We start from the raw sequence: 72089 nt of genomic DNA on the forward strand, positions 1-72089 counted from the left end.
GCAGCATGCATATCTCTCCGAAATGACGAGGCTATTGGAGCAGTTGACAACTGAAGGGAAAGATCAAGAAAATAAAATCAAAGAGTTGGATTTTACAATCCTCGATACCTATGCACATGCACAGTGGTTGCAAAAGCGACTTGACATTGCCAACATGCAAGTGATAGAAGCAGAGGCTAGATTGAAAGATCAAGGTGAGCTATTGGACAAGTTAAAAGCTAATCCTACAGTGCTTACACTCCAAGGCTCAGACCTCGCCTACCAAGCATTGGCAAAACAATGCAAGCATCTAGAAATAAAATTAAAGCTGGAGTGGATTCAACAAAGAAAACTGTCACTTAGCTTCATGAACAAAGAGGATGAATATCAGAAGCAAATAGCAAAACTCCAAGCTGAGCTGGAAGTGACAAAACTACAACCTAAAGAGAAGTCGACTAATGAAGGAACAGTCAAACCATCAATGCCAAAAATGGAAGCTCTCCAATTTTTGCAGAGCATAGATCCAGTAGAGACTTCCACCTTTGTCCAAGAAGAAGAAACGATAGATCCAGTGCTTGAAGGGCCATTGCACAATTTTACTGTAGAAGCTGAAAAGGAGTTGAACTTTTTGATAGCTCAAGAGACAATAGAAATTTAAAAGGAAGCTAAGAAATGGGAAGAGAGAATCATGCACTTATCCAATGTATCTCAACTCACATCTCAACATATTATAGGTACATGGCATCATCAGTCTCTTCCCTATCCTCTGATCAAGTATGAAGTGCTAAAGGTGAAAGAGAGACGGATCAAGGACCAAGCTATTGATGCTACAGATCCACACTCATCTTGGAGAAAGACCTGGCTCAAAAGGCATCCCAGGTATACCATTTTGTATATTCAGGCTCCACCAAAGATTCGTAAAGATCCAACTTTCTACCCAATGCCTAGAGTCAGAAGTTTGGGAAGCCATCAGTAGATTCTCAACAAACATCCTACTTAGCTCAACTACCCCAAGCTTACTCCACCCAAAGGTCAGCCAAATGAAGATTCTATGCAAAAGACGCTCAATGAGGCGGTAGAAATCTTCAAGCATATCCCATATTTGGCATGCATAATGTTTATCAAGATTGCCAAAATGATCCGCGCATGTATCCAGACATTTCACCATGCAGAACAAAGTGATACACCATGGATGGCATTCTTGGAGGGCAACCAAGAGCTATGTTGTGACCCCGAGGGGATTCACTCTATATACAAAACGGGATGCCACCTCTACGAGCGGACAACTTTGATAAAACCCCTATATACAACTCATATTAGAGAATATAACCCCCCTTTCTACGCTTATACGACAATCAATGAAGAAAACTATCATACCCCTATCTTACATATAAAATTTAGGTTTCACATTATCTAACTGAGTAAAACTAGTCAAAGAGTGTGTAGCATAGTGACTGGCAACGTACTAAAGAACCACTTTTGTTGATAACTAGATGTATTCTCAATGTATCTTGCACTCTGGCTACTCGTCCAATTATGACCCATCTAAAGCTGATGTAAACTCTGGCTACTCGTCCAATTATGACCCATCTAAAGCTGATGTAAATCAACCCTTGACCTACTCCAAATCAGTCCTTATCTATGACCGGCTTGATGCAAAATTTGATGTTTTACCTGATTAAAAGACTTCCACAAAATTCATCTAAGTTCTAGCGCACACCGATGACAAATCGTTACAAGTAATCAACCCGGATCAAGCCACCCCCCATTAATATGACACTCCCCTCCCTTATTTTTAAGCTTGGGAGATAAATTATTAGGGGCCTGCCCCTAGCTTAAACGCTTATGTAACTTGTAAAAAAACCCCCTCCCTTTCACTTACCTGGTGCGATAAGTTTTTCATGGTGAATCCCCTGGGGTTGTGACCTATCCAGTTAACCCATTAATGAGGTGCTCTATGGACTATTTGCAAGGGCCATGTTTCTGCCATCTTATTATTACCAGACTTTTGAAGAAGCATTCTACATTGTCTTCTTTACATTCCGTTCTCGCATTTTTTATCCCATGGTGAAAAATCTTCAAGCACGGTTTGTGGCACACAACCATGGAGCTCAATCAACCCATCGACATGCAATTTTTAACAGAGGCAGATAAGAGGTTGTGCAATACGTACTATCAAGCCCTCGAAGCTATAAAGAAATGACAGAAAGTACGAAAGCCAAACCATTACCCATTTCCTTGAAGCATGTCATGGACAACCCAGATTAGGAGGGGGGAAATGTTAGCAACCTAGCTAACAAAGAGGCTGTAAAGATCATCCAATGATGTAATATTTCTTTTTTTTACTCAATCTGGATAATTATTGCAGCAAGAATTTGTACTTTATTGATTCCCGAAGCAAGTGTGTATGTGTTCTAGCTGGGTATAAGCTTCCACATTGTAACAACTAATCTTTAGGCTGAGACAGAGTTGTTTGACCCAAAACTTTATGGCAAGATATAGAAGCCAACTTTTGTATTTTTTTTGTAAGTTCACTTTGGATAATGAAGCTACGTGCGATTACAGAGAACATTGTGTATTCTCCCTCCCTCTTTTTAAGCTCATATCTCTCGCGAATTGTCTATTTGGAGTGTCGTTACTTCCATTGCATTCACATGTGAAATCTCTATGCGGCATTGTAAATTTCCTTGCAATAAATCTAATTTTTTTTTGTGTCTAATCTCCTTCTAAATATGCTCATAAATCCCCTAAGTGTGTTCACACACACCACTGCCATATGTATATGGTAGTGTAGCAAATCCCCCCTGGGAGTGATGCGGTGAACGAGAGCTGGCACATAGAGTATAGGGAAGTGCCATAACCTAAGGACATGATCAGTTCATAAAGGGGATTAAGCCCAAAGCTTTGCGAAAAGCTTCAAACTTCTCACGAGACAATGCCTTCGTGAAAAGATCTGCAAGGTTGTCATGGGCACATAAGCCAAGTTCATCTCTCCTACTGAGAGCCTCTCCCTGACATAGTGGTAATGCACTTCAATGTGATTTGTGCGAGCATGAAAACGAGGTTCCTCACAATTTCCAATGCGCTCTGAGTGTTGATAGTGTTGGCAGTGTCATGTCCAACGCCCAAATCAGCCATAAGGCGTCTGAGCCATACACACTCAATCGTAGCTGTGAATATTTCCCTATACTCTGCCTCACAACTAGAAGTGGCCATAGTAGGTTGCTTCTTGCTCAACCATGAGATACATGAACTGTCGAGCATGAATCAAAAACCACTTTGGACACTCGCATGTTAAAAACCACTTTGGACACTCACATGTTAAAAATGCAGCCCAATCTAAGTCCGAAAAAGCATGTAAGTCTTGCGGAAATGATCCCCCCTTGGGATAAGACAAGCCAAGATGTAAAAGTGTCACTCAAGTAGTGAAAAATCCTCTTGACAGCCTACCAATGCTTAGACCCTGTGCTATGCATGAATTTATTGACCTGTGAGACTGCAAATTGAATATCCGGCCTCGTGTTGCATACATAAATAAGGCAGTCTGTAGCAATTTGGTAAAGTGATATCGGCAAGATCACCAGCATCATGAAGACTCAATTTCAAACATGTTTCCATAGGAGTGGAAATAAGTTTGCAATCCTCAAGTCCAAACAAACATAGTAATGTCTCTATGTAACTTGTCTGACACAAAGCAATACCACCATCACATTGCTTAAACTGAATACCCAAGTAGTGATGCAACAATCCCAAATCTTTCATCGTAAAAGTAGCATTCAAATCAACCTTAAATTCAGCAATATGTCTCTCATTTGGTCCAATAATAAGCAAAAATCATCCACATAGAGAACCATGATGAGAAGTACATCACCCTCACGCTTTACATACAATGTGCTTTTTGTTGGACTATTACGAAAGCCTCGTTTGACCAAATGAGTGTTAGCCTTCTCATACCAAGCACGAGAAGATTGCTTCAACCCATACAAATCTTTTTTACATTTACACACTTTATCTTCCCGCCCTTTAATGACAAAACCGCGAGGTTACGTTACATAAACTTCATCAAATATGTCACCATTCAAGAAAGCAGTAGCAATGTCTGACTAATATACATCCCAACCAAAATGAGTTGTCAATGCACATAGAAAACGCACAATAGTCATACGACAAGTGGGAGAGAAAGTCACTTCATAATCTATGTCTTTTTGTTGTGCATAACCCTTTGCAACAAGTCGAGCCTTACAGTGATCAATCTCACCATCTGGCTTGCGTTTCAACTTGTAAACCCACTTCGTATCAATGGCCTTTTTGCCAAGAGGCAAATCACACAAAGTCCATGTGTCATTTTCTATAAGTGCATCATATTCTGATTGCATAGCAGCCATCCAATTTTCTGAATTTTGTGCTTCATCAAAAGACAGAGGTTCTTCAACATCACATAAGCTAGACACAACCAAAGCATAACAATCTGATGCATAAGATGCATGGCAAGAACCAAAAGGAGTACGCCTACACAAAGGTGCGTCCAATTTACTGTCACGTAAAGTATGCAGTAGCCATTTAGGCATACCTCTAGCTAGCTCATTCTCATGTACATCTGCATCAGTAATAGGCTGATCTGTAACATTTTCAAAAAACCCCATAGGCTGTACATTTGCCTCATTGAAATTTACATTCAAACTTCCACCAGTCAAAAGAGGCACAAAGTGTCATAAATGTCCTTTGAGCTTACATTCTTGTCTCTAGTACATGAGAGCAAGGGCTGAACAGAATCTGCCACAAACACAACATCTCGTGAGACTAAGATACGCTTTGTTTGCGAATGATACAACCTGTAACCTTTGCTTTCAGCACTATAACCAACAAAAATATATTTGACAGCCTTATCATCCAGTTTTTTGTGTTGCATTTGTGGCACCAAGGCATATGCAAAACAGCCAAAAACACGCATGTGCTCAATAGAAGGCGTTCTATCATGCCATGCTTCATATGGAGTCATAGACTGCAAAGCTTTTGTAGGACACATGTTCAGTACATAAGTGGCACACATGATGGCCTCAAGCCAAAACAAATGCGGCAAAGCTTGACTTTTGACCATACATCGTGCCATTTTTGTAAGTGATACATTGTTCCTATCAGTAACACCATTTTGATGAGGCGTATAAGGCACGGTGTTTTATCCCACGACTAGCCAAAAATGCATTAAATTCATGACATATACTCCCCCCCTCGATCTGAACGGAGGGTGCCCATAGTACATTTCGAGACATTTTTAGTCATAGCCAAAAATTGTTTGAAGCACATACACTTCGGACTTCGACTTAAGTGGATACACCCATGCATGTCTGGAGTTATCATCAATGAAAGTCACAAAGTAAAGGTAATTGCCCAAGGACGAAGTTTGCATGGGCCCACAAACATCACTATGCACAAGTTGCAACCTGCATGTGGTCCTAACTGAACCATCCTTTGGAAACTTCGAACGTTGTATCTTACCCAAAATACAGCCTTCACAAACACGTTTGGCAGGTGCTTCAAGAGGCAGCAAAGAAGCAATCATATCAGATTTCTGCAAAGGTAGCAAATTGACAAAATTCAGATGCCCAAAACGTGCATGCCAAAGTTTTGGCTCTGAAATAGCCTTTAAATCCACAACAACATTTGCAAAATTTTGCCCACACTTGTCATACAAAGTGAGTTTATACAACCGATGACATAAAATGCCAGATGCAACAATTTTATCACCAAAATTGAGATCATGTATTGAACATTTGTCATCCACAAATTTGACTACAAATCCAATTCTAGCAAGTGCAGATAGAGACAAAAGATTCTTCTTGATTCTTCTTGATCTCAAGTACATACAATGCATCAACAAGTGTGAAAGAACTGCCATTTGCAGCAATGTTGCAACAAAGGTCAAAATGATCGCAAATGAAAACTCCAAGAACACAAAGCTCTACGGTCTTACTCGAAGGCTATGTTGCTCCTAGTGCTCATCACTAAACACCTATCTAAGGAGATCCCCAATCTATGGTGTCAAGAATACTTTAAGTGCGAGATTCGTCTCCCTTGAATAAGCATCTGTAATCCTAGACTACCTTGGTGGATCTTGCTAGTGTGTCCCACTGGTTAGGTAGAGTACACAAAAGGTCTATCTAGATACTATAGATAGTGGATGGCTATGTGCTCAAAACATGTATGCAACAAGCAAGCCTTACAAGCCATCCACAAAGTGATTCAGCAAATTATATTGAAAACCACATGTTGCGAGCGCCTACCAAATTGATGATGGATGTGCCACATGTGAACTCAAGGGCTGCGATATCAACATAAACATTGGATCACCATCTCTCGTCAATACAGTACATGGAACAAAGAATAGGGAATAGGGTTCATGGGGACAAGGCCCCGGGGGGGGGGGGGGGGGGGGGGGGGGGGGGGGGGGGGGGGGGCGCAAAGAACCAAATTCACCGCAATTCAAAACCTTTCTTGGCCCACATGCCTCAGGTAATATATGCATTAATAAATTTTGGGATGTAATAGAATCCAATTTGAAAATAAAAATCCACAGATTAAAGATATGTTTGACTTCCAAATCCTTGATATGGAGCAGTCTTAGGGAGAGACTGAATTTGAGGCTTGGGATATTCACCAAAGCGTGATTATGAAATGATCATTGAGGGCTTTATGGTGAATGCATCATGTTATACCGAGAGTTGTTCATAGATTTGGAGCTCCTCCTCTTGCTAATGCATACGCTAACCCTCTTTGATTAGCGCTTGAAAAAAAACTCAGGCAAAAATCATTTAAAAAAAACAAGAAAGAAATCAAATAGAGCCAATTCTGAAGACTCTTGAAAGGTTCCCAAAACCTTGAAAAATTTGAAACTTGAGTTTTTTCAAGCTAAATTGTCGGTTTTTACAGCAAATTTATCAAGATTTTGTAGGTTTTCTCACGTTCAAATCTAAAATTGAGAGGTAAATCTGACAAAAAATCAGTGGAATTACACTAAACCTAGGCTTTTTTCAAGCATTGAGGTGATTGTGGCAAGCCTCTATTAATCTTGATTCTACACACAAACCCTCAAATCGTGCAATTTTTTCTTAATATTATGCAACTGTTGCTCTTCTAGCGAAGCAAGTGTGCGGTAGATTTACGACCACAAGGATGCAAGCCATGGCTAGACTGAGTAATAAGTGCAGTGTCAATCCAAACTCTCTCAATATAAACCCATACTACGGAAGATGGTGAAAGTTGGAAAGCCGACATAGTACTCCTAGTTTCATAAGAAGAAGAGGGTTTGTCAAGGCCCGTAAAACTAGCTAATGCGAAACATCAGATTGCAGAAAAGAAGGTGTCACTTTTGATTCCCTTTTCTGAATATCTTTTCTCATTTTATGTTGGCTTAAAAAATTTCTTTTTAACTATCATCTAAATTGCCTTCTATATTAACTTCAGATTGCAATTGCCATTTTTCTTCTGTAGGCTGGTCAATTTCCTCATCAAAATCCCCTGGAACAAGATCAAATCTTTCAAGCGTTGTTATGAGAAACAAAAAGTTGGGTTTTACCCCACCATCACCACAATGAAAGCAAAGCATAGTAATGAATGCAAGCAATATAGACCACATATACAAAGCCGCTTAAGAAGGATTTCAATGTCATGAAAAGCATGTTATTCTTCCGAAAAATGTTGTCTTTTGAATTATATTTCAAAAAGTTATGTTTTATTTAAACAAGTCACATCTGTATACATCTGATATCAAATTTACTCCATGCCCTTGAATTGTCTTCCGTGACATCGTTCCTGCCTCTTTTCTCCTATTCACTGAGAGCTTGGAGAAATGGACATAAAATTCTTGCAAGTTACTTTTCAAGATATAACAAAGGGGGGGAGGTTCTAAACAAGAGAAGTTTGACGAAAGGTAATTTCCGTACATAGGAGAGGGAGGAAAACTTCTTCAAAATCTTGAAAGGAGGTCGCAACTTTGGAAAGACACCCCCAACCATCTTGTAGAAAGGGGAATGTTCGATGAAAGGTAATTTCAGTACAGAGGAGAGGGAGGAATACTTCTTCAAAATCTTGAAAGGACCAGGTCGCAACGTTGGAAAGACACCCCCAACCATCTTGTAGAAACAATGCCCAGGCTTGGAACACAACTTATGCTAAATTTTAAAAGAGGAAATGATAGCAAATGCTATCAAGAACTTGGCTAAACCTCAACAATCTCTCCTTAGTTAACACAGAATTTACACAAAACCTTAACATTTTAAATGGCAAGAATTGAGGTGACGAAGGCAGCAGCAAGTCCTCACAATAGTCATTCACAAGAAGGTAACTATTAGCTGTAGCTCCACCATGCACACTAATGCAATCATGTCCTGCAGTAATGGAGCTTCATCTTCAGTGTGGGAATAGCATGCTTGTTTGAGCAAAAATTTACATGTACAAAGTGTCCCATTATTGATGCTGTCTCGCAAAAGCTGTGAAGTTAAAAATGCATGTAATGTTACATTCTCAGAGCCACTTGACCACAAGCAGTTCAAATGCCAATCTCTATCAGGCTCTGGTATAATTATGGTAACAGCCTACATCTTAAGCTAATAAGATACACTCACAACCAACAAGATTCAGAGGTTTTGTACCTAGAACGCTGATGCACTTCCTCTCGTTTGCCCCATAAGCAAATCCTTTGCCTCATTAATTTTTGAGGCCATGTAGTCACTGCCTCCGGTATCCGGATGATTCGCGGCCATCACTTTCCTGTGTGCTTCCTTAACCTTTGCTTGCGCTACACTCTCTCTGTAAAATCATAAAACAAAGACCACATCTAGTCATCGTCTCAAAAGGTTAAAAGACACACAACACCAGCATTGTTAGAGAAGAAGGTAACCCTGACAATCGACAGCAAAGACCACATCTAGTCATCGTCTCAAAAGGTTAAAAGACACACAACACCAGCATTGTTAGAGAAGAAGGTAACCCTGACAATCGACAGCATGCAATAATATTTCAGTCGCAGCCATGGGACAGATATAATACGGGATTTTAAGTATCACTTGAAGACGTAGTCTTGGGCAGGTGCATGTTTGAGGGAGAAAGAGAGAGCAAAAGGGGGAGGTTGGGGGGCGGGGGGGGGGGGGGGGGGGGGTTTGATGAGGTGTTTAAGCAGCACAAAGCACAGCAACAACGCAACCTCATGCCAGCCCAGTTTTTTTCCATGTTGAGCAGCATTCAAGAAGGCTTGATCACATACACCAGCCTTCATGTAAGGATGGATCCCAACCTCCTCCTCGTTCCACAGGTCTCACCTTTGCATGCATGCGTCAAGCTGCCCTCCCAGCAGGCCATATCCTCTACATGCACAGGTGGAGAAAACTAACTTATGTGCAGATGCTGTGGTTGAACAGATATGGTTTCCATTTATGGTAAATATGGAAGCTGCGATAAGGTGTGCATAATGTTGTCACAACGTGATGGCGTGGCGTGGCGTGCCAACTGGAAAGAATTGGCCAAGAGGACAAGAGAACTGAACCCAGAAGATGGGCCGAGGGGCCTAAGAGGTTAACCTACCAACTTATAAGCACCGGCCAAGGGTCTAAACCCAAAACGACAAAAGCTTGAACTCTGGCTGAAGATTCCGTACATTGTGCCGACATGATAACGTGGCAGGCTATACGAATTTCCGCGTTTTGTACTGGCAGATTTGCAGCCTTTTTGCATGGGTTTTTGGGAGCCGAAGCTTTTGGGTGCAGTGCTTTTGAACTGGCAGATTTGCAGCCTTTTTGCATGGGTTTTTGGGAGCCAAAGCTTTTGGGTGCAATGCTTTTGAACTGATGCTATTTGGGGCTTTGCCTTTGGGCATCCCTTGTACTATTTATAAGGACCCTTAGGGCCTCATTCTTGGAGGAGGGCATCTAGACGTAGAGTCTCGGAGAAGAGGACCCTTGGGAGTTGTACCTTGGCAAAGTAATAATAAAGAAATATCAAAAGGGGTGCCAGTCTTTGGGGCTAGTGCGTCTTGGCTAGGAAACGTGTCGACTCTCTCTCTCTCTCTCTCTCTCTCTCTCTCTCTCTCAAGTTCACTTACTTGCAGATTTTCTTCGTGTACCAACCCAACCCCCCCCCCCCCCCCCCCCCCCCCCAGTTCAGTTATTTGCAGATTTTGTCCGAATTGAGTTGAAATTGTGCACAAGAAATACGCAAGCACTTGAATGAAGATGTCAGGTGCAACAGAAGGGTTTAAGAATTTAGCTCGGACCTGGTACTCCGCACACACACACAAGGGACACTTTAATTCAATTGATAACAATGACAACGACGAGGTACTGGTAGGTTCTCTATCAGTGACGATGACGAGATAGTAATGGGTTCTCTGTCAGCGACGATGACGACGACGACGACGACGAGGTATTGATGGGTTCTATGTCGACGACGATGAGGACGATAAAGAGGTACTGATGGTATTGATGGGTACTAATGATCCTCCCTATACTGAGCAGGGAGGAGCCAAGCCAAAACACAAGGGGTACTAGGTGCTGGGTACTGTGACGACAACGACGACAAGGCTATGGCTGAATGCCGACAACACTAGCGATGTCGATGGCTAGAATCTGCAACCATGATGAGGCTAGGGCTGAATGCTATCGCCAGGATGACGACGGGCTGAAATCTGCTGGCCATCATAGGCTGAATCGATGGCTGTTTCTGGCTGGAAATGCTAGCCCTTCTGGGCTGAAAACGCTAATGGGAAGATGAGGAAACACTCGCTAATCTGGGCTGAAAACGCCAGGTGAGGCTGAGAGGGCTGCCGGTCTCCTCCTCCTCCTGCTTCCAACTTCTGAGTGTTGCATAGAGCTACCTTTATAGCCTCCAAAGGCTGGGTCAAGCAGTCATAATTCCAGCCCTACGACCATGGAAAAACATGCTGAAAATCACTTAATAATAAATGTCATGCTAAGGGACAGTTCGCACGCAATAAATGCCTAAATGCTGAAATGACTAAACTCTCCAAGAGAGGGTATGCAACTATGACCGGCCTGGGCATGCACGTCCTCTAGAGGCTCACAAAGGTGCCAAGCTAGGTCCTCAGCTAAGACTCATGCTAGACTGTAGCATGTCCAGGATTATTCTGAAGTTGTTGCTCTGCTTACGTAACTTTTAAAAGGAGGCGTGAAAGGACCGAAGACTTCGGATCCTCACCGTAAAGGAAATCCCCCTATTGTTTGGAATGAGTGTCTCGACGAGAGCTTCAAGACACTGAAGCACTTGGTGACTACTGCGCCAATATTGCATATCGTGGATCCTAGCAAGCCATTTGTAGCCAAAACGGATGCTAGTGATTATATGATTGGTGCAACGTTGTATCAAAATGGATGTCCTGTTGCATTTGAAAGTAAGAAACTTTCTAACGCTGAGATGTGTTATCCAACGTGTGAAAAAGAGCATTATGCCGAGGTTCATGCTTTGAGGAGGTGGTGGCATTATTTATATGACTCTTTGTGCTATGTCTGTGATCAGCGTGATCTCACAGGCCGAAAGGCTAGATGAATTGAGCTTATGCAAGAGTTTTGACTTAGAGATCCGTAACCGAAAAGAATGCAGCAATCAAGTTGCTAACACACTCAGCCAAATTCCTGAGGTAAATGCCTTGTCTATGGTTGAAATCTCCACAAATTTCTCTCTCTCCGAGGGCTATGTCATTTCGATAGCTATTTTGGCAAGATATGGAATGAGGTCGAAGTAGGGCGCGACTCGTATACAAGCTTGGGTGATCCGGAGACCCAGTGCTGGAGAGATGAAACAGTGACAACACTCCATTAGAGGTGGACTATTGTTTAGAAATGGAAAGGTCTGCGCGTCGGAAATCAATGAGATTCGACAAAGGATTTTGTTTGAATGCCATGATGTTCCTAGCGCTGGGCACCCAAGCATCCAGAGAACTTTGGCACTGGTTAAACGATAGTTCTATTGGCCAAGGATGCACTCTTACATAGAGAGCTATGTGAAGAGATGCAGTCAGTGTCAGGTCAATAAGGCAAAGCGCCATAGGAAAGCTGGTCTGCTACATCCGTTGAAAATCCTTGATGCCAAGTGACTTAGTATTTCTATGGATTATATTGTTGGTTTGCCAAATATTAGTCGTGGCAATGATGCCATTTGAATTGGGTCGATAAACTCACAGAAATGACAAAATTTATACCAACATATTCGACAATCAAAAGCCACAAGTTGGCGCTTTTATTTCTCGATCAGTTTTACAAGTTGTATGGTCTGCCACAAGATATCGTCAATGATCGAGACACCAAGTTCACTGGCCGATTTTGGCAAGATGTGTTCGCTCAGGTACTACTTATGCTAATCAAACGAGATCTCCAAGGACTCTAGAGGTGGGACAATGGGTCTATCCGAAGATACCCAAGGATTCCAAGACTACGCGAACTGGAAAGCATTATAAGCTTTCAGTTAGATATTCTGGTCCATTCTTGACCACAAAGAAAAATGGCCAAGTTGCCTAACTGGCTCTTCCTTCGGATGTTGGTGTACATCTGCCGTTTCATTCAGCCACCTTAAAGAAAGTTAGGCGAAGCTGACACTATTGTGCCTATTGAGAAAAATGTATGGGAAGATATGCAAACTGAGTATATTCCTCGGCAACAAGAGGCTGTTCTAGATATCGTACCCATCATTTGCGCCAAAAAGCTTATGAGTACTTAATTAAATGGAAGTGTCAATCTGAAAGGTTTGCTACTTGGGAATCAGTTACAGCCTTCAAAGCTCAGCATCGCCACTTCATTATTGAGAACATCAATGGTTCCTAAGGGGGAAAGTATGTCCTTTCCCATTTACAAGAGAGGGGATCTAGTCTACGACACCGTTGGGTTGGGCGTCTAGTGTCCGAGCAGACGTAGTGTGAACCCGGCCAGTGTGGCAGGCCACTTTCATAAAAGGGAGGCCAAGGCTCATTTGTAGTTATCGACACCCACTGGCAAAGTGCCGGTGGTTAGCCTATGAGGCTAGGAGTGCACAAAGTCACCTCGCGGAGGTGAGGCCGGGTGGTAAGGGATGCTCGGTCTTACAAGAGCACGCCTACATCCTCGGACGCTGGCCCCAACACAAGGGTGCTGCCGAATGCTGGCTATGGTCGGGGTGGTTTGCGTCCGACGCGTCTATAGGCCGTCCATGTAGCCGGGAGATTCTCTTTGAGTGTTCGTTTCATGTATGTTATGTCCCGAGGTGCCATGAACCACGCCTTGAGCTTTTCTTGGAAGTGGGGATCTAGTCTAAGACACCATCAAGATGGGCATCCGATGTTCGGGCGGACGTAGTGTGAACTTGGCCAGTGTAGCCGGTCACTTTTATAAAAGGAAGGCAAACGCATCATTTGTATTTATCGATCCCCACTGGCAAAGTACCAGTGGTTAGCCCGTAAGCCTATAAGTGTGCGAGGTCACCTCGAGGAGGTGAGGTCGGGTGGTATGGGACGCTCGGTCTTACAAGTGCACGCCTACGTCTTCGGACGTTGGCCCCAACATGGGGGTGTTGCCGAATAGTGGCTATGGTCGGGTGGTTCGTCCTACGCGTGTTTATAGGTGGTCCGTGTAGCCGGGAGATCATCTCCAAGTGTTTGTTTCAGGCCCCTCGGCCAACTCTTGCAAGTTGTTGGGGGTTAGCATTATTAATCCTAACCCATTAATAATTTGGGCCACTAGACAAGACAAGTTGGAATTTCTTTTGTTGCTTCTTCTTTACCAGCTTTTAGGCCCCTTAGCCGGGATCTGTATGTTGGCTAGGGTCAGGCTTAGGGAGTCCTATCTCTCCCGATCTTCAGTGGCTTCACACGTCGGCAGTTTGTAACATTGCCTTTACCGTTGGCAATTTCTCAAACGCGTGGAGAATGAGGCATGTGACCAAACACCTCAAGGGGCCTACGAGTACTTGGTGGTACACCAAAGCTCTACGAGGAACTTAAGAAAAGACAGAAGCTCGCTGCTGCTACCCACGCTCGCCATCGCCTTCAGCCCCCCCCCCCCCCCCCCCCCCCCCCCCCCTCAACCCCGCGCTGCCTTGAGCTGCCCGCCCTTTGCGTTGCGCTGCCCTGAGTTGTCCGCCCGCCCCTCACTCCCCCCTCCTCACGTTGCCTGCAGCCTACCCGCACCTCGTGTCTCTATTGGAGTTGGTTCACAACGACGCAGACTAGCTTCCTTCGCCTCGACGCCTTCGACCCCCCCCCCCCCCCCCCCCCCTCATTCGCCTTCGCAACAGCAGACACAGAAATGGCGGCTTCTGCTCCACCTCAGAGGGACTCCACTGAAGCCCCCTCGCCCGACACCGCGGAGCCGACCCTTCGACTTGCTCTTTCACCAGAAGAGCAAGCGAGCTTGATGGCCGAAGTGGAGCGCTTGCAAGCCACTTCAGTTATCTGTAAGATCATTGGCACTCAGCCCAATCAGGGCAAGGTTCGGGATTTACTAAAGGCCCGTCTTCTCTCCGATGTGGGCAAGATCACTGATGTCCAGATCCTCGGGAGAGGGTATTACCAGGTCAAGTTCAAGTCTACAGAGATGACAACTAAGGTGTTTCGATGAGCCCACTCAGCATCAGAGCAGCTCGTGTCACAAGGCAGGCACCACGTGCCAATAGAAAAGAACAGACTGAACAGACTTTTAGCACTTCAATAACAACTGTTCAATAACAACTGAACTGAGAGAGAGAGAGAGAGAGAGAGAGAGAGACGACACGCGACACGGAGTGGCGAAATTCCACCCCAGAGAGTATTGGCCCCAAACCTTGGCGCCCCTTTCGGTATTTCTTTATATTACTGCTGATTCGTAAAGTACAACAGCCGGGGAGCACCTCCTCTGCAATCTGCGCGCTGAAGAGTGCCAGAGAGGGCCCCCAAGGCTCATATTTAAAGGCCCAAAGCCTAAAAGCATCAAATATGAAAAGCTGACCCCAAAAATTCACTTTCCTAAAATTTCGAGATTTCTCTAAAAATCCGCCGCGAATTCCGGGACGTCCATACAGATGCCACATCATCATATTTTGATGTGCAAAGTCTTTTGAGTGTGTTTTGCTTTATTTTTAATGCCTTTGTGCCACTTGGGACCCCATCGGACGGGATCCCCATAAGTTGGTAGGACTTCTTCTGTTGCTTGTTCTTCTTAGGGTTTCTAGAATTAGGGTTTGCAGGTTTTAGGGTTAGGGTTTCAACAGTTAGGGTTTTTGGCAGAAATTAGGGTTAGGGTTTCTGCTCTCATCTGTAAGTTGGCTCCATTCTTTAGGCTTTGACACGTCAGCAGTTTGTTACATGATACCACTGTCACAAGGCGGACACCACGTGCCAATAGAAAAGAACAGACTGAACAAACTCTTCGCACTTCAATAACAACTGAACTGAGAGAGAGAGAGAGAGAGAGAGAGAGAGAGAGAGACGACACGCGACACGGAGTGGCAAAATTCCACCCCAGAGAGTATTGGCCCCAAACCTTGGCGCCCCTTTCGGTATTTCTTTATATTACTGCTGATTCGCGAAGTACAACAGCTGGGGAGCACCTCCTCTGCAATCTGCGCACTGAAGAGTGCCAGAGAGGGCCCCCAAGGCTCATATTTAAAGGCCCAAAGCCTAAAAGCATCAAATATGAAAAGCTGACCCCAAAAATTCACTTTCCTAAAATTTCGGGATTTCCCTAAAAATCCGCCGCGAATTCCGGGACGTCCGTACAAGTGCCACATCATCATATTTTGATGTGCAAAGTCTTTTGAGTGTGTTCTGCTTTATTTTTAATGCCTTTATGCCACTTGGGACCCCATCGGACGGGATCCCCATAAGTTGGTAGGACTTCTTCTGTTGCTTGTTCTTCTTAGGGTTTCTAGAATTAGGGTTTGCAGGTTTTAGGGTTAGGGTTTCAACAATTAGGGTTTCTTGTAGAAATTAGGGTTAGGGTTTCTGCTCTCATATGTAAGTTGGCTCCATTCTTTAGGCTTTGACACGTCAGCAGTTTGTTACAGCTCGAGCTTACTTCCGACGTTGGCATCAAGGTGTTGACCCTACTACAGATGTTCTTGAGGAGGAGGCAGACTTGCCGATTTCGGTCTGTTTTCAGGGCCTGAGGCAAGAGTACCTCCCCCTCCTACCCAGGATTGGTTCCATGTTCAGGATAGTTCTGGAGTCTTCACGCACGGCAGCTTCAGTTGTGGCCAAGGCCGTAGGTTTACCTACTGTGCGGGTTCTTGTGACACGCACTCCCTCCCCAAGGTGGTATTGCTGCCTAGGGTGAGTGGGGGATGGATCAAACAAAGTGTGGAGTATTCGGGTCTCGCGAACCACTGTTTCATTTGCAAGCAGATGGGCCATATGGCAAAGGCCTATCCTCGCAAGAGACCTCGACCCACCGCGCATGCGCAGCCTCCCAAGGTTGAGCATGCCAAGCAGCCAGATACACAGGACGCACGTCGCACAGGCTGGTACATCGACAGACCAATGATCAGCCAGCTGATGGTTGGCAGCAGGTGCCTGGCCGCCGCCGACAAGGGAAGGCTCGTCCCTCTGCTCCCCCTGGTGGCCGACCTTCTACAGCTCAGCAACACTAGGTTCCGACTGGGAACCGTTTTGACCCCCTTCAGTAGGACCTGCCTGAGGAGGCCCCGTCCAATTCTGTTCCTCCGCCTCCTTCTCCTCCGTCTTCGACTACAGCTTCACTCGGTTTCTGACAGGAGAAGGCCAGCTTTCGAGTCCACGTCCTCTTTCTTGCAACTAGAGGCATTGAGGCCCTGGACACAACGGTGGGTTTCTCCTTTTCGTTGTGTGGTAGGGATCTGTCACAAGACGGGCACCACGTGCCAATAGAAAAGAACAGATCAAACAGACTTTTAGCACTTCAATAACAACTGAACTGAGAGAGAGAGAGAGAGAGAGACACACGAAGTGGCGGAATTCCACCCCAGAGAGTATTGGCCCCAAACCTTGGCACCCCTTTCGGTATTTCTTTATATTGCATCAACACAGTACAAGGCGGTACTCCAAACTCTGCACCTTCTCCAGGAAGCATGCCAGAGAATGAGCCCTAACCTCATATTTAAAGGCCCTAAAGCAGTTTACAGTAAAAAGCCTTCAAACTCAAAAGCATCTAGTCCAAAAGCAAAGCCAAAAAGTTGCCAACATAATTTACGGAAATCCGTACAATTGCCACGTCATCAACCAGGGCAAAACGCGGAAATCCGTACAACCTGCCACGTCATCATACCAACGCAATTTTGGGAAATCTGCCACGTCATCAACAGCTACGCAATTTCTTTTGTGTGTGTGGGGGGGTCTTGCTTTATTTGTTTTATGTCACTTGGGGCCCCATCGGACAGGGTCCCTATAAGTTGGTAGGACTTCTTCTGTTACTTGTTCTTCTTAGGGTTAAGACCCCTCGGCCGGCATCTGCAAGTTGGCTCCCTTCTTCAGGGCTTTGACACGTCAGCAGTTTGTGACATCTCCCCTTCTTGAAAGAGAGTAATCGTCCGCGATTACAGCTTATCTACAAAACAACTCAAGTTAGCTCAAAAAATTCCGAGGGACATTAGAGGGACAGTTAGTTTGCTCTTTTTGATAAGGAGTTAGCTTCTTCTATCGGCTCTTTTGATCAAGGAGTTGGCTTCTCCTTTCGTACAGATCGGAACTCTTGATATTCTGGCATAGTAAAATTAGCCATCACACCCAGAACATACTAATACCCTATTGATCTTCCACGAGTGTCATCTCGTCCAATCAGGAATATTTACTAGTTGGCACATCACAATGCAACACAAATGCTCACATATCCATGTTACAAGACATAGAAACATAAAGCCGCCGACGAACACTCCCCCCGCAAATAACCATCTGAAACCGGCCGGTTCAATCCAAAAAGGGCGGTAGACTTTACTTCAAACCTAGATTTAGCTTTCACCCATTATTAGTCGTCTATTTTACCTGTACTTTCAAGACACAACAAAGGGGAGAGGGATACACGCTGCTAGATTGCACCTGTATGAGTAGACGGACACCAGATTGGCCCCTAACTTAGGCGCCCCTTTCGATATTTCTTTATTATTCAAAAGAGGGAAATAAACACTGTGGTTCCCTACAAGCTGCCCCGCACAAACTCGGCTGAATTTCCACTGTTCCAGCCCGATTTCGGCAGCATAACTGTACTAGAACCCTTCACAGTCCGTATTCCCACGCATTGGCCGACTTTCCCGACGCATACGGGCACTTTGCAAAACCTGGCGAGAATCTGCAGCACGCTGAATTCTCTGTTTTCAGCCCCGAAAATGCGCCAGATCACCTGTACAGCGGTCCCCTTGCGTCCCCGAACCTCCTGGGGGTATTAGGGTCCGTTTAGGGCCAAAACCCTAAACCTGCAAAAATACACAGCAGGCTGTAATTCACTGTTTCTGGCTCCATTTCGCGTGCCGGTCGCATCCGTAGCAAGTCCTCGAGCTCCCGCACCTGTAGGGCTACTTGCCCTTTGAATCGGACGAGATTTCTGGCGTGAAACCTCTCCGAATTCACCTGTACCTGCAGGGGGATTAGCCGCTAGCTAATCCAGTACCTGTGCAAGAGGCTCTTGCCTCGGCAATCGCGCATGAACCCACACAACTGTACATTGGTCAAATGAAGAGCCCACTAGAGGGGCATAACATACTGCCAAAGGGGAGAGAGAGGGCAGTGCGTGGCGTGCAGGGCATCACTCCTAGCACCGCACTGTGCATAAGAGGGAAAGCAAGCACTCCATAGCTCTTAACCTGTGACAAAAGCTGCAAATGAGCCTCTCCCAGCTTAAAATTCAGCGCCACTTCTTGTTGCATGAGGCAAGTGCACCAGAATGTGCCACTTGGCACATTTACAAGCATTTTCCCGTTTCGGGGTTGCCGCCTAAAAATATCCCAACCGGTTGCCCAGTTGACTTCACGGCAGAGTAAGAAAATGTTCCCCTTGTCATTCCGGAAGTAATGACGTCAACACATTTTCAGGTCCCAAAATAGCAGTTCCCTAAATTTTAGGAGATGCTGCCATTGTATCTTTCTAGGTCATCCGACCCTCTTTGTACACTGCGGCCACATCCAGAACTGAAATGTAGCCTCTGTAGCAAAGGATTCCACTTTGGCTAGTCAATGACCCCACTTGGCTAACCATAGTCCTTGTCCAACCTTAGTGCTCTCTTGCCCTCAGGCCTGGACTCCCTCTGGACAGTTCCACACTAGCTATGCAATGCAGGGCAGTTAGATTTCCCGAGGGGTGTTTCCAAAAAGTGAAAGTAAATAGATAATAAGAAAGAAATCAACAAAAAGGATAGATAGTAGTCACACGTTGGTGACACCATCCAAGTCCCCGCCATGAGCTGTTCAACTACTCCCTCATCACTCCTCCCGCAAATAACCTAAAAAGGTCCGGGCCATGAGATATAGAGGCCTGTTACAACCAAACGCCCCCCAGACTGTAGCCTGCGTCGTTTGGAGGTGCTGAGAGTAACAACTACTCAGACTTCTTAATACTCCCCCCGTAAATAACCATGCAGGTCCGGGCCATGAGTAACAACAACAATACTCCCCCCGTAAATAACCACAAGGGTCTGGGCCATGAGTAAAAAAACAGCATTTTTCAATCATTCAATACTTCCCCCGCAAATAACCACAAGGGTCTGGGCCATGAGTATGGCCAAGCATTCTCAAACATCACTTCTCACTACTCCACCCGGAGTAAAATCACCAATATTGAAACCAGTATTAAAACCAGAGTCAAACAATTCAAATGGGCACCAAGACAGGTCCAAAACAGACACCATCCATTTCAAACAAATTCCAAACAGGATCACCAAACAAGTTCTCAAACAGATTTCAAACTTAAAAAGCAATCTCGACATCGATTGAGCTCGAAAAGCCGACTGACTTTCCATCCTGAAACCTACATCAAAAATTAGGGTTAGGTTCCTTCCATAAGGTCGTAGACAACCACAGCATGGTCCATCAGCTCTTAAACAAACAGTGTTCCTCTGGCGGCGATGGTAGTCCAAAGACATAGCAATCGCACCGAACCTCCAAGGTTATCAATTCAAGAAGAGACATCTACTGAGAGATGTCGAGAAATTTCAAGAAATAATCTGCTAGGGTTTCCATGGCAAGCATTTCAAGATACCCCACTCTGCCAGAAGTTGCACTCCGATGGAAGATGTTAGAAACCATACAACTTCGGGCAAAAATTTTCTTGAAAGCTTGCCAAGTCCTTGGAAGTGTGCGGCTTGGTAGCTGTAGACATCAACATCTACATGGCACTGCTTTTGAGAAAAATAGCAGCTCGAAACAAATCTTGGATCCTTCTCTTGCAAGTGATCTTAATAACTTATGCCCTGTAAGACATGAGCGGTGAAGACGAGAGCGCGCCAGATGCGCGATCAAGTAAGGGTGGGAGTGGCTAATAAGTCCGGGTTAGAGGGCGAAGATACCTCGAATAGAATTCCAATAGCTCTGTCTGCTCTTTTGTAGGACCGGTATGATTTCAGAAAAGCACACGCCTGATGCTCTGATACTACTGTCACAAGACGGGCACCACGTGCCAATAGAAAAGAACAGACTTTTAGCACTTCAATAACAACTGAACTGAGAGAGAGAAAGAGAGAGAGAGAGAGAGAGAGAGAGAGAGAGAGAGAGAGAGAGAGAGAGAGAGAGAGAGAGAGAGAGAGAGAGAGACGACACGCGACACGGAGTGGCGGAATTCCACCCGAGAGAGTATTGGCCCGAAACCTTGTCGCCCCTTCCGGTATTTCTTTATATTGTATCAACACAATACAAGCCGATACTCCAGACTCTGCACCTTCTCCAAGAAGATGCCTTGTGGGTGGAGAGATTGACATTCTTATGCTACAGGAGCACCATCTCTGTGAGAGCCGCATTCGGAGATGTGGTCAGATTTTGCGTGGTCGCTATGAGACTTTTTGGTCGGCTGCTTTTGGACCTGGAGGCATCCAGGGTGGGGTATGTATGACTATTGCGAATTCTTTGCAACAGACCATTGTGGGCAGAGGGATTATTGTGTCAGGGAGGGCTCAGTGGATTACTATGCAGGTTCAGGGTTGTCTCGTGGGCTTCTTGAACATCTATGCGCCCAATGCGGAGAGTGCTCAGGCAGAGTTTTGGTCTCAGATTGTTGAGTTTGTGCAGCAGGCAAAGCAATGGTGCATAGGGGGTGACTTCAACATGTTGGGAAACCCTCTGACAGGATTGGTGGTAGCCATACTACTGTGCATGGAGTTGAGCTGGCAACTTGGAAGAGGTTTTGTATGACTGCGGGTTTCAAATGTGTGGCAGGATGCCAGCTTTGTGAGGCCCCCAGACAGCCTTAACTTCTCTCATTCGGACCGCAGAGTGAGAGGCATGAATCTATCTCGGATAGATCGCTTCTACACTAGTGACCACTCCTGTGACTTGGGTGGGACAGTTAACATCCTAGCAGGGACCTCCTTTTCGGACCATGCTCCAGTGATCCTTACAATGACTGATAGGCAGAGGAGGGGGAGCACGATGCTTCGCATCCCAGAGAGGGTCTTGTTGGACTCAGCGCTTAGACTTGGGTGGGACAGTTAACATCCTAGCAGGGACCTCCTTTTCGGACCATGCTCCAGTGATCCTTACAATGACTGATAGGCAGAGGAGGGGGAGCACGATGCTTCGCATCCCAGAGAGGGTCTTGTTGGACTCGGCGCTTAGAGAGCGAGTGGAGGCTCTTTAGACAGAGAGCTTAGACACGCAGGAATCTCCTGTTAACAGAGTGGCCTTAGGACTTGCTCAGCTTAGTCAACTTTCTTCAGGAGTCTTCGACTAACCTGGCTGCAGCGAGAGCAGCAGCGTCTTCGACGGGGCGTTGCTTTCTTACAGAGGATGCAAGAGCAGCATCCAGACAGTCCTTAGTTGGAGGAGCAGTTACAGCAGGCTCGCCAGGAGCTCGTCAGCACTGAGGAGAGGCACCATGAGTTTGCTTTCCATCGACAGGCATCTCAGTTGACCCAGGTGGGTGACAGAGCGAAAAGCGCTTTCTTTGAGGCAGTGGAGGCTCGACGGGTCAGTTGCTTCAAAGCCAGAGGACATGCATGCAATTGCTACTGACTTTTACAGTGATTTACTGTCTGCAGAGCCCCGATCAGAGCGTCAGGATACATGCAGAGAGCAGATGTGGGTACAAATGCCTTGTCTTGTGACTGAGGAGATGCCCTAGAGGCTTGAGCTGCCTCTACAGCTAGAGGAGTTGCACACGGCTCTTAGTGCACTCCCCCGAGGTAGCTGTCCAGGTGAGAATGGCTTGAGTCCCACCTTTTTCTTAAAATACTGGGACTTGCTTGGCTCAGATCTTTGTAGTGCTTTTCAGTACATCCTGCACATAGGTGAGATGCCTGACAGCATGAGTGAGGGCCTAATCTACCTCATTTCCGAGGAGGGTGGCCCCTTGGATGAGATTTGACAGTGGCGCCCCATCACCATCCTCAACTCAGCCTACAAAATTCTTGCCAAGGCTCTAAGTTTGCGGATTCAGCCACTTCTAGAGAGCTTTATGCATGGGACTCGGACAAGTTTTGTCAAGGAGCGTAGTATCCTTGACAACATCTTTACTTTTTTTGGGAGGCTTCTGCCCTCGCGCGGCTCCGTGGTGAGGATTTGGTGATTCTTCTTCTCGATTTTGAGAAGGCCTACGACAGAGTTGTTTGGGATTTTTTGGAGGGTACTGTAACAAACTGCTGACGTGTCAAAGCCTAAAGAATGGAGTCAACTTATAGATGTGGCCGAGGGGCCTAGGCCCTAAACCCTAATTTCTGCCAGAAACCCTAACTGCTGAAACCCTAATTCTGAAAACCCTAACCCTAAAACCTGCAAACCCTAATTCTGAATACCCTAACCCTAAAACCTGCAAACCCTAATTCTGGAAACCCTAACCCTAAAACTGCAACAGCATGGCTGATTTCTGAAAATTGCGCTGGCATGATGACGTGGCAAGCTGTACGGATTTCCGTGATTTACGCTGGCAGCTTTTGGCATTGCTTTTTGGCCAGAAGCTTTTGAGTTTGAAAGCTTTTCATGTAAACTGCTTTTTGGACCAGAAGCTTTTGATTTTGAAAGCTTTTCATGTAAACTGCTTTTTAGGCCAAGGGCCTCTAAATATGAGGCTAGGGCTCATTCTCTGGCATGCTTCCTGGAGAAGGTGCAGAGTCTAGAGTATCGGCTTGTACTTTGATGATGCAATATAAAGAAATACCGAAAGGGGCGCCAAGGTTTGGGGCCAATACTCTCTGGGGTGAAATTCCGCCACTCCGTGTCGCGTGTCGTCTCTCCCTCTTTCAGTTCAGTTGTTATTGAAGTGCTAAAAGTCTGTTCAGTCTGTTCTTTTCTATTGGCACGTGGTGCCCGTCTTGTGACGGTGAGCATCAAGCATGTGCTTTTCTAAAAGCATACCGGTCCTACAAAAGAGGAGACAAAGCTATTGGAATTTGATTTGAGGTATCTTCGCCCTCAAATCCCTCCAATCCGCGCTTACCAGCCACTCCCACCCTTACTTCATCGCGCATCGGGCGCGCTCCCATCTTCACCGCTCATGTCTTACAGGGCATAAGCCAATTAAGATCCCTTGCAAGAGAAGGATTCAGATTTGTATCAAGTCACTTTTTTTTTCTCAGAGCAGTGCCATGCAGATGTTGATGTCTACAGCTACCAAGCAGCATACTCCAAGTACTTGGCAAGCTTTCAAGAAAATTTTTGCCCGAAGTTAAATGGTTTCTGACATCTTCCTTCGAAGTGCAACTTCTGGCAGAGTGGGGTATCCTGAAATGCTTGCCATGGAAACCCTAGCAGATTATAACTTGAAGTTTCTCGACATCTCCCAGTAGATGTCTCTTTACGAGCAGATGACCTTGGAGGTTTAGTGTGATTGCTATCTCTTGGGACTACCATCGCCGCCAAAGAAACACTGTCTGTCCAAGAGCAGATGGACCATGCCGAGCTCGGCTACGACCTCATGGAAGGAACCTAACCCTAATTTTTGGTGCAGGTTTCAAGATGGAAAGTCAGTTCAAGCTCGACTGATGTCGAGATTGCTTTTTAAGTTTGAGTTCTGTTTGATCTTGTTTGGTGATCCTGTTTGGAATTTGTTTGAAATGGATGGTATCTGTTTTGGTGCCGATTTGAATTGTTTAACTCTGGTTTGATACTGGTTTCAATGATTGGTGATTTTACTCCTGGGTGGAGAAGTGAGAAATACTGTTTTGGTATTGTTTGAACCTCGGAACGACGCAAGCCGATGCCTCGGGAGCGTTTCGTTGTATGTTTGAAAACCTCCGAACGACGCAGGCCGATGCCTGGGAAGCATTTGGTTGTATGCTTGTAAAATAATTGTTGTTGTGACTCCCGGCCCGGACCTGATGGTTATGCGGGAGGAGTATTAAGAAGTCTGAGCAGTGGTTACTCTCAGCACCTCCAAACGACGCAGGCTGCAGTCTGGGGGGGGTTTGGTTGTAAAAGGCCTCTATATCTCCCGGCCCGGATCTTTTTAGGTTATGCGGGAGGAGTGATGAGGGAGTCGTTGAATATCTCTTGGCCCGGACCTTGTTAGGTTATGCGGGAGGAGTGTTCATCGGCGGCTTTATGTTTCTATGTCTTGTAACATGCATATGTAAGCATTTGTGTTGCATTGTGATGTGCCAATTATTGAATATTCCTCATTGGATGAGATTGCCTGGGTATGTAATTTTAGTGCATCAAGACACCCATGGAAGATCAATACGGTCTGGATGTGATGGCTAATTTTACTACGCCGGAATATCAAGAGTTCCGATCTGGAGAAAGGAGAAGCTAACTCCTTGATCAAAACAGCCGAAAGGAGAAGCTAACTCCTTGATCAAAAGAGGAGAAAGGAGAAGCTAACTCCTTAATAAAAAGAGAAAACTGATTGTCCCTCAGAATGACCCTCGGAAATTTTTGAGCTAACTTGAGTTGTTTTGCAGATATGTTGTAATCGCGGACGATTACTCTCTTTCAAGAAGGGGAGATGTAACAAACTGCTGACGTGTCAAAGCCTAAAGAATGGAGTCAACTTACAGATGTGGCCGAGGGACCTAAACCCTAATTTCTGCCCGAAACCCTAAAACCCTAATTTCTGCCAAAAACCCTAACTGCTGAAACCCTAATTCCAGAAACCCTAACTGCTGAAACCCTGATTCTGAAAACCCTAATCCTAAAACCTGCAAACACTAATTCTGAAAACCCTAACCCTAAAACCTGCAAACCCTAATTCTGGAAACCCCAACCCTAAAACTGCACCAGCATGGCTGATTTTCGAAAATTGCGTTGGCATGATGACGTGGCACATTGTACGGATTTCCGTGATTTACGCTGGCAGCTTTTGGCATTGCTTTTTGGCCAGAAGCTTTTGAGTTTGAAAGCTTTTCATGTAAACTGCTTTTTGGACCAGAAGCTTTTGATTTTGAAAGCTTTTCATGTAAACTGCTTTTTAGGCCAAGGGCCTTTAAATATGAGGCTAGGGCTCATTCTCTAGCATGCTTCCTGGAGAAGGTGCAGAGTCTGGAGTACCGGCTTGTACTTTGCTGATGCAATATAAAGAAATACCGAAAGGGGCGCCAAGGTTTGGGGCCAATACTCTCTGGGGTGGAATTCCGCCACTCCGTGTCGCGTGTCATCTCTCTCTCTTTCAGTTCAGTTGTTATTGAAGTGCTAAGAGTCTGTTCAGTCTGTTCTTTTCTATTGGCACGTGGTGCCCGTCTTGTGTCAGTGGTACTCTACGCAGGATGGGCTTCAGCAATGCTTGGATCAGAGGGGTGTCAGCTTTGTACAGACGGGCACACAGTCAAGTGCTTTTGTCAGGAGGTAGAGGTGATCGCTTCATGCTCACACATTCAGTCAGACAGGGCTTCTCTCTTGCCCCCTTCCTCTTTTTGTTCTATGCTGAGGTAATGGGCAGGTTTCTGGTTTCACAGCAAGTTGGCTTACGTGGCTTAGCGCTCCCCATTCGGGGAGATGAGCTACTGGGCGCTGAGTGAAACGAACAAGGAGATAGGATCTCCCGGCTACACAGACCGCCTACAGATACGCGTCGGACAAACCACCCGACCATAGCCACCATCCGACAGCTCCCCCGTGCTGGGGCCAGCGTCCGAGGACGTAGGCGTGCACCTGTAAGACCGAGCATCCCATACCACCTGGCCTCACCTCCTCGAGGTGACCTTGCGCACTCCTAGCCTCGCGGGCTAACCACTGGCACTATGTCAGTGGGGTCGATAACTGCAAATGAGGCCTCGGCCTCCCTTTTATAATAATGGCCGGCCACACTAGCCGGGTTCACACTACGTGCGCCCCGACACTGGACGCCCATCCCGACGGTATCTGGGCTGGATCTCCTCTCCTGTGAGCGGGACATAACATACTTCCCCCCTTAAGAACCATTGATGTCCTCATCAATGAAGTGGGGAAAGTGAGCCTTCAAAGCTCGAACAGGTTCCTAAGTAGCAAACCTTTCAGATTGACCCTTCCATTTAATTAAGTACTCGTCATAAGCCTTTTGGCGCGAATGACGGGTACGATGATCTAAAACTGCTTCTGGTTCTCGAGGAATATACTCAGTTTGCATATCTTGCCATACATTTTCCTCAATAGGCACCACAACATCAGCTTCGCCCAATTTCACTTTAAGGCGGCTGACATGAAACATTGGATGTACACTAACATCCGAAGGAAGAGCCAGTTTGTAGGCAACTTGGCCAATTTTCTTCGTGATCAAGAACGGACCACAATATCTAGCTGAAAGCTTATAATGCTTTCCTGTTCGCATAGTCTTGGAATCCTTGGGTATCTTCAGATAGACCCATTGTCCCACATCTAGAGTCCTTGGAGATCTCTTTTGATTAGCATAAGTAGTGACTCGATCACGAGCCGTTCTTATGCTATCCTTGGCCAATTCGAGCATTTCCTGCATGTCATACAAGGAATCACGAGCTTGGCGTTCCTTGACTTCCTCTAAGCCAATAGCAATTGGGGATTTAGGCTCAAATCCATACATCAGCATGAACGGGCTAAATCCAGTAGCAGAATGCTTGCTACTATTATAGGCAAACTCTAACTGTGGAAGATACCTTTCCCAGTCAGATTGCCTATGAGAGACATAGGCTCTCAACATGTCCTCTAACGTCTGATTCATCCTCTCAGTTTGTCCATCGGACTAAGGATGGTCAGAAGACGACATACTCAACTTCGTCTGAAGATGAGCAAACACATCTCGCCAAAATCGGCGAGTGAACTTAGTATCACAATCACTGACAGTATCTTCTGGGAGACCATACAGCTTATAAAGCTGATCGACAAATAAAACAGCCAACTCATGGCTTTTTATTGTCGACTTCATTGGTATAAACTTCGCCATTTTTGTGAGTCTATCGACCACAACCCAAATAGCGTCATTGCCCCGACTAGTATTAGGCAAACCAACGATGAAGTCCATGGAAATACTCTGTCACTTGGCAGCTAGGATTTCCAATGGATGTAACAGGCCAGCTTTCCTAAGGCGCTCTGCCTTATTGACTTGACACTGAGCGCATCTCTTCACATAGCTCTCTATGTAAGAGCGCATTCTTGGCCAATACAAATATCGCTTGACCAAAGCCAAAGTTCTTTGGATGCCTGGGTGCCCAGCGCTAGGAACATCGTGGCGTTCGCACAAAATCCTTTGTCGAATCTCATCGATTTCCGGCACGCAGACTTTACCATTTCTGAACAATAGTCCACCTCTAATGGAATATTGTCGTTGTCTCGTCTCTCCAGCACGACTCACTTGGGTCTCCGCATCACCCAAGCCTGTATGCGAGTCATGCCCTGCTTCGATCTCGTTCCATATCTTGTCAAAATAGCCATCGAAACGACATAGCCCTTAGAGAGAGAGATAGAAATCCGTCGAGATGTCAGCCATAGACAAGGCGTTAACCTCAGGATCCTGATGAGCGCATCAGCAACTCGATTGCTGGATCCTTTCCTATAACGGATCTCAAAGTCGAACTCTTGCATAAGCTCAACCCATCTAGCCTTCCGACCTCTATGATCACCCTGATCACATATATAGCGCAAGGAATGATGATCTGTCCATGCAACAAACGTAGAGCCATACAAGTAGTGCCGCCATTTCCTCAGGGCGTGGACTGCGGCGTAAAGCTCTTTCTCATACGTTGGATAACACATCTCGGCGTCAGAAAGTTTCTTACTTTAAAACGCAATAGGATGTCATCCTGATATAATGCCACACCAATAGCATAATCACTAGCATCCGTTTCAACCACAAACGGTTTGCTAGGATCCACAATGTGCAATATTGGCACAGTAGTCACCAAGTGCTTTAGTGTCCGAAAGCTCTCGTCGAGACGCTCATTCCAGACAACAGGGGGATTACCTTTACGATGAGGACCTGAAGTCTTCAACCCTTTCACCCCTCCTTTTAAAAGTTGCGTAAGCGGAGCAGCAACTTTTGAGTGATCCTTGATAAACTTGCGAAAGAATCAATAAAGCCTAAAAAGGACTTTACTTGGCGCACATTCTTTAGAATGGGCCAATTTCACACTTTATCCAATTTTTCAGGGTCAACGCGAATTCCATCGCGAGTAATGATGTGACCCAAGTACGGAAGCTCTTTTTTAAAGAATTCACACTTCAAAGCCCTAGCGTAAAGCTTCTCAGTTCTCAGTACTTCGAGAACAGTGCGTGTATGCACTAGGTGCTCAGACAAACTTCGGCTGTAGATCAAGATATCATCGAGAAATACAACAACGAAGTTGCCTAAAAATGGTCTCAGCAGATCATTCATCATCTGCTGAAACGTAGCCGGAGCATTGGTCAAACCAAAAGGCAAGACCAAAAACTCGTAGTGACCATAACGCGTATGGAAGCCTGTCTTAGGAATATCTTCCAGTTTGATCCGTATTTGATGATAGCCTGATCGCAGGTCTATCTTCGTAAAATACAACGCTCCATGGAGCCGATCTATCAGATCGTCCATGCGCGGGAGCGGATACTTGTTCTTGACAGTGAGCTTATTCAACCCCTTGTAATCCACGCAGAAGCACATAGTGTTATCCTTCTTTCGAGAAAGTAGCACTGGCGCTCCCCACGGGGATTTGCTAGGCCGAACAAAACCCCTATCGAGATAATCTTTCAGCTGTCGTTGAATCTCGTCTTCCTTGGTTTTACTAAAACCGATAGGGTTGCTTTGAGAAGGGTTGACTACCAGCCACCAACTCAATGCCATGATCTACTCCTCTCGAAGGCGGCAAGCCAAGAGGTAGATCATAAGGAAAAACATCCTTGAAATCAATCATGATTTCTCTGATAAGATTGGATTTATCGGAATCCCCAAGTTAAACAGAAGAACATGAAACATTTTTATGAAATTCAGTGATAGAAGTACCAAGCACTAATGAATCAAACCAAGCAGATGGTACACATTGATAAAAGTCAACATCAGAAGACTTTATTTCTTTATACATTTCCAAAGCAGTAGCAACTGGTATTGCAAAACCATTATTTACAGACTTCTGAACACAAAGCGACACAGATACATGAGGCATGTTCTGCTTAACAAAAACAAGAGAGTGATGTACATAGTCTATATACAATGAGTCTTGTTTATCATAAAACCTAAGATAACATCTGCTCTGTCCAGGCGCATGATGTGGAAATCCAGATTCTCTTTGTAATCAGCCAGCTCAAGCGACAAGTCTAGAACCATCCGATTCCATACATCCGTATCCACGCCACAAGCCATCTTCACGCGATACTCATGGTCACTGTCCTGCGTCCCCAGGTTCAGTTTCTGCACCAATTTTACATCCACAAAATTGTGTGAGCTTCCATTATCAAGGAGTACGGTCACGTCGGGACCATTGATCTTCCCGGGGAAACGGAGAAGATCGTGCTTACCAAACACTTTGGTGCTAAAAGTACAATAGGTGCATGAACTGTGCGCTAAATGATGGATTTCAACTTGAAGAATATCAGAGTTACCTGAGATCTCGTGGATTTGAACCGAAGGACGGCCTTACGGTTTCTGCGTCTTTTTCTTCTTAGGACAATCCTTGATTTGGTGACCCGTTTGGCCACATCCGAAGCAAACCCCCTTCTTCACTGCATCAGCAACTGAAGCATTTCTGGCTTTCTTCTTTTCCTGAGAAGATCTCGACGATGATTTGGACTTGTGCAGGAATCGGGGTCGCTTCCTCGAAGCACCCTCACCGGATTGATGGTCTGCAATTCTTTTCTTCTCATAATTCGCCCCATTTATCAAATGGAACGTCCTGGCCTTTGCCACTGCATCCTCGACATCAGTCGGGGCTTTGTCCTTGATTAAGGCCCAACGGTAATCTTCATTCATGTAACCCCAGTAAGTACATGTGCACGGCGTGTGTGGAATCCACCTTGCAGAAGGTGAGCGCCTCTTTGAAAGCTATCATATACTTATCTAAAGACAAAGTTTTCATCGAAAGACTCTGCAGTTTGGCATAGGCTTTCAAAGGGTCCATTTTGGCGAAATCCCTCTTGAATTTCACGCAAAAGTCAGCCCACGTCGTAGGCTTCTCTGTCTGTCACGCCACCAGGTAAGCGCCTTGCTGCGCAGATAGAGAGGAATCGTCTGAATCCTCCGTTCATCATGCTCCCCATGGAGATCAAAGTATGTGGTCCACTGGTGCAGCCAGCTATTTACGGCCAATTCCGTACACTCCTTCTCTTCACCTGAGAAATTTGTAGTTTTGTACAGAATTGTAGCAGTCGGACCACCCTGCGAACGCCCAAAAGCAGCAATCTGCGTCCACAAATGCTGGAGATAAGTTTCGCCCTCGAAAATACGCGCAGTCGTCGACTGAGCCATATTTTCGAGAGTAGAAAGTCAAGAACTGAGCCCCTGTACGACTCCTTCAAGAGAGGCCAGGCGAAGGTTCGTCTGAACATTCGCGTTTTCCAGAGGGGTAACACGTTGGTCGAAGCTCTGGAAAGTGCTTGTAATCCATGTGTAGAGAGCATGCATGAATGGAATTTGAATGTTACCTGGCACGTCGTCACGCTGCACATCTGAGCTGGAGGAATCCATAGCGAAGTGCGTGAAAAACTGGAAAATTCACGCAAATCGAGCCTTTTCTACACTTTTCGATCGCGAGAAGTCAAAGGTTGAAGAGCTCTACGCGTCGACGTGAGAGTCGGACCGCGAGCAGGTGACGGCGGGAGCGCGAGCAGGTGAGAGAGAGGAGGTGCGAGAGAGAAGCAGAAGACTCGAGAAAATGAGTTCTCTGTAAGCTGTGAAGTCTCTGTAAGTGAGTTTTTTAATAAACCCAGGTTTCAAACCCTGGCTTAAAAAACTCAAAATGTCCTGGCCCTTTTTAAAATAAAAGGCCCACTTAATAGTATTAAAAAAACTCACTGAATTAAACCAAGGTAGCGTGAAAAAACTCATAACGCTGGCTGAAGGAAAAATCAAGCGATGAGAGAGGCTACGATTGACGCGTGTGCTGAGAGGATCAAAATGGGAGGCGTGTGCCCACCCGTGGCCAGCATGCAACAACTACTTAGCAGAGAGGAAAAAAAAAAGCCACGCTGGACTTCTTGCGCTGCCTCTCTCCTTCCACGCTGGATTTCTCCCTTCGATCACACCCTCTCTCTTCGACTCGCAGACAGGTTTGCCTGCTTTGTACTGCTGAGAGTTACTCTCTCTCTCTCTCTCTCTCTCTCTCTCTCTCTCTCTCTCTCTCTCTCTCTCTCTCTCTCTCTCTCTCTATGCTTCGCACAGAGAGACTTACAGAGAGATTGAAAGAGGTACAATAGGCTGAATTTTAATATAAAATCAGCAGATTAAGGATAAATACACTGATTTTCATCGAAAACCAATAAATTTAATGAAAATCTTCTGATTTTCAGCACTTCCCCCTTTTAAATCATTGAATTTTATCAAAAATCAGCGAGCAATCTGTTAAATTTCACCTGCAAACATGCTCAAGAGAAGAAAATTGATTAATTAAATAACCAATTCATCAAAAATTGCATGAAACAAATATTATCCGACTTAAACCAGTCTATAGGTGTGCACACAGTCCTTCATACAACCAAGCCGACTCTGATACCATGAAACAAACGAGGAGATAGGATCTCCCGGCTACACAGACCGCCTACAGATACACGTCGAACGAACCACCTGACCATAGCCACCATCCGGCAGCTCCCCCGTGTTGGGGCCAACGTCCGAGGACGTAGGCGTGCACCTGTAAGACAGAGCGTCCCATACCGCCCGGCCTCACCTCCTCGAGGTGACCTCGCGCACTCCTAGCCTCGCGGGCTAACCACTCTGCCAGTGGGGTCGATAACTGCAAATGAGGCCTCGGCCTCCCTTTTATAATAATGGCCGACCACACTGGCCGGGTTCACACTACATCCGCCCGGACACTGGACGCCCATCCCGACGGCATCTGGGCTGGATCCCCTCTCCTGTGAGCGGGACATAACACTGAGTTTGTAGACGACTCAGCCTTGTACTTGGATGGCCAGGAGGCCAATCTACACAGGTGTGAGCAGGCTCTTGAGACTTTCTGTTGTGCATCTTGCGCACTGATCAACTGCAAACAGACAATGGCTTTCTCAATTAAGAGTGCCTCTACGCCCGATTTGATGCCAGGTGGTTTTAGGTGGATTCCCCCAGGGACTGCAGTTCGGTACTTGGGCTGTTAGGTTGGTTTTTACTTGTCTCCCAGAGTCTAAAAACGTTGTGCAAAGGTGAGGAGTGAAAGTGGGACCAAATTACTCTACACCATCAAGGAGGTATGAGCTACTTGAATAACCTATGACAAGTGCTTGCTGTATGAGCATCCTCACGATCTCAAGAGGGCACAAGAGCTCGCATTTAAAAGCCCCTACTTGATGTGATGCAAGTTAAACCCCAACAAAACATTGAGCCTTGAAAAAATATGTAAAAACCAACCAAGGCACATGGAATTACCAAAGAAATCTTTATGCTAAAATACCATTGAATGCATTACCGCTGAAAACCCAACAATTTCAACTTCAGGGCCACAGCGAATGGACTAGCCTTTCATCAAGGGTTCATGTTAAAACCATGCAAGCGTCCTTGCTATTGTTTGGCCCCTCCACCTATACAAGCTATAGCTACTATACATATTGTCACTTGCCTCCTCCTTAGGAATGGTTCTTTTGGCCATGCAATAGTGTTCAATATTCAAATTTCCCAACTGATTGACACAATTCTAAGCTTTCTGTGAAGAAATTATGAAAACCTCTGTTCGACTCTATACATTTCTGAGTTTTATTTGACTGTTTTGTACAATCCTCAATGCATTCTTCAAATGGAAAGCAAGTCTACAAACGGAATTGTTGATCAAGGACCCAACAAAAGCCTACAAGTGCAGCTCTTCAACACATTATATACACAATTTTCAGAACGAGCGTGTTTGATAAGATAAAGCCTAATCAGATAAGCAGAGGAAGGTCAATAGTACCTTACACCAAGAATCAGCGCTGCTTCTCGGCGTGTCATGGTGGGTTGGAAGCCCCCTTCATAAAATCTCCGTATGCGAGGCCGTGTCTTGAAGGCCTGCCATGCCCGGATGCTATATCTTCCGGCTATTGCAGCAGCTGCAACAGTCAGACCCGCTATCAAGGGTGATGCCTGCAAGATCAAAAATCTCTCTCAATCTCTCTCTCTCTCTCTCTCTCTCTCTCTCTCAGAGCAGCGCGCACAGAGAGAGAGAGAGAGAGAGAGAGAGAGAGAGAGAGAGAGAGAGAGAAGAACTCACCATAGCTCCGCTTCTGGAATGCTCGTATCGCTGCATTGTGAAATTTGACGACAATGAAAGCGGCTGAGGGTTTCGCCACGGAAAAATCTTGCTGGCTACGTTTTCTAAAGAGCGACTCTTTATATGTCGGTGGCCTTGCCGCATGTGAAGTTTATTAGAGCTAAATCCCCCATGATGAATTGTTTTAGTGTTATCACGCATTAAAAGATGGTCTCACACAATATTTGAAGGATAAGTCAAAAAGGTATACTTACCAAATATAATAGAAAAGTAAGCATGCACGCAGCATGATTTGCGAAAAAGAGGGAGAGAATTATCATTGGCTAGCACTTTGAGGAAGCCCTTAATACAAGAATTTCATTGTATTTGTAGCCTTTCGAATTTGACGTAAGTTGTTTCCCTCATCTCACTAATTTCATTAAGGAAATGGGTGACCACTACTTTATGAGATGATATAAATCTTTTAGATCTCACTAATCCAATAGTGAGACTCGACTCTCAGAGAGGCACTCAAGAAAAAAAACTTAACTTTGGGAAGGATTTACAAATCTAATAATGTGAAAATTGCATTATATTCTTCATGAAAAAAAGAAGTATGTGTGCCCGATTTTGAAAAAACAGTGGAGATGCAAAATCTGATAGGGATGCTCACATTTTTGTCATGTTTTAAGAATGTCTACTAGTTCTTTACCTCAGTACCTTTGCTCACGAGTCTGATAAAGACGATGGAGAAGTTATTTTTCATGCATGGATCTATAAGTCAAATTCTTTTAGAAAGTAGCATGCACATGTTTTTGAAGAGTTTTGTATGTTTTTGTGATACTTCTACAAGAGGAAGAAGAGATATTGAAGAAGGAAGAAGATGACGCTTCTTCAAAGAGAGGACTCTATGAGTCTATGTTTCTTATGACAGAAGGCTGAAATTGTGTAACATTTAATGCACTAATAACTTGTGTGTAGCGGAAATTGATAACATAGTGAGCATTTCATTAAGAACAAGTTCCTAATGAGCATAGACAGAGTACTTAATTGAGAAAGCAATGTAGCAATTTACACCTAGCTAACTTGGCATTGACAATACTTAAAAAGAGACAGAAATAGAACAATTGACAACATTTGAGGACCAGATTTACATGGAGCCAATCCCCCCTCCATAAAAGCTTTGTATTATAGCTTCTCCCGTCGAAGGAGACTTTTGTACAATACAATTCTTGTGTTCCATCTTCACTGCACCAAATTATGCTTGAAGATCACACCTAGTGTCTCTAGCCTTAGTCCCAAGACCTCGCACACCTTCAAAAATGGTGAGAGCTAGTAGGGAATGAGGATAGATTGAGAGGAAGAAGAGGTATTTTACAAGAAACAAGTATTCTCCTCACATAATCACTCTAATAGCATAGCTTAGCTTAGTAATTAGTATGGTATAGGAGATGAGCATGCCATTGAAGCTTGGCTCTTGGTTTAATTTGCATTCCATAGCCAAGAGTTGTTGGTGTAGGCCTCTACTTCTTAATGCTTGGAAAGGAGATGGAGTTCTCCTTGCACACGAGTTGTGTGTGTGTGTGTGTAGCATTATGTTAGAGTAAAATGTAGCCCCTTCTCTCATCTTGGTCGACTCCTTGCACACGAGTTGTGTGTGTGTGTGTGTGTGTAGCATTATGCTAGAGTGAAATGTAGCCCCTTCTCTCATCTTGGTCGACCCCTCTTGCTAAATGCTCATGCTGGCCTCCCATTGGCTCCTATAAAGCTTAGCCAATCACAAATTAGAAGCATAGTTGATAGCCTTTTGACAAGTGTCCCCCTTTCCCTTTTGTAAGAGCTTTAGGTATTTAAATAATTCATCTAAACTCTCGTTGGATCTTTTTCTCTTCTGGCCAATAGGAATCAGGCAAGCCATTCGGCTATTGGATGCTCATTGGACCCCTTGGTAGACTGTGCAATAGTCTTCTAGGGAGCTTAATTTCTATTGGTTCTTTTATCAAGCATTTTTTAATTGATTAGACTAAATTTTACTGTAGCCTAATTCTCATTGGTCCACCTCTATGGCCATCCAATAGGATTTGAGGGGAGGTTAGGAGCAACAAGCCTAGGAGCTTGACATGTGTCCAGTATTCCCTTTGTGTAAAGGGGGAGCCTTGGAGTGTGTGTGTGTGTGTGTGTGTGTGTGTGTGTGTGTGTTTCTCTCTCATCCCCTACAATATGGGCTCACCCCCTCCTTCCTAGGGATGTGGGAAGACTTTTTAGTCTTCCCATGACCATCCAGTTTCCCCTTGCTTTGGCCATTGGATAAAAGATTTAATTTTTTCGAATCTTAGCCTATGGAAGTCTTAATGGAGCTGAACCTTAGGTCATTTAAGCCCCATTGAAGCACATTCCTCTTTTGCAGGCTATCCCCCTTTGGATCCCTATTTTCCCTCCTTTGGATCCCTGACAGAGACCGGTTTGGCAGCCTTACCAATATTCTAGCTTTTACTCCCCTAGTACTTCCCCATATTAAATGGTCAGTTTAACATGAGAAAATCATTTGGGAGTATTAGATATTAGTTTTTATGACATTACCGAATATCGTCATTAAAAATATCTTGAAACCCCTTGAGAAAATTGGATAACTCTAACTCCTTTTGATTATTTATATTTCTTCTGCTAAAGCATTAGGTTCATTTACAGAATCTTTAACAAAAATCATGTACGCGAAAGTAGAGCTCTTTTTTGACTTATTGAAAGCTTGCTTACGTACAAGAGGTATGGTACTACCCAACTCCTTAGCATCTATGTACATATCTTTTTCCCTAAACCTAAAGTAGATTTGCCTTTCAGGGAATTTAACATTGGCAGCCATGCGATCAAATCATGGTGCCCCTAGGATTACATCCTCGTGCTTGAGAGTAGAGATAAAGAAATCCTCCTTGTCCACATAGCTTTGGACATGGAGCCTCAATTTCCCAATGAAGGGAGCGATTGAGGCTTCTTGCCCCTTGAAAGCACCATCCGCAGGTAGGACATCTCCCATCTCATAGGCTTGGATGCCTAGCTTGGTGTCCAACTCTGTGGATATGAAATTGTGAGTAGAGCCAGGGTCAAAGAGAATAAAAGCATCACATTCTCTTACCTTTCTCCAAGCATGGCATAGAGGAGATCCTTTGTGATGATCATCCTCTTATTGAATTTCAACCAAGGTAGTTCTAGGAGACTCATTACGTGATTCTTGTGGGGGCAAGCACGATAGGCATGACCTTGCTCCCCGCACTTGAAACAACAGTTATCTTTATGACAACTCTCTAGCTCTTCAGTAGAGAGTTTATTTTTGCCTTTATAAACTCTCTTCTCCTTAGCTTTGTTGTTGTTGGCGTTGCCTTTGGGAGACTTTTGGACATTGTGCTTCCCCTTAGGCTCGTTGCGGTCCTTGTTTTCCGTGGGCTTAAGATTTCTCTTAGCCCCTTGTTGGAAATTGATTCATGAAGCCACCATGGTATGGTGTATGATCGCAGATATGGTGCGTGGCCTTTGGGAGTTAACATACTCCGCCATATCCTGAGTTAAACCCGCACAAAATTGTTGCTCTCAAAAATCCATCTTTTTGAAGACAGTGGCTTTGAGATGTAAATCTCAAAACTTGTATAGATATTTGTGAATAGATTCGTAGGGAGAGAGCTTCAAGCTTCGCCATTCAGTGAGTACTTTGTCTTTGGTATCGGTAGCCAAAAACTGCTTCGTAATGGAAGCTCTTAAAGTTTTCCATGTTTGTGGAGCTTTATCGTTTGCTTGTAGGTTAGACCACCATTGCCTGGCGGACTTTTGAAAATGCATAGCTACATGACATAGCTTTGAGGACTCCGTGAAGTCCTCATCTCCAAACGCCGCATCGAATTGTTGAATAAAGGCCAAGACTTTGTCCGTACCACCAAAAGTGCCATCGTAGATAAGGAAAGAGATGTTCTTTCCTCCCTCTTTGAACTTTTTGAGCTTTGATGACCTCTTCCAGGTGGCATAGGATTTCCTATGGCCTCTTCTTTTAGGTGGTTCAAGAGCTACACCATCACTTTCTTAAGAAGAGGAAGAGTATGAGGAGGATGGAGAAGAGGGTGACCTCTTTCTCCCCTTTTTTCTCCCTTGTTCCTCCTTGTCTGCACCATCACTGTCTTCAGAAGAGGAAGAGGATGAAGAAGATGGAGAAGAGGGTGACCTCTTTCTCACCTTTTTCTTCTCTTGTTTTCTCTCGTCCCTCTTTGAATTATGGTGTAGAGAAGTATGCGATGGTCTTCTCCGTTTAGGGAGTGTTGGAGAGCGTTTTGCCCACCGTCTTCGTGGAGTCATCTCCGTCAAGGTGGTAGGAGACTCGCTTCTTTCTCGTCCTTTGGATGGGGGCTCTAATGTTGAAACTTGGGTTCTCCTTTGGGAAGGAGATGTGTCATCGAGTAGTAGATTTTTGAGCTCTTCGTACGGATCCTCTTCTTCTTCCCTTATCGGAGAGAGTCCTCTTTTGGAAGTCTCACTAGGAGGCTTCTTAGGTACTCTCTCTTCTTTGTGGGGAGTTTAGAGAATACCATGGGTGCGCAATTGTTGTAGCACTTGAAGTCGCGGAGCGGAGCGTGGATCGACTCACACACACACACAGAGATACACGGAGAGCTTACACAGTACGCAGAGAATCGTTTTGAAGGGTTATCTCCCAAAACCTTATTATCCACAAAAGTATAAGTGAGTATATACAAAGAGTTAGTGATAAGTGAGTTAGGCGAGTGGGCGGCCATATCCGTATAAGAGGCCACTTGGGCTTTAATCCCAACAACCTCCCACTTAAAGTTCAATGTGGCACTTTAAGTAACTGTAAATCTATGAACATAAATGTACAAAGATTTACATGGCTGCCATCTATCCAATGCCCAATAACTCACGAAAATGCACAAAGCCCTCTTCTGGAAGTCCCTTTGTGAGTAGATCAGCAGGATTTTCCTTAGTGTGGATCTTCAACAGTTATATCTGCTTGTCTTCAAGTACTTCCCTAATGAAGTGATATTTCACATCAATATGCTTAGTCTTCATATGGAACACTGGATTCTTTGCCAATTGTATAGCACTTTGACTATCACAATATAACTCTGGCATATCTACTTTGATTCCCAAGTCTACTACCAATCTACCAAGCCAAATAGCTTCTTTGCATACCTCATTTGCTGCATACTCAGCTTCTGTAGTAGACTACGTACTACAATCTTGTAATTGAGATCGCCATGATATGACACCTCCAGCCAATGTAAAGACATAGCCTGATGTAGATCTCCTCTTATCCAAGTCTCCTGCATAATCTGAGTCAGTGTATCCTCTGACACTCAAATCCTGACTACCATAGCATATGCGCATACTCTTTGTATGTTTTAAGTATCTCATGATACCTTTCACTGCCTCCCAATGTTTCTTGCCAGGATTTGACATATCTCTGCTAACCACTCCCACTACAAATGCAATATCCAGACGTGTAGCAATCATTGCATACATCAAACTACCCATTGCAGACGCATATGGAATCTTATCCATTTCAGCCTTTTCTTCCTCAGACACAGGACAATCTTGTTTTCTAAGTTTCACATATGGTGGCAATGGAACACTCAATGCCTTTCCCTTCTCCATATTGAAACGTTGCAAAACCTTGTCAATATACTCTGTTTGAGATAACCAAATCAACTTCTTTGATCTGTCTCTCTCAATGCGCATACCAAGTATATGACTTGCCTCACCCATGTTTTTCATGTCAAACAATTTTGCCATCTTTGACTTCAAAGCTGAAATTTCTTCCAAGTGTTTGCCAGCAATCAACATGTCATCCACATACAAAATAAGGATCAGCCAACTGCCATCCTTAGCCTTCTTTGTATATAGACAGTGATCGAACTCACTACCTTTGTAGCCTTGAGAAAGCATAAACTAGTGGAACTTATGGTACCATGCCCTCGGTGATTGTTTTAAGCCATAAAGACTCTTAAACAACTGGCATACCAAATCTTCCTTGCCTTTCTCAACAAACCCTTCTGGCTGCTGCATGTAAATTTCCACATCTAAATCACCATGCAAGAACGTTGTCTTGACATCCATTTGGTGCAACACCAAATCCAATATGGCAACCAATGCAATAAAGCATCTCAATGTAGTCATCTTGACCACTGGAGAGAAGACTTCATCAAAGTCAATGCCTTGTTCTTGCTTAAAGCCCTTGGCAACAAGCCTTGCTTTGTACTTTGGCTGACTATCATGAGCGGTGATCTTATACCTGTAAACCCATTTACAAGGTAGAGCCTTTTTGCCATGTGGTAATTTAACTAGCTTCCATGTCTGGTTTTTATGCAGAGTTGTCATCTCTGACTGCATGGACAACTGGCATTTTTTCGAGTCAACCACTTGTAATGCTTCCTTGTAACAAGATGGTTCTCCGCAATCTGTGAGCATGACATAATTTAGAGATGGCACATAACGATCAGGTGGTTTGGAGACACGCTCAGAATGTCTCACCACAACTGATTCTGCCTCTCTAGCCACTATAGGCTTTTCCTGAGCCATGCTGTCTTGATGTGCTAGCACTAGGTCCATCTTCCCTGAAGACAACTCTTCTGATCTCCTCTGTCTTCTCTGGCTTAGCGTGAAACTTGGCTTCATCGAAATGCACATCATTGCTACAAATAACTTTTCTGGACTCAGGATCCCAAAGCCGGTAATCCATCTCGCTCGATTCTCCGTAGCCAAGAAATATACACTTCTTGCTCTTTGGTTCTAACTTATCCCTGAACTCCTTAGGAATATGGCTATAAGCTTCACAACCAAAGACTCTGGGATGCTTATACGAAGGTGCCTTGTCTGTCCATAGCATCTCAGCCACTTCACTCTTATCCAGAACCCTACTAGGAGACCTGTTGATCAAATGGACTGTTGTAGCCACTACTTCCGTCCAAAATCCATCAGGCAACTCAACATTTGACAACATGCTTCTGACCTTCTCTTGTATGGTCCTATTCATACATTCTGCAACCCCATTCTGTGAAGGATTATATGGTGCAGTAAGTTCCCGCTTAATCCCTTTTGCTTCACAAAAGTCTTGGAAAGCCTTGGAAACGTACTCTCCACCATTGTCAATTCTCAAGCACTTCAACTTCTGACCACTCTAATTCTCCACAAGCTGCAAAAATGTCTTAAAGACATTGGCCACCTCATCCTTGTGCTTCAAGAAGTAAACCCATACTTTGCGAGAATAGTCATCTATAAAGGTACAAAAGTACGTTGCTCCCCCTAGTGACAAACTAGGCATTGCTCCGCATAGATCACTGTGCACAAGGGCTAACCGTTCATCCCTACGATTCCTCTTTGATCTGTGCAGTTCCTGTGTTTGCTTACCATAAACACAATGCTCACAAAACTCGAAATCTTGAAATGAAAAGCCAAGCAAATAACCATAATGAGAAAGTATTTCCATTCCTCTTTTTGACATATGTCCCAGCCTATGATGCCACAGTGACACACTTGGCTGCTCAATCACATTAATTACATGGTTTTTAACCTCTGAAACATGTAAAGTGTACATAGTTCCTGACTTGCTGCCATGCGCTATAGTTATCGAACCTTTGGAGAGCTTCCAAGCGCTGTTTCCAAAAACTGTCACATAACCCGCATCATCCAACTTCCCTGTACTGATCAAGCTCTTTCGGATTGCTGGAACATGTCTAACATTCTTGAGCCATAAAGAAGAGCCATTTTGAAACTTCAACTGCACATCTCCCACTCCAAGTATGTCACAAACCTGCTCATTGCCAAGTCTGACATAATCTTTAGTAGCCACATATGATGTAAACCACTCTTTGTGCGGAGAAACATGTAAAGATGCCCCTGAGTCGATAATCCAATCACTCATAGCATGTCCATCCTCTGCAGTCATGAAAATAGAATCAAGATTGCTTGTGAGGAAGATATCACCAGCTGCTATGCTAGAATCACTTTCTGAACTAGATCCTGTGACATTCACCTCTTCAATCTTCACTGAACTCTTCTTTTCATCTTGCTTAGAACTCTTTGTTTTAACTTTTTCTTGTTTCCACTTCGTACAGTCTCGCTTCATGTGACCCTTCTTGCCACAATGGTAGAATTCTATGTCATCCTTTAACTTCGAGTCACAAGACTTACTTCGGCTTTGTGCCTTCTTACCCTTCTTCTCTTTAGACTGTTGTCTCCCTCGAACGACCAAAGCACTATTGCCTTTGCCTTTGTCAATGTTCTTCCTGTTCACTTCCTCTGTGAGCAAGCTACCTTCTACATGGCACTTGTAAGACCTTCTGGCGCGACAGAATTACTTAATGCTGTGCAAAAAGTATCCCAACTATCTAGCAAAGTGATTAAGAGAAACATAGCCTTCACTGAATCTGGAAAGACTATCTCCTGTGCTGTTAACTGGCTGAAAATTGTGTGAAATTCATTGAGATGATTTGACATGGCTGTCCCTTCCTCATCTTCAAATCCACCAATTTCTTGTAAATCTGAGAAGCAACACTTTGTTTCTCGTACATACCACATAGCTTTTGCCATACGCCATATGTTGTAGTCTCTTCTGCTACGTTGAAGTGAACGTTTTCTACCAGTGTCAGCATGATTGTGGAACAAGCTAACTCGTCAAGCTCTTCCCACTCATCTTCAGCCATACCTTCTGGTCTCTCCCCTTTGAGCTTCAGTGGCTTCACTTGTTTTTTCTGCACCAAAACCTGCCAAATCTGCTTCTTCCAGAATGGAAAGTTTGCCATCCAGCTTCTTTATGTTGTAAAGAGTCTCACTTTGAGAAGATGCCATATCTGCCAAACTGTTTACTTCTGGGAAAAATCCGGCAGAGTTTCCCCTGTAAACTGGCCTCTATACACAATAAACAAGCTGTAAACAACAAGCTGAACACCTCTCCTCAAGAAATGTCAGTATTTTGAAAAATTTTGACAGAGTCTCCCCTGTAAATTGAGCTCTGGAAACCAAAAGATAGCCCAAAAACAACCATAAATAGCTGACCAGTGACATTAAAATCTCTGTAATATGCTATCCTGAAAGCATACACTGTCTCCTGTCTGGGCGATCACAGAACCTGTATCTGTCTCAAGACTGAACCCTGAACAATGCCTCAACGGCTTGACGCATAAGATGCAATCATTGTCTACACAAAGTCATACATCCTATGGGATAAAAGTCGCTGAAGAGGATGCGTGTAGAGGGGAACTCCAGCAACCTAATCCACCTCACACTGGGTAACCCAGCCCCCAGTGCTTGGCTTCAAAAAAACTCACACACGACCCTCACAGATGGCTCATCAAACTTCCCAGAACTAGCATACATCCTACAAAGACAGTGAAGGAAATCCAACGTTACCATAAGGAAATCCTCATTTGGTACGAATGGTGCAATATTTTCAGACCCATGAGGAAGTGATTCTAGGAATAAAGAATTACATAAGGTTATGGCAGAATTTAGGAGGTGGTATAAGTGTGCCAAGGTACTATAGGCCCATGATACATTACTGGAGTAAGGTGATCGAAGAGATTGGAAAAGAAATCATATCAAAAGAATTGTTGTATGAACATTTTTGGCCAAAAACTCACGAACATAATCAATTACAAAGCAATGTAATGAATTTTCAACAATGGACAGAAAGGTTATTAGGCTTTGGAAGAGTTGAATAATCAGATTCCCACAATGAGAGATTTTTACCATAATACCTAATATGGTCTTTAACCTGTTCATATCTATATATCATATTTGTGAATAATCCTAATCCATGTATATTTTCAAAACCTCAAGAATCTATTAAGTCATGCTCTCAGTCAAAGAGAGGCTCATTCTTGGAGCCTTATGAAAATTCAACAAAAAGAGGGGCCACTAGAAGACTTTTGCAGTGATGAAAAACATGTATTTTGGTGGGATTTTCGGCTTCCACCTCCACTCCGAATTTGAATAAGTGCTCAAAAGACAAAATGTAGCTCACAAGCTGACTAATCATCTCAAATTGTTTCATAATTTGGGCAACTACCACCGGTGAGATACAATTTTTTTGGTGCACCCCAATATGCCCACTTTTTCTCACAAGTAACCCTAGTCTTCGCTCACCTTCCCTCTCTCTCTCTCTCTCTCTCTCACACACACACACACACACACACACACACACACACTCATTCCTCCCTATCCCTCACTCAAACCTACACCTTCTATGGTTTCTCTCACCCTCTTCACCATTAACCTCCCCTCTCACCTCCATAGCTCTCATAGGACTTCTACATGTACATACTCCCTCTCTATGTCTTTCTCAATCACCTCTAAATTACAATTCCTTTCTACCTTTTCTCTATATACATAAATCTAGCATGTAAACCATGCTTAATCTCTACAAATTAAGGTATCTCATCAACCAAATTTCTATTTTTATTGTGGTAATCAACCTTGATGGCGGTAGCATAAACATTTTTATGACTACTAATACTAATCACTAACCTATTGAGGGCGAGCTTTTTGAAATGGGGCCTCTAAACCCAAACCAATGGGCCTACCCTCACAAAATGTTCGTAAAGAGGTACGCACACTACTTGGGGCACCACCTTCTTTTGGGAGTGGAGAAGGAAACCAATCAAAATAACACTTGCACCCACCCACTCAAGAAACACACTTTGAAAACCCCCTTACTCTATATACACTTTGGACACTTGAACACCATCAACGATTATGCAACCCAATGCAGTGCATCAAAATGAAATATGCAATTTGTGGAATAGCATTCACCTTCTCCCCATAAGAATACCCATAATACATCCAAACTCTTCCTCTCTCAAGCACTCATCAAAAAAATCATGCGCACAAGACTTGCCTCTCAAACACACAAGAGAATCACTTACATCAAACTAACACACTTTGCATAGAGAGCTCATCTCCATCTATGCAATGCCGTTGATCCGAGCCTATCACAAATTTTTGTTTATCATATTTTGTTGGTTTTCCTTGCTTCTAGAGGTTTACAATAAAAGAAAGAGTGAGAACAACCTCTTGGAAAAATTAAAAAAAAATGATTTTTTCTTGACTAGTTCACCGGAGGTGAAAGGTAGAGGGAGAACCTAGTGGTAAAGGGAAGGGAAAATATGTAAATGTGAAAAGAAAAGATATGATGTGGTTATGAAGCCATGCACCCATGATTCAAGGGTCATGAGTGGCTCATATCATCATGGCTTTGGAGCCATATGATGATTGTTGAGCCAGCAGAGGATCACACCCGCATTTTTGCTCACACCCATCATTTTGTAACCATTGATTGTAATAAATGTCTTTCCGACATTTAATTTTGATTTGAGCCATTCATTAAGTAACGGGACTCAATTGAGTTTCCAGCTTGTAATCCCGACGTAATTTCACCTGCTGATGTAAATAATTAGAGATGTTCTCACCTCCAAGGCTGAGGTATATAAGCCAAAGTTTTGTAACCTAAGAGGATTGAATGATTAATCAAAGTGAGTTTTGAGCGTCGTGACTGTGTCTGAGAGAGAGAGAGAGAGAGAGAGTCTTATCTCTTTGCTACGCGAGCTACGGGGCCGCCATTGGAGAAGCGACACCACCATTGTGTTAGCAACGATGAGAGCTACGCACAGATACCAAGAGTGCGCGCTATCGGCTTCTATGTGTGGTAAGTTCCTACGAGCTTCGGTGTGAGTTTTCTTCCAACTCGTGTGTCGGAATAGAGCGTGCAGCATATATATAGAACCACAACGAGTAGAGCTACGCATTGGTACCATCGGGGTCAAGTTTCGGTCACCTGTATTTTTCGGCCTGTCTTCATACGCGTTTACCGCACGGAGTGGTTATAGGTTGATTTTGCAGTTCAAGTCTTTAGGGTGTTGTTCTTACCTAGTGTATAGACCTCCCCTTGAGTTTGAGATCGATTCGATGATTCTAGATCCTGTTTCGTATAGCATTCGTTCGTAGTACGGATTTCAGTCACCTGCGTATTTTAGAACTTAGATTTGATTTCCTTGGTAGTGATTGTCATTAGAAGGTCGAGTAGGTGATTTGACACCCACCTAGTTGTTTCCATGCGCCTGCGGGTCAAGCTTCGTCCTCGTCTGACAAATTCTGTTGTTGGTTGAGTTCTCGCTATTTAGCTTCCGCTAGCGGCGTAACCGCCTTAACATTTGGCGCCGCTGCCGGGGACGAGAGCCCTAAGTAGGTGACCTTAGACTAATCCTACGAGGTGAGTCGTATAAACTACTTTGTATACTTTAGTTAGAAAAGATCTAGGAGTGGTGGACTCCGAAGATCTCGAGAGATACTGGGAAGTGGGGTATTCCTGGGTCTTCCGCGTTGACAGTATTTTTAGTCTAGCTTAGATTAGATTGTTTTTTGATGGTGTTTAAGTGGTTGTTGACATAAAAAGCATTTGCTACTCCTTGTGTGGTAGTAAATCTCTTTATATTTTCAATTGCAAAAAATCCATTTTATGATTAGAAGTAGCTTAGGTAGGGCCTGATTTGATCCTGATCTAGAGCTATCGATTGGTGTTCTATTTGCTTGATGTGTTTGATTGCATGTTAGATCACTGGAAAAGTCGCTTTGGTAGTGAAATATGCAATAAACAAAGTTCAGAAAAATTTTCTGTGTAACTGATTGTTGCTGAGCACTTAAAAGAGCTATTGGAAGAGTTTTGTGCTGAAAAACTGGAAATCTGCAACTTTAGACATCATACGCGCATGATGTCTAAGGACCTAAACAGAGACTAAAATTGAAAATTTGACATTGCCAGAGTGTTTAGAAGGGGGGTTTTACCCTAAGATCAACTTAAAACAAGGGCATTAACACTCAAAGAAACCCAAAAAAGACAAGTCGGAGTCCAAGAAACGCAAAAACCAAGAAATTTTGGATTCAGATCTTGTTTTTACATTCAAACCTGACAAAAACACCTGAAACTCAATTATAAACATTGGAGAAGGCTTAAAACCAAAAATAGTCAAAATCTGGGAAAAAAGACATCATACGCGTATAATGTCTTTTTGCACTTCCACTGCTTATTTTTGAAATCTGACCTGACAAGATTGTTACAAACACTGTAGAAAGCATAAATATCAAGTTTGGACCCAAATTGATGAAAAAGACATCATACGCGTATGATGTCTTTGACCTAATTTTGGACATATTTTGATACTTTGCCAACACAGATCCATTGTAATAGCTGTCTAGAGGTTATATTTCAAGTTTCATCCCATTTGGATCACAATTGACCAAAAAAACAAGTCAAAAGCGGAAAATTGCCAAGAAAAGCCTAAATTAGCCATAACTTGCTCAAACAGAGTTCAAACTGAATTTTGTGAGTGAACAGAGCATAAAGGGGCCATTGAGAGTGAGCATAACCAAAATAGTCAAAATCTGTGAAAAAAGACATCATACGCGTATAATGTCTTTTTCAGCATAACTGCAACAAAATTCTCACTTGATGAAACAGAAGTTGTCCAACTGACAAAATTAAACAGTTGACCAAGTATCAGTCAATTTGGATCAATTCTGACCACAAAAACCTGGGAAAACAAATTGCTGAGACGGAAAAGCTACAGTCCTTTAGGGGAATTGATGAATTTGAGATCGGGCAGGAATCTCCGGAATAATCAACCAAAACAAGGGGAACCAGCAAGTGTCATATCAACCGAGGGAAGTGTAAACCAAAGTTGGGTGCAACCATTAGAGCCGATCTTTGAAGGAAGTATCTCTGATACTTCTTCGGAGAGATCTTACGAAATTTTCACCGAAAACTTGGAAAACTTGAACCTGAACAACAAAGAAAATATGGCAGCAGGATCATCAAACCCTTCCGCCACCATGAAGCTATTGTTCATAAAATACCAGTACGACAATGAGCAAGGTGCAAAGATCTACAAAGATGGAATGGACCGCTATTGTGTAAAGATAGAAGATAGACCTAGTGAGTTCAAGGACTTAGTGCCTGTGAGCTATAGCGGAGATAGATATCTAGATGACGAGGGTACCATGTACTTGGTAGTCCTAAATCCTAACATTGTGGACAAGTGGGGATTGATGGGCACCAAAGCCAAAATAGATGAAGAACTTGAGGAGAAAGCACCAATAATGAACTTCCCTAATGCGAGGTTAAGAAGAGAGAATGAAACTACAAGGATCAACACTGATAACATCTATGTGGGGCTGTACAAATATAATAATGGGGAGCAAGATCTCTATTATAGATGTGAAGAACCCTACACTGGAGAGTTGACAGACAAAAAAAGACTCTATGTCTTTACCTACACAGAGGGATCGGAAGTGAAAATTGCCGCTTACGATAAGTATGGCAGGCAATACTCAACAATGGGCAAGAAAGAATTAGAAGGATATACATACTTTGGGGGACCTCTACATCAGTATTATGTTACTTCTAACTCACATAGACCAGCACCAACAACTGGAGTGCAAAACTCAATGACAACAGGAGGACAAAGAACTCAGGTTGCTGACTCTTTCAGTCAACCTTGGGACTCGAAGCTCGGACCAATGGGATCATTACATTCCAGAGAGTCAATGGAGACGAATCGAGGTAGTGCAGTTCCAATCCCCACCTATACCACGCCAGGTCCAAGGTTTGAAGCGGAACCATCGCATTTACCTCCTAGTAGTAGATTCAGGGCAGAGGAACCGACAAGGGTAACCCATGAAGTCCATGGTGCTAGAGAAAGCTTTAGCCGAGACACAGGAGCAATGAGATTGGTAGCAGATCATAGACGTATGAGACCATCTCAAGTAGCCAAGTGTGTGCAAAAGAAGTATGGTGGTTCAGGAGATCCGTATGCACATGTGTCACTCTTTAAGCAAGTCTTAAGAGCTGAGCAGATAACCGATTTCCATACACAATACGAGGGATTTGGTCTTACTCTAGAAGGTACTGCATTGACATGGTTTCAACCAATGAACATAGGGGGATTCCATGACATTGACCATTTGCTAAGAGAGTTTGCTGAGGAATTCTCAAAACGAGGGATTAAGCACAATACGGTCTCACAAATATATGCTTTTAAACAGAGAGAACACGAAAAAGTGAAGGAAGCTTCACTTCGCTTCAAACAATACATTGAGAGATGTCCAGTACGTGAACGACCACAAGATGACAGACTATCTGTTCTTTTTATTGAGGGACTGAGGAACGACACTCTCAAGAAAGACTTGCACTTGAAAGCTTGTACAAGTTTCGAGCAAGTAACGAGAGAGGCATTGTACTTAGTGGATAACTGTACGGTTTATGGAGAGGTGTCAGCGGATACAGATTTTGCATCCAGTAGCTCCTCCTCCGTAGCGAGCGAGACTACCACTAAAAAGAATGTTCAAACAACAACCATGCCAAATGTAGAGCAAATGATAGAAGATGCTCTAAAAAGGATGGCACCATACCAAAAACCATTGCCAAAAACACTGAAATGGTGTGCTATCGAACAAAAATGGACAAATCATCCAACAGAGGAGTGCTATTACAACAAAGGGTATGTAAGGGAGCGCCAGTATGCACCTCCTGCTCAATTAGCGCCACCTCAGATACATCCAGTACCTCGATACCCAACGGGAAATGTACCAGGACCTATGGGGATAGAAAGACCGCAACCGGTATTGGGACAACAACCACCTTTACCAGGAGCGCGACCAGTGGGCATTAGATATGCACCAACCTTAGAGAATCAGGAAGAACAAGCCTTAGTGCCTGTTCAAGCCTATTACGAAGAATCGGGTGCACACATGTCTCCGACAGTGTATTACCCACCAGAAGAACCAAAACAACCAGAACCATGGGGCATGATGGGGAATGTTGGAACACCAACAGTTACAAGTGCTTCTGATGAAGAGAGATACAATTTGGACGCAAGAACCTTGATGTTCATAGCTCATGGAGGGTTAACAGGACAAAGACCATCATATCCACAAAGGACGAATCAAGGGGGACCAAGACCAGCACTAGGACCCTGTTACAAGTGTGGAGGTGACCATCTGATGAATGTTTGCCCACATACAGAAATCATTAGAATTAACGCTTATTGCACCGAGTGTGGGGTTACTCACTTCATTGAGGATTGTTCAAAGAATCCAAACAAAGTGCAAAAGACGACATTGAATATGCTAGAAACTATTCCTACCAGCAGTGGGTCTGAAAATGAAACTCTGATACCAACGCAAGTTGTTACTAGAGCTCAAGCTAAGAAAACCACTAGAGAACCTGAGAATGGAAAGTTAGCGACTGAAGTGGTTAGTCACGGACCGCGGAGTCAGAAAAACACATGGAAAGCTAGAAAAGCACGCATGAAGTTGAGAAAAGAACGTGAAGACGCTATTCTAGCTGAAGAACTAAAGCGAACGAAAGATAGATTAGAAAAACTTGAGAGTGAAACGGGAAAAGGGAGTTGAGCCCGGAAAGAACGAAACAAAAGAGTATCAAAGAAACAACGAGCTTAAGCGCAGGGGGATCAGTGCTAGTCGACAAAGTACACGAACCATTAGACGCACTGATGAGAGCTTATGAAGCTAGGTTAAAGAACAACCAAACACAAGAACAGAGGTGGATGACATACCCAAACGCGGAATTGGAAAAGCAGAGACTTGAAATGTGCCAGAGAATGATCGAGACTGCACAAGCTTTATTAGAACCACCAAAAGAAACAATGAATTGTGGGAAGGAAAACCCAATTCAGCAAGAGACTATCGTTTCACGGGTAGTTGAAAAGACTCCCAGTGCACAAAAGCCTGAAAATACACAAAAGGATGATCGCATAGTATTGAACACAACCGATCAGGAGATAGAGAGTTTTCATCCAGTCATACAGAGGAGTTACGAAAGAGATGATGATTACAATGAATTTTGGAAACAAGTGAGAGAGGCAAACTTTGCAAACGAGCTAAGTTGCCAAGCTAATCAGACAAATTGGAAAAAGGACATCAGGACTCCTCCCATAGTGGAATTTGAGGCAGGATCTCAAGTGGACTTGGATCTGCAATCTTACTGGGGAGATGGGGGCTCTGTTAGAACAATGGAGAGCAAACCTCATTCACTGAAAACTTTACCTTCATACTTAGGAGAGTATGAAGCAAAATCCGAGATTAGAGCACTTCCCTCACGAAAATCTCATCAGAAAAAGTCATGGACTCGCAAGGATTGATAGAGATCTTGTCAACACCAGTGACATGCACTATCACTCTAGCTGAGCTTTTGAGGCTAAGACCACATATGTGGACCACTGTAGGAAAATGCTTGGAGAAATTCGGGATAAAAGATCCAACATCGAGATTGCAAGAGAGCATAGAGGAGCTGAGCAAGCCACAAAAGACGCTAAGCCTGTACCTTTAAACAAGGTCGGAGAGTATTGCGAAGGTGAAGAGGGGAATACAACCTTACCAGTTGAATTCCAAGGAGTGAACACAATGGCAATACTAGACAACGGAGCTGGGGTAGCCATAGCTACAAAGGAAATCTGGAAAAAATGGGGGAAACCAGCAATAAGGAAGACTAGGTTGAAACTCCAATTAGCAGATGGACACATGGAGAAACCTATGGGGTTATTAGAGAAAGTTGTAGTGACTTCTTGCGGCATTGAATACGAACATACTTTCGCTATTGTCGATTTTGGCAAGGAGAATAACTATGATATCATATTGGGAAGACCATTCATGAGACAGTTGAAAATGGTCCAAGATTGGGGCTACGATCACATATACTTGAGAAATATGGAAACCACTACACGTGTGAACCTGAAAGACCATAGCTACAAAGATGTGAACCGAACACCGGTAGAGGAATTTGATTCAGCTACTTTGGCGGGATCCGAATTTCCAGCTTGGTTAGGTAAACCCAAGGAGTTATGGATGTGTGGAGCTTCGAAATGTGGAAGTCTGAAACAAGAAGAATGTGTTTTAGAAAGGGCTATCGAAGACGAAACTTATGTAAGAGAACCCTTTCCAGAGGACACGTTTGAACCATTAGAATGGACACACATTCTAGCAACCCTAGATGTTTGTGCAATTCCGATGGTCCCACAACGAAATTTTGCGACAAGGACGGGTACGACGTGGTTCCGTATTTCATGTTGAGAACTGTGCTCGAAAAAGAAACGAAAAGAACGATACACTGGAAAAGGAAGATGAAGAGGAGGTGTTTCACGACATTCCCGATCATCTGAGTGGGGAAATGAAGCAGACAACGAGTCAACGGACAATTCAAGCGAAACGAAGAAACTATAACGGATGTCCGATTTTATGATTTTCCGAACCAAACTAAACAACGCCAGAAACACTATAGAGCAAAGAGAAAAACAAAAGGGGTTAGAACCAATCCGATGCCTAGAATAAGAGGAAAAAATCAATTCCTAATGCTAGTAAAGGCTGAAGATTGTGTTAAGGATAAGATTTCTGGAAGAATGAGAGGCAGTGATCAAAAGAGCTTACGAAAAGACAAAAGAGGCTCAAGAAATCAAGTTCAAAAGAATGGAACGAAAACTGAAACAGAAAAATCAGAAAAGAACAAGCGCAACAGAGAACACACGGAGTCCAAGCTAGAACGTAGAAACAAGTACAGAGAGCTCAAGAAAACTCTGAAGGAAGTTTGGACGACAGAAATTGAGAGTGGAGAGGACGAAAACGTCAAAATCAAGGAAAACATGGATGTTCCCTCTCACTATAGGAAATTCACAATAGAGGATAGGAAGGTGATATTAACCCAACCTATTCGAGAGAGAAAGGAGAACGAATCTTATGACGGACCGGAGGATGCAAAAAAAGTTGATTTAGCAGCTCCAGGTGAGCCACCTAGACCGGTGTACATAGCCACAGATTTGTCTCCAGGCGAGGAAGAGAGACTTTTGAGTCTTCTCAGAGAGTATAGGGATGTGTTTGCATGGTCTTATAAGGACTTAAAGGGAGTTGACCCATCGATATGCCAACACTCAATCCCACTGAAACAAGACGCAAAGCCTAGCAGACAGAGACCATACACATATAATGATACTTTTGCTAAGCGAATCAAGGAAGAGATAGATAAGCTAATGGAAGCTGAATTCATATACGAGATTGAACACACTGATTGGGTATCTCCGATTGTGGTAGTACCTAAGAAGAACGGAAAACTCCGAGTGGTGTCAACTTAAAGAAAGTGAATGCTGCAACAATCAGGGACAATTATCCCCTGCCGATAACTGATCATGTTCTAGAGCGTGTATCAGGGAAAACAGCATACTCCTTTCTTGATGGTTTTTCAGGATATAACCAGCTAGCCATAGCACCAGAAGATCAACATAAAACAGCTTTTGCAACGGAGTGGGGAATTTATGCTTATCGGGTTATGCCTTTTGGTCTAACCAATGCTCCCGCAACCTTCCAGAGGCTGATGACGCATGCTTTCAAAGAATACTTAAGGCTGTTTCTAGAAATCTACATGGATGACTTATGTGTACATTCTCTACTGAGAGATGAGCATCTAGAACACCTAAGAAAAGTATTTGAGAAATGTAGGACATATCGCATTTGTCTCAATCCTGAGAAATGTGTGTTTATGGTCCGACAGGGCAGAATTCTGGGACATATTGTCTCACAAAACGGAATATCCACGGATTTAGAGAAGATAAAAGTTATAGTGGATATGCCTAGACCAACCAATGCGAAACAAGTACAGAGCTTTATGGGACATTGTGGATATTATAGACGATTCATTTACATGTACGCTATAATAGGCCAACCACTTTACAGGCTAATAGTGAACTTTGAATGGACAGAGGAGTGTGAGGAATCGTTCAAGAAATTGAAAGAGGCACTCATTACTGCTCCAGTCTTGAAATCACCAGATTGGGAGAAGATATTCCATGTGCATATAGATGCTTCGGCATATGCAATAGGATGTATTCTGGCTCAGCCAGAAGAAGGAAACATGGATTTTCCTATCTGTTACGCCAGTCGACAGCTCAACAATGCAGAGAGAATTACACCACAACAGAGCGAGAGGGATTAGGAATGATATATGCTGTGAAGAAATTTCGGCATTATCTTCTAGCCAACAAGTTTGTGTTTTTTACGGATCACCAAGCCTTGCTCTACCTAGTGAATAAACCATGCAATACCGGGAGAATAGTGAGATGGTTCATTATCTTACTGGAATTCGACTTCACGGTAGTAGTAAAGAAAGGAAAAACACATCTTAGAGCTGACATCTTTCGCGATTGACGAATGGAGAAGACCCTATAGGAGTAGATGACGACATGCCAGACGCGTACTTGTTCAACATAGAAATGATACCGAGGTGGTCTCAAAATGTCGTTAACCTATTAACCTATGGAGGAGAGTTCGATAGAAGAGAATACAACTTGAAACATATTGCTATTCAGCAATCCAAGAATCTTCAATTGATTGCAGGAAGGTTGTATCAATTGGGAAATGATCATGTTTTACGGCTATGCATCAATCCTGAGGAATATAGTATATATCTGCGCGAAGCACATGTTCAGGAATGTGCATTTCATTGTTCAAGAAGGAACACATATAGGAATTTGTTACAATTGGGAGTCTATTGGCCAGGAATGAAAGAAAGCGTACATGAATATGTCACTGTATGTATTGTATGTTCATCAAAACCGCCAGCCGAATATTCGACATTATATCAGATAATGATCGCTCCAGAATGGAGTCAGTATATTGTTGAATATCTCACAAATAGAACTTTCCCAGAAAGAACGTCAAAAGCTCGTCAGAAATCTGTAGAGACAGAAGCTAGAGATTACGCTTTAATAGGAGATCAACTCTATAAGAGAGGTAAAGACAACCAGCTTAGGATTTGCGCATCAGAGTCTGAGTATGTGATAATCTAGAGCAAGCTCATGAAGGAGTAGGTGGAGGCCATTTCTCAGGTGATAAGACAGCAAAACTTGTCTTAGCCGCAGGAATATGGTGGCCAACATTACATATGGACGCTGAGGAATACGTTAAACGGTGTGATGACTGTCAGCGAACCAAAGTACCACTTAAAAGAGACGATATGCCGCTTAGACCAATGATTGGGGCAAGAGCTTTTGCAAAATGGGGGATTGATTATGTCGGACCCATTTCACCTCCTGCATATAAGACTCATGCACAATACATCATTGTGGCTACAGACTATCTAACAAAGTGGGTCGAAGCAAAGGCAACTCAAAAAGCAGATGCCAGGACCACGACACAATTTCTATATGAATACGTCTTTGTACGATATGGATTGCCAATAGAAATTGTGAGTGATCGAGGCACACATTTCATAAATGAAGTGATAGAGATCCTTCTAGATGAATTCATGGTAATCCATAGGAAATCAGCCCCATATCATCCACAAGCAAACGAACAAGCTGAAGCAACAAACAAAACCATATGCACGGTCCTTACAAAGATTGTATCTGAGTCGAGAACTGACTGGGACCAAAAGTTACATTCAACATTATGGGCATATAGGGTAGCATATAAAACATCCATAGGAACGACCCCATATAACATGGTTTTTGGGCTAAATGCTATCTTACCAATAGAATTCTTGATTTCAACCTTAAGAGTGGCTAAGGATCTAGAGTGGACAGGGCACGAGCTCTCTGATAGAATAGATGACCTGGAAAAGCTAGATGAGCTTCGCCTAAAAGCAGTAGCTTCCATCTACGCTCAAAAAAGGCGACAAAAGGAATTTTTTGATAAGCATGTGCGGACTAAAGAGTTTAAAGTTGGGGACTATGTCCTAGTTTACACTCTGAAACAGCATGCTAAGAAGCTTAAAAAGCGAGGGATGGGTCCTCTGGTGATTAAAGATCTATCACCAAGTGGAGCCGTCAAGCTTGCTACATTAGACGGAGAAGAAATGCCCAATTGGATTAGTGGATGCAGAGTGAAAAAGTATCTGTTGCCGCTAACACAAGACATGCTTCTCAAAATACATCAAGAAAAGCTGCGTGTCCAGAAAAAGAAAAAGATTAAGGAGGAAGCGCAAGCCGAGGCGAAGGAAAGAATGGAGAAAAGAAGACTACTGCGTCAGAAACAGCGCAATGAAGGAGCAATACGAATAAACGCAGTTAGTATAACAGAAATGGGGAATGACAAAGAAGAACCCATCATTGAATGCAAAGTAGGAACCAACCAAGTCAAAGCCAGAGCACTATTGGATTCAGGAGCTCAAGCTAACCTACTTTCACTCAGTTTGTATAGACAATTGACAAATGACACGAAATTACAAACTACCAAGCAAGAGTTAAAAAGTTACTCTGAGAATGCAATCAAAACTGTCGGATGCACAGTTTTACATATACAGATTAACCAATATGTGTATCCTCATATGTTTTACGTGGTTGAAGACCAAGCTACACAACATCCATTATTGCTAGGACAACCATGGCAGAAGCAATACAATGCAATGATTGACTGGAGTTCTAATACAGTGCTTATCAAATACGAAGGTGAAAGTCAATCAGTTAAGTTCACCAAAGGAGCAGAGCCAACTCCAAAGGAAGAATCCACGGACAAGGGCAAACAACAAACAGAGAAAAAGAAGAAGCAATGGCAACCAAAAGTTTCTATACAACCGGATTACTCTTCGACGAGGAATTCTCAACAGTGGATAAGGAAGACAAGCAATAATATAACAGCTCAACCTTGGAAAAAAAGGAGTCAAAGTTGGTATGGAGACCAAAAAGGCTGTGCCAGAGAACAAAAAGGTGGAAAACAGAGTCTTCAATACCAGACAACAGAGTGATCCCCGACAATCAAGGACAGTGAAACAGATCTGGATTCCAAAGAAGTTTATGACGGCACAAAGCTACAGCCAGCAAATTTGGATCCCAAAGATTTGTAAGAAGGAACTCCCTTCCATACAATCAACGGAAACTCCTAGGTATTTCAAGGCGAGGGAATCAACACACAGAACAAAGCAGGTTTGGGTCGCAAAGAGTTTGTGGCAAGCACAAGCAAAGCGGAAGCAGATTTGGATAGTAAAAAAAGACAACAAGGTAACGCAGAATCCATCTACTGATTCTACTACCGAAGTGCCAAAACCAACCCAAAACCCGACCACCAATCCTTCAATCAAACAAAGAGCAGCTTTATTGGAAAGACTGTTGTATCATCGCTCTACAATTGCATTGGGAACTCATGACAAAAACAACTACAATGCTTCACCCACAGACACTTCATAGTCGTCCGGGAGGACTCAGAAGGTATACAGGAGCTACAAAGCAGCTACAAGCGGAAAAAACAAAGAAAAACAAAAATTATATTACAAGGGCAGTGTCTTACATGATTTTGCAATTTTTATGTTTGATTGCGGATATTGATAATATTTATGCCCTTATATACCTTGTTTTGCAACAAGAAGAGATCAAATGATGAATTTGGGTCTCTATATGTGTAAATATCACTAAATAAGAGTGTTTTTGGAGCTAAAAAGTGGAAAAAAGTGGTAATCCAAGTCCAGAAATCACAAAGAAGTGTATATTCATATACACAGGATTACCAGCTATTTATCATGTATGTTTGGAATTTTTTGGCTTCAATTTGCTATTTTCCTTTATTTTTATGATTTTCTTAATAAAAATAAAAGAAAAATAAAAAAGCAGGTGAAATGAGATCGGAAAAAAGAAAAGAATAGACGGCAATGATCCTAATGACAAGGGCAACCCATGGTAAAAATTGGGTACAATTCTGAAAAAGTTGCGGAAAGCCCGAAATGACAGAATTTTGGCAAAGTGGACAGATTTCTCAGAAACAGGTCAAATGGAGTCCAAATTGAGAAATTTCAAATCCTAAAGTGCATTTCACGACGAGATAGGAGCACATGTCAAATTTGGTAACAAGTGATCCGGGAAGCCCAAATATAAGTATTTTTCACTTCAGTATCAAGCTCATTTCCACTATTATCTTCTTGGAGAGAGCAAAGAGCACAAAGAAGCATCCGACCTTCTACCGCCTTCTACGACTGCTACGAGAGCTCAGAGGACACCAGACATGAGAGGTAGACTCGTTGCCATAAGCTTTTGATGCTTATCGTTAACTTTTGTCGCGAAAACTCACCAAAACCAAGAAACAAGAGCAGACGGGGAATGGGGAAGAACTCTAGGTAGGGGCACAACCGCCTAACCAAACTTTGCAAGAACTTAGAGGTGGGTTACCCTAACATAGAAGATGAGTTTCTAGCACTCAAAGCTCGAGAAAGAACGACTGGAAAAACCCTAAGTCAACAGAGCCTGCAAGAGGCAAACAGAAAAAAGTTGTCGGAACGACACAAAACTTCTCAGGAAGCTTAACAACATCGAGGGCAATGCAACCATGGAGTATCTCCGGGTTTGGATCACCAAAAGTAGGTCGGAACAACCGATTCGGCTGCGGACACACAAAGCATCATTTTGGCATAACGGCTAAAATTGACGACCAAATGACATGAAACTTCACAAGCAATTTCAACTATACATGGATGACTTATGTTTGCAAGCAAAACCCAAAAGAAAGCTGATTCACTTACCGATGGTGAAAAAGACGCTTTCGAGCAACCAAATGGATAAAGATGGAGAACGGGGAGCCAAAGTCAAGTCCAACCAACTGGATGGCTTCACAACATATCAATGAGCTGGAAATGCAACTCTCAAGAAGAAAAGTTGAAGAAATTCAACTCCAAGGCAAAAAGACGACTTCGGAGACTGAAATGCCTATAAGGGGGCTTTTTAGCTAAACTGATGACTTTTTAAGTTGAAAACTAGTTAGCAGGGCTTAGGGCACTAGCACAAAGCATTCTTTGCACAAAAAGACCAACATTTCAAGAAAAGACATCATACGCGTATGATGTCTCACAGCATGATTTTCACATCCATTTCAACATTTGAGTGCATAGCCTCATTCCACATGTTAATCACATCCTATGAACCAAGTATCATGAGAATTGGAGTTAGAAAACCCAAGGAAAACCAAAAAGACGCAAAGTAGGCCATAAAATTGATTTTTGGTCCTAATTTTGTCAAAATAACTCCAAACTCATTGAAACTTTGTAGGATTGTTGATTAACACATCTACAAGCTATCTGGAACCAAAAAGCACCATTTTGACACAAAAGACATCATACGCGTATGATGTCTATTTGCACTTACAGAGCCAAAAATGCTCATTTGTCATCATACATCCATTATATATATCTAATACATGCTGAATATGAAGTTTGGAACCATTTGGTCAAGTGGATCACCCCATTGGCCCAATTAAGAGAAAATCCTTCATACAAAGCCTATTTTGTCCCAAATCCAACATATTCAAGTCCAAACCAAGATTTGAGTATAAACAGTCCTTCACTAGCACATGGAGAGTCCACAGAACCAATCCCATGAAAAATTGATGAAAAAGACATCATACGCGTATGATGTCTCCAGAGCCATTTTTAGCCCAAAATCTATCCAAACTTCATAAATCCACTGAATAAGCCTATCTAAAGCCAAATCCAAACTTATAGAGAAAATTGGTCCAAAAATGCACTAAAACACATCATACGCGTATGATGTCTCACTATGTGATTTTGGCATCTAAGGGCTTCAACCACCAAACAGAAGTGTTCTACATGCCATTTGAAAGTAATCCACCAAGTTTTATCCAATTTGGATCATAAAATCCATTTCCCTTTCAAAATTTTGCCAAGAGCCTGAATTGGACTAAACTGGCCAAAACTTGACCAAATGGGATCCAAACTCAAATCCAAGCATATGACACTCATGTATACACTATCAGCTACAAGCACAACCAATATGAAGTCATTCTGACACAAAAGACATCATACGCGTATGATGTCTCAAGCATGTTTTTGAGCCCAGTTTGCATATTTTTTCACCTACATTGCATCCTTAGGCCCTGAATAGCTCATGTTTCAATTTTCAAGTCATTTGAATAGTTAAAAGCTTCATTTCGGCTTTCAGTACTAAAAAGACGCTAACTTCTGAAATTGGAGTTACAGGATCCATGGATTCCGCTAAGTCATCGGCAACTAAGAGAAAAAGACCAACCATCAAGGATGCTCTTGCAGAGGCAGAACCTTTTGATATTCCAACAGAAACCCTCAAGCCAACCAAGACTTGGGTGGAGGAAGCAGTACTCGAAAAAGAGGGAATAAAGATCTACCAGGGGACTTTCAGAGATCCTCAAGGGCAATCGGTCGATGTACCTATGATCCCACGAGAATTAGTGGATTATAGCAGATCAGAGAACATAAGCAAATACCTGGAAAAGGCTGACTTACACAGGTTCTTCACCTCGAGACCATCAGGTGTAGACACAAGAAGAGTGTATGAGTTGGCAACATCCATTCAGAAGGATGGGAAAGCCACGTTGACAGCCATGGATGGAGAAACAGTTGAAGTACAGATCACTCCACAGCTCATTGCAGATGCATTGAAGCTGCACAACAAAGGGAGTTCTATCAGAGAAAGAAGGGAGGCCATAGAGGTCTATGGATCAAAGAAACAAAATACAACCTACGGAGATATGGTAGATCAACGAGCTGCAACCCTTTGCCGATTATACAACCAGTTTTTCCATGTGTGCAGCAAAAGACCGCAGAAGTATACTACACCACCCCATGCCATTGCGACAACCATCACATGGGCACTGAAGAGCAACGTGCCAAAAGAGGTGAATTATGCTCAATACATCCAAGAGCAAGTAGTCGCCATGCACAACCAGAAACCAAAGTACATAGGAGGAGGAGAAATCCTAACAAGAATAGCTTATGAAGCTATTGGAGCTAGAGATCAAGGGCCACAGATTCCCTCCCAGAATGAGTGGCTTAGAGAAGCCGATGAGGAGGAAGAACAACAAGAAGTATCCAAGAGGGCGTCCACAAGAGCACGCCGGAAACTAGAAATAGTTTCAGAACCTGAGGAGGCTGTGGACGAGCCGCTCAAGAAGAAAGCGAAGAAGAAGGCCGATCCCAAGCAAACCAAAAGTCAAAAAGCCGCAAGAATGGAAAGGCTGGTGGAGCAGTTCAGAGCGGAAAGAGCTCTAAAGGGGTACTTCGAAGAAATGTGGGTGCCAGACCCCAGTAAAGTCGGAACCAGCTCAGCCAGGCCACATGTTGATCAATATGATCAATATATTAGAGCTTATGAGGAGTCGGAGGCCATATTGGAGCAGAATCCTGTCGAGCCTTATACTGAAGAGGAAGTACAGCTTTTAAAAGCTGAGCTGCAAAAGGACGACAAGGGGAAGAAAAAAATAGATGAGTCTACTGAACCTAAAGAGACAGTAAGGCAAGCAACCAAAGGGAAAGCCAAGGTGACTGAGGACAATCAGCCCTCTTCTACTGTTGTACCAAGCCCGAAGAAAATGAAAATTATTGTGGAGGAAACCCCAATAGAAATAGAAACAGAAGTTATGGAAAAGCCGGAGCACGGGACCAAGGAAAAGGAGATAGATCCAGTTAAGCAAAAGAAAGATGATTATGAGGATCTGGTCGCTATCGGATACAGTGAAGAAGAGGCCCTGGAGGCAGTTTATGGGATATCCCTACGGAAGCAAGATGATCGAAAAGGGACGAAAGAAAAGACAAAGGGTACAATGGAGAGTGAAGAAAAAATGGTCGAGCCGAAGCCATTGGAGGTGGTGGCAGAAAGAGCTGTCAAGTTGACAGATGAAGATGAAAAAGACATGCACATGGTGCATGAACTACTCAGCAAGATTAAAGTAAGATCCAGAGCAAAGGAAGTAGCACTTGAGACAGCAAAACAAAAGGAAGCAGAGTTGCAGAAGAAGTTAGAGAATGCTATGACTGAATCTGAAAGTCATAAAGCATCACTCTACGATGCCGAAAACGAGAGAGACGGCTTGATACTCCAACTAGCCGAAGCTTCAAGAGAGGTAACAAGTTCACAGGAAGCAAAGGAGAGAATAGAAGATGAGCTGGAGGCAGCCAAGGATGAGCTCATTGAGCTAAGGGAAAGAGTCGAACTTCAAGAAAGGACAATCACGAGACTCAGGACCACCCCTAGAGTTAGCAGAGCAGGAACAGAACAAGAGGGAGCCCTCGTACCAGCTCTGGAGGAGCAGGTAAGAAGTCTGCAAAGAGAGTTGAGGTTAGAGCAAGTGCAAAGATTGCACATGGCAGAGGGATCATTGGCTGCAGAGGAGCGGCTCACATCAGAAAACCAAACACTAAGGACAGAAAATGAGGCCCTCCGCAAACAGCTCCAAGACCTCCAAGAGCAACAAAGAAGAGAAACAGAGACACCACAAGAAGAAGCAGGGGGAGCAGCCATAGAGCTACCAGAAACTGGAGAGGCAACCACAATTGAAGATCCAGCCCCAGTTCAAGAAGTGGCCTCAACTTCAGGAATCTCTGAAGAAGAAGAACAAAAGCTCCAGGACCAAATAGAAAAGTCAACAGAGGAAAGTGCCAAGGCGGAAATGGAATGGGAAAGGAGACTCCTCATCTCCATTAGACTTCAAGGTTTAGACACAAAAGTGCTCCATGAAGAGTGGATGCAACCAAGCCTGCCTTTCCCTCTGATGAAATTTGAAGTGATAAAGACGAAAAAGAGAATAGAGGAGGAGCAGTATGTCGCTCTTTACGAAGGCGACATCACAAAGGATGAACAATCAAAGAAGATTGTAGATTCTCAACCTAGATGGAGGAAAGGTTGGCTGAACAAATACCCAGCCTACCTCATCTACTTGGTAGAGGTTCCAAAGGAGATTCGGGAGGATGCAACCTTCTGCCCGGTGCCAAGAGTCAGAAGTTGGAAAGAGCATGGCAGGATTGCAGAAAAGAAGCCAAATTGGCTTAATTACCCAAGGATGCCAGGACCAAAGGAAGGAGAGAGAATAGGTAAAGCCTACATGGTGAAAACCCTAACGGGCACCATCAAACTCTTTACTGGCTCTCCTGACCTTTCATGTCAGATGCTAAAGAAAATCTGCAAGACTCTCTTAGCATGCATTGAAGTGTTCGCGCCAGATAAAGCTACGACCTCAAGTCTACTATCGACGGCCGACACAGTGACGGATATGATGTATGATCTTTCATTGCAGCCCTCACCAAAGGTGTTACATCTCTTATACCAAAGAATTATGTTTTTGCCTAGCTTCCACATGCAAACATTCGAAGAAGCTTTCTACACCGGTTTTTTCACTCACGAAAGCAAAATATTCGGCCCAACCTTGACCATCGGCAACCTATGCTACGAATCACATTTGCAGATGCTCAAGACGACAGGACTCTATTGACCAAGCCTAAAAGTCATGTCAGGGACGACATGAACGCGGAGGGGGGGAATGTTGAGCCAGCAGAGGATCACACCCGCATTTTTGCTCACACCCATCATTTTGTAACCATTGATTGTAATAAATGTCTTTCCGACATTTAATTTTGATTTGAGCCATTCATTAAGTAACGGGACTCAATTGAGTTTCCAGCTTGTAATCCCGACGTAATTTCACCTGCTGATGTAAATAATTAGAGATGTTCTCACCTCCAAGGCTGAGGTATATAAGCCAAAGTTTTGTAACCTAAGAGGATTGAATGATTAATCAAAGTGAGTTTTGAGCGTCGTGACTGTGTCTGAGAGAGAGAGAGAGAGAGAGAGTCTTATCTCTTTGCTACGCGAGCTACGGGGCCGCCATTGGAGAAGCGACACCACCATTGTGTTAGCAACGGTGAGAGCTACGCACAGATACCAAGAGTGCGCGCTATCGGCTTCTATGTGTGGTAAGTTCCTACGAGCTTCGGTGTGAGTTTTCTTCCAACTCGTGTGTCGGAATAGAGCGTGCAGCATATCTATAGAACCACAACGAGTAGAGCTACGCATTGGTACCATCGGGGTCAAGTTTCGGTCACCTGTATTTTTCGGCCTGTCTTCATACGCGTTTACCGCACGGAGTGGTTATAGGTTGATTTTGCAGTTCAAGTCTTTAGGGTGTTGTTCTTACCTAGTGTATAGACCTCCCCTTGAGTTTGAGATCGATTCGATGATTCTAGATCCTGTTTCGTATAGCATTCGTTCGTAGTACGGATTTCAGTCACCTGCGTATTTTAGAACTTAGATTTGATTTCCTTGGTAGTGATTGTCATTAGAAGGTCGAGTAGGTGATTTGACACCCACCTAGTTGTTTCCATGCGCCTGCGGGTCAAGCTTCGTCCTCGTCTGACAAATTCTGTTGTTGGTTGAGTTCTCGCTATTTAGCTTCCGCTAGCGGCGTAACCGCCTTAACAATGATTCAAACAAATGGGACCCAAGTGGAAGACTTGGTAAAGGAAGAAACCAGGCACATGATTTTGTTGAATTTTTAAAAAATACTTCCACTCCGATCCAAGGAAAGTTGTCTTCATCAAAGTTGTAACTGACGAGCTGAAGATTCTGGCCATATTTTTTTTATAATTTTTGCATCTACGGTCTAGGAGATATGGCCAAAATGGTGGACGCCAGTTTTTCAAGTGTGGTGGAGACCACCCCCCTACCTTACACACACACACCCTTCCTTTTCCACATTGAGACCTTCTTTAAAATCAGCCATTAGTCTTCTCACCCTCCTCTCCTTCCTCCTCTCTCTCAAGCTCAAAAACCCATCAAAGTTCCTCTTCTAATCACCTCTCAAGTCATGCTTAATCTTGTTGTAATTCATAAGTTCTCATTCAACCCCTTTCTATTATTACTAGATATGTATTGATTTTATGTAGATTCTTTACATTTTAAAATAAGGAAGCTCTTGGACTCAAGCTATGGAGGAAGGAGTGAAGACAACACAAGTGATGATGGAGCTAATTGGTCAACAAATCACTTGGAAGGAGCTTCTTCATTGGTTGAATGTCCCTAATCAAGCTTCATTTGTACAAATTACACTTGGATCTTAACCTCACTCCTAATCACTCACTTTCCTATATAAAGAGGCCTTCCCCTTTGTAATTTCAAGCCTCCCTCAGCCCATTGAGCCTTTGTATCACTCACCATGAGCCCATAAGCTCATTCATTCACTCTATTCTTGCACATCCTAGAGTGCAAATTGTTTCATGCTAGTAACCTCTCCTCCTCTTACTTATGTTAATTAAGAGAAATGTTTTATATACGTGTGAGAGTGCTTGATGTGATCTTGGCTAAAATCCTTGAGTGATTGTTTGGTAATCTATATGCTATTTGTGTTGGGAGTGTTTGAAGTCATCCATTCCTTGTACACACACCACGGTTAATGCTTCATTCATAGTGAACTCTCTCTCTCTCTCTCTCTCTCTCTCTCTCTCTCTCTCTCTCTCTCTCTCTCTCTCTCTCTTTGTGTAGCGGTCCTAGTCCACGCTTCCAAAACTAGGTGGTGCCCTCATCTCATTTCCCTTGTGGTGCAATGGAGTTTGTTTTGGTGTAGAGGCCGCCATTCCAAATTTCCTTCGTCTTAAATTGGTGCCCCCACTGAGGAGTTCTCAAGCAGCGCTCTATCAATCCTATGAAGGAAGATCCATCAAATTCTCCGAGACTTCCACTATGGTCTCCCCAAGAAGCTCGAGAAAAGAAGCGTCTTTATCGACAAACGGCACGTATGCGGGTAAAGAGAGTTAACTACACACACCCTTCTTTGCTTCAAGGAAAATCTTGTAGTCATCAAGTCCCTAGGTCAAAAAACTGTGTTGAGTGCTTTGTGGCTAGTGTGAAGACACTTCCTTTGAAGCCTCGACTTCAGGTGGTGAAAGCACTCTCAAACTCGGGTATTAACAAGTTTTTGGAGGGGGAGCTACACATCAATGGGGTGCGGTATTGGCAAGAGGCTACATATGGTGATGCACTCCAACTACTACTAGCAAGAAGGCTCAAGGTGGTTGAGAGGATAGCCATCGAACCCTATGAACTCTACAAAGCTGAAGATGGTCACACCAAAGCTAGGCTAATCACTGGTGAGCAAATTCTTCGCATCTCTCAAATGGTGGGATCCAAGAGAGCTCAACTTCAATGAAGTGCTTCATGGAAGTTTGTAATTAATGCACCAATGAATAATCCCATTTTCTACAACTTTCAATCAGTTCAGAATATTAGGGTGAATGTGCGCATTGATAGAAAGATTTTTTTCCAACAAAGATTGGTCTTCTATTTTGGAGCTGAGAGGTTGAGAGAGATATTGTTGTCCCCTGACCCTATAATATTTCCTATTTTGGAGTATAATGTATCTTTTGATGTTCACATCTTCATCTTGCTTTAAGCATACTCCATGAATCATAGGGATTTATATGGACCTTTCCAACCTCTTGCTAGACAAACTGTGCATATAATAGCTAGCACAAAGCTTAGGTTCCAAAACATCATAAGGGACTTACTAGGCCCTCGTCGTCTAGCTGAGATTAATGCATCTATCAATCCATTTATTCTACCCTTAATAAGATATGATTTGGGCCTAGACGTTTTCATCTTTGTGCTATATTGAGAGGAAGGCAACCCACTTTTATGATGGCTTTCCCAATTTTTTTTGGGCGTAGTGGGGAAAATGTTGGGGATTTTTTGGATAACTTGGAGATGGCTTTCCTTGTCTCCGGGAGGGATGACGAAGCATTGAAATTGAGAGCTTTTCCTTTGGTGCTCGAAGAAGAAGCTAGGGTATGGTTCCAGGCTCTAGATCCAACCCAAAGAATTGATTGGGAGGGATTGAAGGTGGCTTTCCTACGAAGATTTCAACGAGCCAATTCGGCAGAAGAACTATGGCAACGGCTTCTGTCCCTTCATCAAGTTGACCCTCATGGTTATGCAACCTATGAGGAAGGTTTTCTGAAACTTTGGGGGCAATGGTCAGACTCACTAAACCCTGGTGAGCGAGCTCCCAATTGCCTCCAAAAGGATCGATTTATCTCAGGTTTGTACCCCTTGCTAAGGGAGAAGGTAAAGGGCAAATTTCCAAATGCTTTTGAAGATGCCTTAAGAATTGCTAGGGAAAAGAATAGAAAGATTCTCTATCAAGCCCAAGCTGGCCAGCTAGCTTTGGGAGGCAATATCACAACTATGGAAGCTTCTCACATACCTCCAAATGTGCCTAATGCACCAGACCTCAATAGAGGTCAACAAGAAGATATGCTCCAACAAATAAACAATCTCACAAACCAGCTAGAGGGGTTGAGAGTAAATCTTGTGCAGGGTGCAAGAAGGCCTATTGAGGGAAATGGTGGGAATCGGCCACCAATGCGACGTCAAGCAAGGGAAATGTTGTGTTACAATTGTGGGGAAATTGGCCACGGCATGTATAATTGCCCTCATCCCAGAAGATATGACTACCCTGTCAGAGGTCCTCGACAACAAGTAAGTCCACCTCGTGCTAGAGCTCAAGCACAAGAGCAACCGCAACCTCAAATTTTGCAGCCACCTCGTGCTCAAGCTCAAGCCCCTGCTACTCAACCAAATGTGAGCATCATAAGGATGGAGGAGGTCCTCAAGGGCAGAAGCAACCAGGAAGAAATAGCTAAAGGGAAGATGAAGATAGATGAAGTGGCTACAATGCCTATCAAACGAGTGCGTGTCCAAGATGAAGTAGGTAAAGAAACAAGCAAGGATGCAAGCAATGAAGCAAGTACATCTCGGGCAACTAAAGATGAAGCCAAGAAGAGAAAGACCCGTACTAGGTCTCAAATTGACATCTCTGATTTCCCTATGGGATCTCGGACACAACCTTATGACTTGACAGCTGATGTGAGTTCTCAAGGACCAAAGATTACTTGGCCACAACTACTTCATATCTCCCCAAAGCTTCGACGACAATGGTAAAAAATGGTGAGCACGAGGGGAAAGCGAAGTAAGCTAGTAAGTGTAATCAAAGCATATGGTCTCAAGGATATAGTGCCTTTGGTGGAGGCTCAAATCAAGGGACAACGGATTCCAAAAACTTACATTGACAGTGGAGCAGAGGTTTGTGTCATGACAGAAAAGCTAATGCATCAATTGGGTTTAGAGATAATGGAATCATCAAACTTTAGGGCAAAAATGGCCAATAATGTCTCTGTCACTTGTGTGGGTGTAGTGAAAGCTTTGAGAGTTTCTGTTTTTGGAATCACTACAGAGGTTGATGCTTATGTGATGCCAGTAAAGGGAGAAGGATACCCCCTTATTTTAGGACGACCTTGGCTCATGGGTATAGGAGCTAGGCAAGATTGGGCAACAGGAGACTTGGAGTTGAGGCCTCGCATGGGTGGCCATAGTCGGAAGGTGGTTTATAACATAAAGAATGGGCGACAAGAGAACCTTGAACTAGAGACGTCAGCTGATGAGTGGAGCTCAAGTGGATGCTCCTCATCCATGGACGAGGAAGAGAGTTCAAGTGAAGAGAGTGATAGCACTCTCGAAGTCATGGGCGTCACCATAAAGGAAACTACCTCATCAGAAGACAACCCAAGGATCCAAATGGAGAATGTGTGGGATGCCAGCCTAGAGGAGATGTTACCCAAGGATATAAAGGAAGAAGAAAAGGAGGGTTATGTAAATGTTCTCAAGAAGCATGCATCATTGTTTATTTCTGATTACACTCACATTACAGGTGTCACTGCAGTGAAGCATCATATCCATCTAAAAGAAGGGAGCAAGCCAGTAGTACAAAAACTAAGAAGATTAGGAGTTGTGCAACAAAATGCACTGTTGTCTGAGGTGAAGAGACTCTTAGAAGCAGGATTCATATACCCAGTAGAAGATTCAGAATGGGTCTCCCCAGTAGTGGTGAGGCCAAAGAAGAATGGTAAATGGCGAGTGTGCGTGGATTACAAGCCACTAAATGCTGCAACAAAGAGGGACCACTTCCCTCTCCCATTTCAAGATGAGATTCTAAATGAAGTAGCAGGCCATGAGAGATACACAGTGTGTGATGGCTACTCTGGCTACTTTCAAATACGCATTGCAGAGGAGGACAAAAAAAAAACTACTTTCATCACACCATGGGGATGTTTTGAATTTCGAGTCATGCCTTTTGGTCTCACCAACGCTCCAGCCACCTTTCAACGATTCATGAACATGGTCTTCCAACCTTACTTTGGTAAGTCCATAAGGGTTTTCATAGATGACTTTTGTATTTACAGCTCCAAAAGTATGCATCTCGGCAAGATTGATGAAGGATTTACTCGTCTAGCTAAGCTGGGTGGACAACTAAACAAGGACAAATGTCACATTGGGGAAAGCAAGGTTACACTATTAGGGCATGTAGTGTCCATTGATGGAATCGAGGTAGATCCTGAAAAGATAGAAACATTGCTAAATCTACCTTCCCCAACTTCCATCAAACAATTAATCTCCTTCTTGCAAAAGCTAAGATATTTGAGTAGATTCATACACTTACTCTCCCAAGTGATATTTCCTCTACAACAGCTGACTCGTCAAGAGACGCTTGTTTGGAGTGAAGAAAGTGAAGGGCATTTTAGAGAGATTAAAAAGATGTTAGGGTCACTCCCTGTAATCCTCCAACCTTATTGGGAAGAAACATTCTTTGTAAACCCTAGTGTGGGAGAAGAAGCCATCGGTGCTGCCCTCCTACAAAAAGATCCAAAAACCTCCTTTATGAGGCCTGTGTATTTTGCTAGCCGCCTCATGGAAAACACAGAGAAGGCCTACACCCTGATGGAACAGCTAGTGTTAGCTCTCATGTTTGCGGTAACCAAATTTCGGCCATACTTGCTGCCGAAGAGGTTTGTAATTATCACTGTGGAGGATATGTTTCCCTATGCACTACAACATATGGAAATCTCTGACAAAATAGCAAAGTGGGTGGTGCGACTTCAAGAGTTTGATTATACAATACAGGTTGAAAGAACAACTCGAGCATGCTTAGCCGACATTTTAACAAACAAGTGCTATGAAAAAGGTTGCCATTTGAAGAGAAAGGAACTTCCACCACCTCCAGCTCTAGAGGCTTTGGTCAATGCTTATAGCCTCTACTTTGATGGAGCATACAAGAGAACCAAGGATAAGGCAGCTGCAGGTATCGTGGTCTTATCCCCATTGGGAGAGAGGATCCATGGTGAAGGGATCACTCTAGAAGATGTCCACTCCAACAATGAAGCAGAATATCATGCTCTAATTCATGGCCTTTGTTGGTGCCTCGATAATTCAATTAAGAGATTAAACGCTTTTGGTGACTCCATGCTTTTGGTAAGGCAAATGCAAGGTACATGGGCTTGCAAAAATGCCCGTCTCTCTACTAAAATGAGAGAAGCGAAAGCTCTTATGAGGAGATTTAGGGAGGCACAAGTACATCATGTACCAAGAGACCAGAACAAGGATGCAGACCACCTAGCATCATCAAAGTTAAATGAGTCAATAGTGGGAGCAGTGGCCATCAAACTTCCACTTCAGCAAGGCAAGGAGGACTTGGAAGATATTATGCACATTCTGGAGCAAGGAGAGGCTCCTAAACACTTGAATGCAGGGGAAAGGCGATGGTTAGCTAGGAAGGCTACCAGGTATCGCATAGTAAATGATGACTTGTATTGTCTTGGTAAGGATAGTGTGCTTAGGAGAGTTCCTTTGAAGAGTGAAATTGAAGAGATTTTAAAAGCTTGTCACGATGATATGTGCGGAGGACACTTTGCACACGACGTCACTAGTAGAAAGGTTTTACAAGTTGGGTTTACTTGGCCAAGTCTTCATCGTGATGTCAAATATTGGTGTCAAACATGTGATGAATGTCAGAAAGCAGGACCACGACGGCTCATAGCTGAACCTCAGAACCCAATAAAGGTATATGGGCCCTTTGAGAAGTGGGGAATTGATGCCATAGGGCCTCTACCACGCACTCAGTCGGGTAAAGAGTACATCATCATGGGAGTAGACTACATGACTAGATGGGCTGAGGCTATGCCGACCAATAGAATTACTGCTAAGGATGTGAGTCAGTTCATCTTTGACCACATCTGTTGCCGGTTTGGCACTCCTCTTGAAATACTATCTGATAGAGGACCAGGGTTTAGAGCAGACTTGGTAGGAGAACTCATGAAGAAGCTAAATATTCAGCATCAACACTCTACTCCTTACTACCCTCAGTGCAATGGTTTGGTGGAAAAGGTAAATGGAATCATTTGCAAAATTCTCACCAAACAGGTACATGCCAGGTGCCAAGATTGGGACAAACACCTGAATGGAGCTCTATGGGCCTATAGAACCTCCTTCAAAACCACATTAGGGTACACACCCTTTCATTTGGTTTATGGAAAGGAGGCGCTTTTGCCCATTGAAGTGAAGTTAACAAGCCTTCGAATATTGGGTAGCCAGGTAGGCTCTCAAAAGGAGAAAGTACATCAAAGGATCATGGATCTAGAGAGGCTGCAATTGGATCGTGAAGAAGCCATCAACCACTATTCTCAAGAAGCAGAGAAGCGCAGAGAAAAGTTCAATAAAAAGCTAGCACCCAAAGACATCAAAAAGGGATCTCTGGTGCTTCGATATGACAATCGCTTCGACACTCGTAAGGATGGAAAGTTTTTTTTCCGATGGGAAGGCCCGTTCTTGGTCACCAAAAAGTTCAAAAATGGCTCTTACAGACTTCAAGACATTGATGGTAAAGTGCACAAGACCAGGACAAATGGATGGCGTCTAAAGCCTTATCACATCAGGATAAGGTCAGCTCAAGATCAAAGAAAGTAGGCTAGAGGCATAAATACCCCTAGCCAGGTTTGGGGGGGCTATGATCCGAGCCTATCACAAATTTTTGTTTATCATATTTTGTTGGTTTTCCTTGCTTCTAGAGGTTTACAATAAAAGAAAGAGTGAGAACAACCTCTTGGAAAAATTAAAAAAAAAAGATTTTTTCTTGACTAGTTCACCGGAGGTGAAAGGTAGAGGGAGAACCTAGTGGTAAAGGGAAGGGAAAATATGTAAATGTGAAAAGAAAAGATATGATGTGGTTGTGAAGCCATGCACCCATGATTCAAGGGTCATGAGTGGCTCATATCATCATGGCTTTGGAGCCATATGATGATTCAAACAAATGGGACCCAAGTGGAAGACTTGGTAAAGGAAGAAACCAGGCACATGATTTTGTTGAATTTTTAAAAAATACTTCCACTCCGATCCAAGGAAAGTTGTCTTCATCAAAGTTGTAATTGACAAGCTGAAGATTCTGGCCATATTTTTTTTATAATTTTTGCATCTACGGTCTAGGAGATATGACCAAAATGGTGGACGCCAGTTTTTCAAGTGTGGTGGAGACCACCCCCCTACCTTTACACACACACACCCTTCCTTTTCCACATTGAGACCTTCTTTAAAATCAGCCATTAGTCTT

At 43.6% G+C, this 72089-nt stretch overlaps 1 protein-coding gene across 2 annotated transcripts; it reads right to left on the minus strand.

The window, feature by feature from the left end:
* Positions 1-7876: 7876 nt before the first annotated feature.
* On the minus strand, positions 7877-33980 carry LOC147432837 (mitochondrial import inner membrane translocase subunit TIM14-1-like). Of its 2 annotated transcripts, none has more exons than XM_086492630.1 (4): positions 33834-33980; positions 33537-33706; positions 8628-8784; positions 7877-8108 (listed from the first exon to the last, which is right to left on the minus strand). In XM_086492630.1, the coding sequence occupies exons 1-3, from the start codon at positions 33975-33977 to the stop codon at positions 8628-8630; spliced, it is 471 nt and encodes a 156-aa protein (XP_086348756.1). In that variant the 5' UTR covers positions 33978-33980; the 3' UTR covers positions 7877-8108. The 2 variants fall into 2 exon arrangements, with proteins under 2 accessions (XP_086348756.1, XP_086348755.1); XM_086492629.1 differs by lacking the exon at positions 7877-8108 and adding an exon at positions 8191-8363.
* Positions 33981-72089: the final 38109 nt, after the last annotated feature.

The sequence above is a fragment of the Adiantum capillus-veneris genome, chromosome 20, assembly GCF_014529385.1.
Source record: "Adiantum capillus-veneris isolate H3 chromosome 20, ASM1452938v2, whole genome shotgun sequence".
Lineage (NCBI taxonomy): Eukaryota > Viridiplantae > Streptophyta > Polypodiopsida > Polypodiales > Pteridaceae > Adiantum > Adiantum capillus-veneris.

Coding starts and splice junctions, on each gene's coding strand:
- LOC147432837 (XM_086492630.1), bottom strand. CDS start 33,977: ATGCGGCAAGGCCACCGACATATAAAGAGTCGCTCTTTAGAAAACGTA. Junction 33,707..33,833: donor ATTCCAGAAGCGGAGCTATG/GTGAGTTCTTCT, acceptor TTGATCTTGCAG/GCATCACCCTTGATAGCGGG. Junction 8,785..33,536: donor GCGCTGATTCTTGGTGTAAG/GTACTATTGACC, acceptor ATGATTTTACAG/AGAGAGTGTAGCGCAAGCAA.